At 35.8% G+C, this 72089-nt stretch overlaps 3 protein-coding genes and 1 pseudogene across 3 annotated transcripts in view; 2 read left to right on the top strand and 2 right to left on the bottom strand.

The window, feature by feature from the left end:
• LOC129891203 (uncharacterized) overlaps nucleotides 1-2640 on the top strand; it is an 11522-nt gene extending 8882 nt beyond the window's left edge. Inside the window, exons 4-6 of the mRNA XM_055966480.1 lie at nucleotides 1253-1373; nucleotides 1469-1603; nucleotides 2118-2640. Of these exons, the coding sequence (XP_055822455.1) occupies nucleotides 1253-1373; nucleotides 1469-1603; nucleotides 2118-2340 (479 nt within the window). The 3' untranslated portion in view covers nucleotides 2341-2640. The remainder of the gene's footprint in view (nucleotides 1-1252; nucleotides 1374-1468; nucleotides 1604-2117) is intronic.
• A 9215-nt stretch (nucleotides 2641-11855) lies between these two features.
• Nucleotides 11856-11975, top strand: LOC129893571 (5S ribosomal RNA; annotated as a pseudogene).
• Nucleotides 11976-18723: 6748 nt separating this feature from the next.
• LOC129892876 (uncharacterized) lies at nucleotides 18724-19522 on the bottom strand. The gene is made up of 2 exons (XM_055968407.1): nucleotides 19147-19522; nucleotides 18724-19049 (listed from the first exon to the last, which is right to left on the bottom strand). The coding sequence occupies exons 1-2, from the start codon at nucleotides 19520-19522 to the stop codon at nucleotides 18724-18726; spliced, it is 702 nt and encodes a 233-aa protein (XP_055824382.1).
• An 8076-nt stretch (nucleotides 19523-27598) lies between these two features.
• On the bottom strand, nucleotides 27599-47193 carry LOC129891201 (alpha-aminoadipic semialdehyde synthase). Its single transcript, XM_055966479.1, has 25 exons — nucleotides 47054-47193; nucleotides 46017-46309; nucleotides 45841-45927; nucleotides 45626-45755; nucleotides 45263-45436; nucleotides 45008-45090; nucleotides 43654-43770; nucleotides 42526-42601; nucleotides 41875-42046; nucleotides 41159-41255; nucleotides 40908-41074; nucleotides 40413-40470; nucleotides 39362-39502; nucleotides 37913-38248; nucleotides 37289-37369; nucleotides 37017-37082; nucleotides 36439-36556; nucleotides 35215-35344; nucleotides 34606-34685; nucleotides 29982-30140; nucleotides 29101-29338; nucleotides 28829-28937; nucleotides 28600-28758; nucleotides 28443-28512; nucleotides 27599-27851 (listed from the first exon to the last, which is right to left on the bottom strand). The coding sequence occupies exons 2-25, from the start codon at nucleotides 46263-46265 to the stop codon at nucleotides 27799-27801; spliced, it is 3150 nt and encodes a 1049-aa protein (XP_055822454.1). The 5' UTR covers nucleotides 46266-46309; nucleotides 47054-47193; the 3' UTR covers nucleotides 27599-27798.
• Between the last annotated feature and the right edge of the window lie 24896 nt (nucleotides 47194-72089).

Genomic DNA, 72089 nt, shown 5'->3' with positions numbered 1-72089 from the left:
AGAAAAAAATGTGACTAAGCTCCGTTTTTTTTCCTGATATGCTATTATGACCAAGTTCCGTCCATTGATAAAATTGTCTCCGTGGTCTCATTTTATTCTCACTTTTTCCAATTAGATTTGAAAGTAATGCTTTTGCGATGCTCAAAACTGTGTCAAAGACGACCTACTATGAAATTTACCTTTGTGTTCTTTTATGATCGCTATATTATCTGATCCAGGACCCTGCATTTGGAAGATCTCATAGACAAATTTCTTCACTCTTTAAGTTAGTTTGCTAGCATACAAGAGATTAACAGTTCCCCTCCCCAAACAACTGAAATGAGACACTAAAACAAATGGATTTCCTGAAAGAGATTCGTGGTAACGGTGTGAAAAGTGATTGCAACAAAGCACATCGACATTGAGTGTGGTGTACTGTAATTGATGTCATTTTCTAAGCTATGGTTCCCTTGCAAAGGGCTAAAGAAAAGGAGATGATTAAGGCTTTCGGTCATATCGGTTGCATCCTTTGCGGCTTTGCCTGTCTGCCATCCAGGCTTCAACTTTGAATGCTCCCAACTTCTAACTGCTTGGTCTACACTTCAGCCTACAAGAGTCATCCATCTTTCTTTCTTCATCTTTTGGGTTCGTTTGCCTATATGGTCTTCTGCAGTTTTTGCTTTGCTGTCTCCTGTTGCTTCTTCCTTCCTGCACTCTTCTCTTCTTCTTCGTCTTCTACTTTTTCTGATGTGCCACTTTTTACGCCTCTGTTTTGGCTCCAACCCTGCTTCTTTTTCTCTTCTTGCATGTTTCTACTTCTGCGTATGCTCTTCTTGCCTCTGCTCCTCCGAACAAGTATCTCTCTTCTGCTGCTTTCTGAATTGTTTGCCACTCCTTTGTTTCCTATCCCCTTACTTCTATTGCTCTTCTTCATTTCAATTGACATTTATAATGCTTTGACTAACCAAGAAAAAATACTTTTGACTATAAAAAAGACTTCAACTGGCAATTGAAATTGTTAAAATTGAAATAAACAGACTGTTTGCTGTTTGTTTTGTAGTGTAGTGATAACTGAAAACTTGATGGGTGTGGATTGCTGCAATTGTCTAGACACATGGCATCAGATTAATTTGATTTTGATCCTTCAATGCTTCCATTTAGTTTTTCGATGTGATATTTGTGTATGTATACATGGTTATGCATTCGTGTTCGACCTGCTCGGTATCTGTGACTGAACATTTCTGTTATTAACCTTACATGAATGTTGTGGCAGCTGATATCCGTGTCCATGAATTCTTCAAGACCTCTTATTTCAAGACCGGAATTCGTCCAATTCCCGGTGCTCGACAGACTCTTCAAAAGTTGTCTAGATTCTGTAACCTATCAATTGTGACGTACGTAGTTTGAGGACCCTCTGGTTGCTTCAATTAATTGATACCTTTTGCACAGGGCATTTTCTTAGGAACTAAAATGACCAATGTTTTGATAGGTCCCGGCAAAATGCCATTAAAGATCACACAATTGAGTGGATTGAGAGGCATTATCCTGGATTGTTTCAGGATATGCACTTCGGGAATCACTTTGCACTGAATGGGCAGTCAATAGCCAAATCAGATATTTGCAGGTACAAGTTATCAATCGCCCTTCCGCGGTTTGCTTTTATTTTTCTCTTTGTTCTCTTTTTCTGCAATACCTCGCCATTGCAGATACTGTCGTAAAGCAAAAGATTGATGCCACCATCAAAATTATGTTATAAATTGCCCTTCCGCAGTTTGCTTTTATTTTTCTCCTTGTTCTCTTTTTCTGCATGCCTCGCCATTTTCAGATAATATCATAAACCAAAAGATTGATGCCACCATCCATTTTGATATCTAGCTAGCTTACTGTGTCGTCTGTTGCATTATATTTGTATTGCTTAGGCCTCTTGAACTCTTGTTATTATAAGTTGTTTGACCTTAGATACACCATTTTCAATTTTTTCACATTATGTTACAAAGCAGACGATTGTTGCCCCTCTTGTTTTTGTATCTAGCTAGGAGGCCATTTTCTCTGTCTCACTATATTGTATTCTTTTAGACCTGTTGTAGACTTTAGGAATGTATGCTGTTTGACTAACTTTAGATAACTGGTTGTGCTAGGTCCTTGGGAGCAAATGTTTTGATTGATGACAATCCGAGGTATGCTATTGAGTGCGCGGAAGTTGGAATCAAGGTTCTTCTTTTTGATTATGAAAATTCATATCCATGGTCGAAAAGCGAGTCACTTAATGGGCATCCCATGGTTAAGAAAGTGCACAACTGGGGAGAAGTGGAGCATCAATTAGCTTCATGGATAGTTCCCAGGAATTCCTCTTCAAACTAGGGTCAGGAAAGAAAATAAGAAAATGCATTGATTTTTATTCTATTCGACTCCTTTTAGAAGCAGTGGTAAACCCGGTGACCAAAGGGTCAAGCCTCTGCTGTTAAGAAGTTGGTAAACATGTAGAATATCTTTTATGTTTTTTTCCATTTAGTCTTTCTTCTTTGTACAGATATGAAATCCTCAGAGCGACTTAGTGATGAGACTTCTTTAGATAGTTTAGAGTCGAAGCCTCTGACGGTCTCATTCTACTTTGGAATCCATAAGGTAATGACAATATTCTAGAAATTTACTCTTGTTGAAGTATGTGTTCTGTTTTCTTTTATAGGAATTGTACCCAGTAACCCTCTGCTATTTAAGTTAATTTTTGGTTTTTAAGAGTACTTTACCGGTAGCAATTGACAAAAAACTCTCCCTACCATTGTCCTACCGCTGTCAAAACCCTAAAATTTACCTAAGTTTTCTGCTGGCAATGGCCACAGGCTAGCCTCCGATTGAGGTGGGTCAGCCATTAACAAAACTACCTACTATGACATATGCAACCACTTTAAAATCCATGCCTGCAAATATCAAATTAATTCCCTTAAAACCAATTTCATACCTTCATGGAGAGCTTCGAGTAATCTAGGTACAGGAAGAAGTTGAACAAGTGATCGTGAATGAGAATGTATTTGCAGTGGTTGAAAATTTTTCCTACGGTTATCCTGACATTCAATATCTTAGAATACTAATTCTAAAGCATTGTGAATTAATTGGAGAATGCGACATAGGGCTACTAACAATAGATGCTGAATAGGGCTACACAATTGGAGGATTATGTCGATTTACTATCGAAGCATGTTGTTTACATCACTCATCACAAATGTCATATACCATGAAAATTTTGAAATGGGATACATTATTTTATCTAGAGGAGGAAACTACAATAGCTATTGCATGGATCTCTTTTACATCTCTTTCTCCAAATTTCCTTGGGAGGGAAACTGTTTTTTCATTGGCAGCAGTAGTTGGTAAGTCTTTGCAGGTTGATTTGACCACGAGAAATCAAACTAGACCCAGCTATGCAAAAGTAAAATTGAAAGTAGACTTACTGGGTGTGTTCCCAAAACGCTTCAACATTGGTGAAGAAACAAAATGAAGTAATAGTGGAGAAGTGGATTAGAATCAAATATGGTTATGTTTCTAAATATTAGAAAACATGCATGATCCAGGGACATAATGAACAATAGTATTATGTGGAGAATCCAAAACTATATCCAAAGAAGGATAAAACTGACCAAAAACTTCAAGAAGAGGCACAATAGAAAGGAATGGAAGCAACAGATAAGCAAAACAATTAAAAGGAAGGAAAGGGCACCAAAGAGGAAAGAAACAAAGCACAACAAAGAAAAGGAAATGAACATGACAAACAAACATAATGAGAAGGAGGAAGTCAAGGAACAAAAGAATAAAAGGGTGCAGGTAGAAGAAGGCAACATTAAGTATGGAACAGGATGGAAATATCAACAAATCATTTTGATGCCTTATGAGTTACAGAAACATATAATGAAGCAGGTCCTAACATTGACAACACACAAGGTACGTATACTAGGGAAGTCAACAAAGAAATGGATTGAAGATATTATTTAAAAAGGTGTTAGACTATTAAACTTATAAGAGAAATAAGGTTTTTTTACGGAACTTCTTTTCATTCAAAATAGCATATTACATAAGGCTTAGACACATAGCTATATAAGCCTTTTGAAAAAAAAGTAAGTAGAGTACCTAGTCAAGTACTTACAAAACAAATTCCATAAAACAAGGATTACCTTTCCTTTACAAACCAAACATAATATTTAATAGAGGACACTATTAGACTAAAAAACTATCTAGAAAATCTCATTTTCTAACACTCTTCCTTGAGATTTTTCTTGGATACTCCCAGCTTAGCCCTTAGAACTTCAAATTTTCCCTTAGGAAGAGCCTTGGTCATGATGTCCGCAATCTGCTGATCTGAGCTGCAATGAACAAGTTTAACTTCGCCATCCTTCTCTGCTTGCCAGATAGCATGAAACTTCACATTTATATGCTTGCTACGACCATGTTGCACTGGATTTTTGGCCATAGATATTGCTGACTTGCTGTCAACCTTAATGACAGTAGCTTCAATGTCATTTTGCTCCAGATCACATAGAATCTTTTTTAACCATAGAGCTTGATTAGTTGCACCAGCAGCGGCGATGTATTCAGCTTCTGCAGAAGATTGAGCTACCACCTCTTGCTTTTTTGAATTCCATGAGAACATGCCTGAACCAAGTGTAAAAGCATATCCAGAAGTGCTTTTCATATCATCAATGCTTCCTGCCCAATCACTATTTGAATAACCCATTAATTTCCCTTGCTCTTCCTTTTTAAACCAAATACCAAAATCAACAGTTCCCTTGATATACCTCAACGTTTGCTTAGCGACACCAAGATGAACTTGACTTGGAGTATGCATAAATCTCGACAGAAGACTTGCTGCAAACATGAGATCAGGTCTTGTTGCTGTCAAATACAACAAACTACCTATTAGACTTCTATAAACTGCATGATCAGCCCTATCACCTCCTTCAAATTTCGAAATCTTTTCATTGTGAACTAGTGGGGTCGATACATGCTTGCATCTCTCCATCTTGAATCTTTTAAGAATATCCCATGCATATTTTCTCTGTGAAATGAAGATTCCATCTGTAGCTTGATGAATCTCCATTCCTAGAAAGTAATTCATTTCACCCAAATCTGACATTTCAAACTTGGTCTCCATTTCTTGCTTGAATTGATTCATCATAGCTTCATTGCTTCCTGTTAACAAAAGATCATCAACATAGAGAGACACCAAAAGCACATCTCCTCCTTTAGCCTTCTTCACATATAAAGTGTCTTCGTTTTCACTTCTCTTGAAGCCACAATGAATAAGATGAGAATCAATCTTACTGTACCAGGCTCGAGGAGCTTGCTTTAATCCATACAATGCCTTATGTAGCTTGTAGATTTTATCCTCCATTCCTACAACTTGAAATCTTTTTGGTTGGTCGATATAAATCTCCTCCTGCAGCTGTCCATTTAAGAATGCTGATTTCACATCCAAATGATACAACTTCCAATTTGATTGAGCTGCCAAAGCAAATAGAAGTCTTATTGTATCATGTCGTGCAACTAGTGCAAATGTGTCTCCATAATCCAGACCTGCAACTTGCGCATAACCTTTCACAACAAGCCTTGCCTTGTATTTATAAACTGAACCATCTGGATTAAGTTTGGTTCGATAAACCCATTTCACCCCTATTACATTTCTGTCTTTGGGTTTATCAACCAACTTCCAAGTGTCATTCTTCTCTATCATACCAATCTTCTCCTTCATAGCTCCAATCCAAACTTCATGTCTTGATGCTTCTTGATAGCTATTTGGTTCTGAGATTGCAACATTACATCTTTCATATATCTCAGAAAGGGACTTTGTTTTCAAAATGGGCGAATCAAGTGAGGATTCCCCATCTGATTCTTCATCTTTTTCCAAATTTTCAGAGCCAAATGATTGGATTTCAGGAAGCGGACGCAAGTTCTGAAAATCTGCATTATCTTTCTTAATTTGCTCCTTATCCTAGTTCCAATAAGCATGCTCATCTACTACAACATCTCTTATGATGGAAATACTTTTTGTTTGCAAGCTGAAAACTCTATAACCTTTGGCTTGCGATGAATAACCAATAAAGATCCCCAATTCACCTTTCGGTTCAAGTTTGCTTCTTTTGACTGAAGGAACATGAGAATAGCAAATCGAACCAAAGATTTTTAAGTGCTTGGCAGATGGTTTTGTTCCACTCCAAGCCTCAATAGGAGTTTTTTATCCACAACTTTAGTTGGCAGCCTATTTAACAGATATACTGAAGTATAAACAGCTTCTTCCCAAAACCTTTGTTGTTGTCACGACCCAACCCCGTAGGCCGCGATTAGGGTCCGACCTGGACCCCCCGTACACATATCTATTAGCTGAGGTCACATTGTATCGTAAATAAAACAATATCATGTAACAGAGCCCCACTGGGCGATAACATTTTCATAAACTGTAGCCCTTTTCGTTTGTACCACAACACGATAGGGCACGCAAGCCGACAAGGCTGCCATAACATAATAACATATATCATATATCATGTAGACCCAACTTAATCAAACTGACATACACAACCCACATATACATGTCTGCAGACCTCTAAACATATAAATGACAACATATGGCGGGACAGGGCCCCCGCCATACCCCTGAATGGATAAAACAACTTCTATACATCCGTGGACAGTATCAAAAACTAGGCCCCGGTACAATGGAGCCTCTTCCAGCTGAGCTGCATGGAATCCTAAGCTGACGGACTCCCAAAATCTGTATCTGTACCTGCGGGCATGAACGTAGCCCCCCGAGAAAGGGGGTCAGTACAATATATGTACTGAGTATGTAAAACATAATATAATACAACTGGAAGCATATTTGAGATAGAGAAACAGGGGATAAGATATCAATTCAGAAACCTGTACCTGTACTTTGTGAATTACAAAAACATGCATGTTCAAGTCATATCATATAGCTGGCCCTTTCAGGGGTCCGGTGAATCATCTCTATAAAATCATCTCTGTAAAACCATCATGGCCCCAGTGCCATCACCACCTTATTACAACACATCATCATATATTTATACACGTATCCTGGCCCTCTATTGAGGGACTCAGTGAATAATGCAGTAAACTGTGCACGAGAACATATCCTGGCCCGGGACTCAAGGAAAGAAGTGTTACGGTATACACGAGTAGAGTAGTGAGTAACTATATGCAATTTAAATCGTTGTCAGAGACTCGACAGAATAAGAAAGTTAAGCTTTTGTTTGAGGACCCGAGTAACGGTGTAGTCATCTCGAGTGTCCTCTAAATGCCATTATGGGCTGTCTCAAAAGTAATCTCGGGGACCCTAGACATGTATTAATGTAAATCCAAATCGCTTATGGAACCAGAAACATTTGTTAACATATAGTCTGTAAGACGTGGAGCCTGTACATTTGTTACCTTTTTAACATATAAAAGTTTCCAGGGAAATAGTTTGATTATTATAAAAGTTCGATATTCAGACGTAAATAAGAGATGCTAAGAATGGAGTTACCCCGGAACTCATATCATGTTTAACCTACAACCAAGACATGCCAGAAGAAGAAAGAGAATAAACTATATATGGTCTGTACTTTCCTTTATGGGATCTGCATACACATATTTCATATCCGGCCCATCATGGGGCTCGGTGAATCATTATGGCATCATAATCTCACTTTCGTACCAAATACGTATCAAAGGAAATGAGAGATAGCTTTCCACATACTAGTGTTTAACACATAGAAGCCTTACTAGGCAATACTCAATTCTTGCAGAAATTCCAATACTAAGCAGTGGATATGGGTTATGAGGCATACTTGGAGTTTTGGGAATGGAATTATCCCCACATTCCACACACACTTTATTTAAGGCTAAAACTTGCCAAAAGGAAAGAAAGATAGTTGTACGAACTTATACCAAAACATGCCAAGAGAAAGCTTTACATACCTTTTGGGAGTTACCCTTTATCCTGCTCGTCTCGTCGTCTTCCTAACCTATTCAATATGAAAGTAATATGAATATCAACTACTCTTAACTTTCCAGCATCTTGGATTACGCCTTAATGTTAATGGAATCTATTTCCTTAGTCGTTTCCTCGACTAGTTCTTTAGTTTGTTAAGGCGTTAACGAAAATTGGGCAGCACCTCCCCTATAATGTGCCCCATCCAAATTTCCAATTAGGTCCCTAAGACCTACAGCCAACCAACAACAACAACCTGCAGCAATTCATACCAACAATATACAACATACACTCCAAACGACTTATTCAAAAATACGATATCTTAATAGGGCGTCTAGCCTTTATTTTGTAACGCCTTTAATTATACGTAACGAGGGGTCATGTGGCTTCGACCAGAAGCACCCTAACCCACATTAGGACATATTCAGGCCCTGCAACAACAAGCCACACCCCTGCAGAGCAACTCACAAGAACAACACTTTGTTTCGACAACAATTCAACTATAACGACTACAAATTAGTTTATTCTGAACGCCAAGTATTTCTAAGCCATTTTCATATTTCCAGCCACCAATAGGGCGTGTAACATGCTCCATCAGAACATATAAAGCTCAAATTTACATAAGAAACCTTACCTTACGTTAAACTTGTCAAACTCGCCAAAACTATCCAAAATGTGAAATCTGGACAGTTTACTGTTTTACTTTGTCTCTTTGTTTCGAAGGGGTAATGGAGGGAAAAAGGATTTACGTCCTTCATGAAAGTTATAGACACGTGTCTTAGGGTCGCATCCAATTTCGAATCATCCCTACATCAATTTTGTACAAAAAGATATGATCAAAATACTTACAGCTGTCCGTGTAGAATTTCCAACATCAAATCTGAGCAGTACCTCCTCTACGCTTTATCACCATTTTTTGAGCTGATACATGTAAAACTGGATTTTGAAGTCTGAATGAAAGTTATAGATAAACGAAATACCTTTCCAAAACATATTAAATCACTCGAAACGGATCTGTACACAAGAAGTTATACCAATATTACTAACCACTGTCCCTTCCAAAAACGGGTTGGTTAATTAGCGTTTTCTCTTATTTTCTCTTCCAAATTCCAATTGAAAAGCTGGAGTTTTACTTCCATGAAGGTCTTAAAATACATATATACGTATCCACATACTTAAGGTACACCGTATATAATTAATTCACGGAAGAAAATTGGAAAACTCACCTTTAATTCTTCAAAAATGTTGCTGCCTTGTTCCTTTTGGTTCTTCACGTTTTTTCTCTCATTTGGCTGATGTTTTTGGATGGAAAATGAGTTAAAGAGTCAGCCAACATGTATATATACACCTCCTTAGGAGGTGACACGTGGCATCCCCCTAGGGTGACACGTGGCAACCTCCTAGGGTGACACCTCGTCCAAGCTTCCAACACAAAACTGCCACGTGGCAGCGTGGGGTCCATCCCAAGTAGGTGAGTCACCTGCCTGCTTGTCACCTGCTTGCTTCACTTTCGTAAGTTCGGAAACTAGGTTTTGCTCCCTCTCGTAGGTTCGTTATCTCGTTTCACTTTAAGAGCCTATGAAACCCTTTCTACGTAAGCTTGGTATGTAATCAAGTAACTCACGTATGTAAGATTTCTAAATTTGTAGCTTACGTAGATAAGTCGAGTCCTACGACTCGTTACTTGGCCTCCTATTCCTTCCGGATTCTTATGATTCCCCTTCCAACCTTCTCTACCACGGGGTATCACATTCTCCCTTCGTTGGAGTCATTTGATAGTGTCGTAGCATATTCGGTTCATATGATAATGTCCAAGAAACTTATGAGACATTCTGAGTTTAAAAGGGTGAGGTGTAACATCCTTCCCCCCTTTTAGAACATTCGTCCCCGAATGTTAAACAAAACTTCCCTTAGAACTTATACAGACCATCGGGGGATTCGTTTCTATTTCCTTACACATATTTCCATCGAAATACTTAGTATACGAGTTTCAGGAATTGGGGTTACCTGTTGACCTGGTGTTTTATGTCCTCGTTTTAATTTCTTAGGTTATCCCCTTTTCTGGTTTTGATTTTTCTATCGTATCTTGACGGTAGACACGTCTTTATTCTACAATCTTTCAGTTCGCCGATCTAGGATGGCGGTAGGTTTTTCCTCACCGGATTCCATCTTCTGGACCTCACCTATGGCATACACCCTGGGTGTCTCATCCGTATCTTTGTGAAGCATTCTTATCCGATGGACTGGGCGTATAGTTTCCAAATGAGTTGGTAAGCTCAACTTACCAGCCATGTTGCCCACCTTATGGGTAACTTGATACCGTCTAACATATTCTGGTTCAAGTTCCTTTTCTAGGTGACCCTATGATGAACATCCAATCATCAACTTGAACTCTATATGTCGACGTCGATTATCTGTATATCATTCCTGCCGACTCTGGGCTTTTAGTCAATAGCTTGCTTAATCATGTCGAGGCCATTGGAATACTAGGGTAGTAATTATTATTATAGGCAACTTGATAAGTGATGGATAATCATTCCGGCTACCTTCGAAGTTAATCTCCCGGCTTGTGATATATCTTCTAGCGTCTAATAGTGCGCTCAGTCTGTTTAGTAGCTCGAGGGAGAAATGCGGTACTAAGACCTGTCTGTGCTCCTAACCTCTTCTTGGACTGATCTCAAGGCGTTAATTATAATTGGAGTCCCTTTATCTGGATATTAGAGGAGGAAACCTCACGGAACCTTACCATTCTCCATGTTCAATAACTCCTTCTAATTTCAGCAGCATAGGTGCTCTTGATTGGAAGCAAATGGGCTGATTCCTTAGCCTAATCACAATAACTCATATAGCACCCTACTTTTACTAAGTATAAAATGGGTGCGTAATGACTTGGATAATTTGGGAACCGTTAGCCTCGTATAGTCTTTCTCGACTCTTTTCAGAACTTTAACTGGCATTCAATCTTTTGGGTCCTTCTTCCCCTCTTTTTCCAATCCTTAGGGTTGGCTACCGAATAATGTTGCAGTCCCCCCATATAACGGCGCTCGTAGTCATTCTGGGCTTTGTCTAACATGATCTAGTGTAATTCCAAAAGAGTTTTGGCATAGAAGCTCGCTATCCTGTAATAACCAGCTAGTTCAGTCAGTTTTACTTAAACCTTTTCACAATTTCCCTTACCCCCCGCTTATAATCATCTAGACACATTATCTTGTGTCATTCCTTACCTTTACAAGAATACAAGAGGGTACAAGAAGCATCCTAGCGTTACCTCGCCAGTCCTCATATCTTGCCCTGCCTTTCCTCCCTTCCTACACTCGAGGTCGGGGTAGATCTTTGGTCCAATTGTGGCCATGTCTTACTTCACCTGTAGTACTAATTCCATCTCGGTAGTTTGGCTTAACTTATCTTTGCACCTCTCGGTAGTTAGTTGTAACTTGGGCTCCTTCGTTTGGGATAATAGCTGTGGGGACTCCGTAAGGTCCTACCACTCTTTTACCTTACAACTTCATACCTTCTCGGCGGAGTAGGTAACCTGTGATCGAAGGAGCAAGGGTCAACACCATTAATTCACAGGTAACATTTGTGGAATTTTTAACCTTGGGTATTACTACCTGTCATCCGTAAGTTACATCAACTATTTTGCTTTTTCTTGCCCTCAGAGTTGGTTGCCCAGTGGTGTCGAAATTCCCTCGACTACTGGTCCATATAACCCTTCGGTGGTTTGCCTCTTATTAACAGGTACTATGTTGACGAACTGTGGCATTCGAATGTGTCATCAGTTAGCAAGTAGCTAATCCTCCTTGTTTTGCTTAAGTCCTTGTTAGAATTACTTTAACGTATCTTATAATACTCTGGGTACATAATCTCATATCGTTTCTCCATCACTATTTCAAATTCTTCCATCTCGCACGATCACACCAGCACTAATGCATTAAGTTCCATCAGAATTTTGAAGTTAAGCGTGCTGGGGTGAGAGTAATATCGGGATGGGTGACCTCCATGGGAAGTCTTCATGTCGCGTTTCATTATAACCTTTTCCACGAGGTGCGGACACTCAACTTAGCTCCAGATTTACCTCAGCGTTGTCTCGCGAGTCTTTATGTTTTGCCCTGTCCTTTCGTCTGTTATCTTGCATCTAGTATCGGCATAGACCTTTAGCTCCACGATCCTTTATTCACTTTGTGTTCTCCTTATTTTCTACCACAGGAGGCTTTCTATTCCTTTTTCTTTGGTTATTTATCTATCACAACATTATTTGCGCCTAATTCTATAACCAATGTTTTGGCTTTTGGTCTAGCATGCTGTTATTATCCTTCGTAGTGTCTCTTGAATTATTCGATATCCTTTCATTAGTACATTCTTCTGTTTTTATACGCAGCCGCCTTCTAGTGTTATGTTTTTCAGGGTCTCTTCACAAACTTCTTAATGCTGCTTTATATAGCGTTCTGGCTTTCATTCAATTATTGGCGGCCTCTGGACCTTTTAAACTTGGTTCGGCAAGATACCTTATTGAAGTTAAGACGTTCATCTCAGATATATTCCCATATCGATTGCCTTTACCTTACTTTTGCCATTTTCTCATTAACTTCCCCCCCTTTAGAGGGTACTCGTACTTTCATTTGTTTGTACTTGTAGTCGTTCAATTTCCAATTAGGCAGTGCTAATATTCCGACGATAACTATTCCAAATTTTCTTGAAGCAGTGGCTTTGTCCCAACCTATATCCTTTGTTTCTTGTGACGAATACAAGTTGTGCCAATTATTTCTTAAGTTTGCCATCCTCGTCCCTTGAGGGTTCCACTATTTTTGGGGCGACGTAGTGTACTCGCGTCATTTTTTTTTGTATCTTAGCCCCATGCTCTTACTGCGTTCTCAATGCAGGCCTTTAACTTAGGCAACGCGTATTAAGTGCGTCTTACTTAGTGGTTCCAATTTATCCCTGCATACTCGTATCACACTGTTCAGTTCATACTTACATATCCCCCTTTTAACTCATATATATATTTGATTCCTGACATCTCTTTGAGGTGCTTCAATTAGAAGTTCTTTCCCCAATTAGTCGGTGGCAAATTATAAACTATTATCGTACATCATTTTCCAACCATTGTTGGAAGGAATCAAAACCTCTTAAACATCACAGTACTTTTTTTTGTACTTGACCTACCTGGTCTCCTTCTGAGTTTATCCTCGAGTTATGAACAACTCATCTAATTTACAATTAGGAGTTGAGGGCTTGGTATTTTTTTTTCCAAAAGAGTGAAACTCATTCGCGGGACATCTTATCCTTCATTCTGAGCCCTCTATTTATATTCCTACAATACAAATATGGCTGGAGATACCGTAATCTGAACTTTACTAATTAATTAAGCTTTTGTTCCTCCGAAATAAAATTCTTCAAATAAAAAGGGTGCCCTTTGTCGGCGACCTGAAGGATACCTCTTACAGCTTTAGTTAAACACAGTAGGGGTACTTGGTATCAATTCCTCAGACATCTCAAAAATCTATGTTTTATTCCCTTTTCGTTGTTCTGGGAAAATTTCGGCAGAGTTTCCTCTACATTTCTTACTTATGCCAAAAACCTGCACGCAGAAAATACCAACAATGCCTCACAGGGCCAATATATATATATATACATATCACATCACAGCCGCACAGGGCTTTCAATATCATCTCATATCGCAGCCACACAGGGCTTTCAATGTCAACAATAATATAAAAATACTGGACTTACCTCATATGTCCCACTTCAAACTGCATCTGTTGCACTTTCTGTCTGCTTTTCTTTCAGGTTTCAACTTTATATTTTAATACCTTACCCGACGAATATCTTCCGTGGCTTTACTTTACTTACCTGCATGCTTTGTAACTTTCCATGTCGTCAATTACTTCCTTCTGTTGGTGTCGTCCTTCTGTTAAGATCCAAGGTTAGTATAAGGAATTTTCCTATGACTCGGATCTATAGCACGATCTCAGATATAGAAGAAAAGTAACATCCTAAATATCCTGTAGCCTCCTGTTTATAGATGTGGCGCGCAACACACCGATAAACAAGACTCTACTAGACACGGTCTGCAGACAATCCGAGGACGAACTGCTCTGATACCACTTCTGTCACGACCCAACCCCGTAGGCCGCGATTAGGGTCCGACCTGGACCCCCCGTACACATATCTATTAGCTGAGGTCACATTGTATCGTAAATAAAACAATATCATGTAACAGAGCCCCACTGGGCGATAACATTTTCATAAACTGTAGCCCTTTTCGTTTGTACCACAACACGATAGGGCACGCAAGCCGACAAGGCTGCCATAACATAATAACATATATCATATATCATGTAGACCCAACTTAATCAAACTGACATACACAACCCACATATACATGTCTGCAGACCTCTAAACATATAAATGACAACATATGGCGGGACAGGGCCCCCGCCATACCCCTGAATGGATAAAACAACTTCTATACATCCGTGGACAGTATCAAAAACTAGGCCCCGGTACAATGGAGCCTCTTCCAGCTGAGCTGCATGGAATCCTAAGCTGACGGACTCCCAAAATCTGTATCTGTACCTGCGGGCATGAACGCAGCCCCCCGAGAAAGGGGGTCAGTACGATATATGTACTGAGTATGTAAAACATAATATAATACAACTGGAAGCATATTTGAGATAGAGAAACAGGGGATAAGATATCAATTCAGAAACCTGTACCTGTACTTTGTGAATTACAAAAACATGCATGTTCAAGTCATATCATATAGCCGGCCCTTTCAGGGGTCCGGTGAATCATCTCTATAAAATCATCTCTGTAAAACCATCATGGCCCCAGTGCCATCACCACCTTATTACAACACATCATCATATATTTATACACGTATCCTGGCCCTCTATTGAGGGACTCAGTGAATAATGCAGTAAACTGTGCACGAGAACATATCCTGGCCCGGGACTCAAGGAAAGAAGTGTTACGGTATACACGAGTAGAGTAGTGAGTAACTATATGCAATTTAAATCGTTGTCAGAGACTCGACAGAATAAGAAAGTTAAGCTTTTGTTTGAGGACCCGAGTAACGGTGTAGTCATCTCGAGTGTCCTCTAAATGCCATTATGGACTGTCTCAAAAGTAATCTCGGGGACCCTAGACATGTATTAATGTAAATCCAAATCGCTTATGGAACCAGAAACATTTGTTAACATATAGTCTGTAAGACGTGGAGCCTGTACATTTGTTACCTTTTTAACATATAAAAGTTTCCAGGGAAATAGTTTGATTATTATAAAAGTTCGATATTCAGACGTAAATAAGAGATGCTAAGAATGGAGTTACCCCGGAACTCATATCATGTTTAACCTACAACCAAGACATGCCAGAAGAAGAAAGAGAATAAACTATATATGGTCTGTACTTTCCTTTATGGGATCTGTATACACATATTTCATACCCGGCCCATCATGGGGCTCGGTGAATCATTATGGCATCATAATCTCACTTTCGTACCAAATACGTATCAAAGGAAATGAGAGATAGCTTTCCACATACTAGTGTTTAACACATAGAAGCCTTACTAGGCAATACTCAATTCTTGCAGAAATTCCAATACTAAGCAGTGGATATGGGTTATGAGGCATACTTGGAGTTTTGGGAATGGAATTATCCCCACATTCCACACACACTTTATTTAAGGCTAAAACTTGCCAAAAGGAAAGAAAGATAGTTGTACGAACTTATACCAAAACATGCCAAGAGAAAGCTTTACATACCTTTTGGGAGTTACCCTTTATCCTGCTCGTCTCGTCGTCTTCCTAACCTATTCAATATGAAAGTAATATGAATATCAACTACTCTTAACTTTCCAGCATCTTGGATTACGCCTTAATGTTAATGGAATCTATTTCCTTAGTCGTTTCCTCGACTAGTTCTTTAGTTTGTTAAGGCGTTAACGAAAATTGGGCAGCACCTCCCCTATAATGTGCCCCATCCAAATTTCCAATTAGGTCCCTAAGACCTACAGCCAACCAAAAACAATAACCTGCAGAAATTCATACCAACAATATACAACATACACTCCAAACGACTTATTCAAAAATACGATATCTTAATAGGGCGTCTAGCCTTTATTTTGTAACGCCTTTAATTATACGTAACGAGGGGTCATGTGGCTTCGACCAGAAGCACCCTAACCCACATTAGGACATATTCAGGCCCTGCAACAACAAGCCACACCCCTGCAGAGCAACTCACAAGAACAACACTTTGTTTCGACAACAATTCAACTATAACGACTACAAATTAGTTTATTCTGAACGCCAAGTATTTCTAAGCCATTTTCATATTTCCAGCCACCAATAGGGCGTGTAACATGCTCCATCAGAACATATAAAGCTCAAATTTACATAAGAAACCTTACCTTACGTTAAACTTGTCAAACTCGCCAAAACTATCCAAAATGTGAAATCTGGACAGTTTACTGTTTTACTTTGTCGCTTCGTTTCGAAGGGGTAATGGAGGGAAAAAGGATTTACGTCCTTCATGAAAGTTATAGACACGTGTCTTAGGGTCGCATCCAATTTCGAATCATCCCTACATCAATTTTGTACAAAAAGATATGATCAAAATACTTACAGCTGTCCGTGTAGAATTTCCAACATCAAATCTGAGCAGTACCTCCTCTACGCTTTATCACCATTTTTGGAGCTGATACATGTAAAACTGGATTTTGGAGTCTGAATGAAAGTTATAGATAAACGAAATACCTTTCCAAAACATATTAAATCACTCGAAACGGATCTGTACACAAGAAGTTATACCAATATTACTAACCACTGTCCCTTCCAAAAACGGGTTGGTTAATTAGCGTTTTCTCTTATTTTCTCTTCCAAATTCCAATTGAAAAGCTGGAGTTTTACTTCCATGAAGGTCTTCAAATACATATATACGTATCCACATACTTAAGGTACACCGTATATAATTAATTCACGGAAGAAAATTGGAAAACTCACCTTTAATTCTTCAAAAATGTTGCTGCCTTGTTCCTTTTGGTTCTTCACGTTTTTCCTCTCATTTGGCTGATGTTTTTGGATGGAAAATGAGTTAAAGAGTCAGCCAACATGTATATATACACCTCCTTAGGAGGTGACACGTGGCAGCCCCCTAGGGTGACACGTGGCAACCTCCTAGGGTGACACCTCGTCCAAGCTTCCAACACAAAACTGCCACGTGGCAGCGTGGGGTCCATCCCAAGTAGGTGAGTCACCTGCCTGCTTGTCACCTGCTTGCTTCACTTTCGTAAGTTCGGAAACTAGGTTTTGCTCCCTCTCGTAGGTTCGTAATCTCGTTTCACTTTAAGAGCCTATGAAACCCTTTCTACGTAAGCTTGGTATGTAATCAAGTAACTCACGTATGTAAGATTTCTAAATTAGTAGCTTACGTAGATAAGTCGAGTCCTACGACTCGTTACTTGGCCTCCTATTCCTTCCGGATTCTTATGATTCCCCTTCCAACCTTCTCTACCACGGGGTATCACATTCTCCCTTCGTTGGAGTCATTTGATAGTGTCGTAGCATATTCGGTTCATATGATAATGTCCAAGAAACTTATGAGACATTCTGAGTTTAAAAGGGTGAGGTGTAACAGTTGTAGTTTCTTTTCAAGAAACAAACATCTAGCCATTTCAACAACAGTCCTGTTCTTCCTCTCCGAGACTCCATTTTGTTTGAGTGAATAACTTACTGTCAACTTGTGATAAATCCCCATATCTTCACAATACTTATTGAACTCATTTGAAGTGTATTCACCACCATTGTCTGATCTGAAAGACTTCAGCTTACAACCACTTTGTCTTTCAACAAAAGCTTTAAATTTCTTAAAAAATGAAAATACTTGGGACTTGTTACTCAAAAAATACACCCAAGTCATCCTTGTTAAGTCATCAATAAAGAGAACAAAATATTTATTTTGTCCTAAAGATGATGTTTGCATAGGTCCACACACATCAGTGTGAACTAATTCAAGTTTTTCAGTTGCCCTCCAGGTAGCACTTTTAGGAAATGATTTTTTGTGTACCTTACCCATCTGACATGCCTCACAAACTTCTTTAGATAGTGAGATCTCAAGTAACTCTTTAGTCAAGCCTTTCTCATACATAGACTTTAAAGTAGCATAGTTAAAATGCCCATATCTTTTGTGCCACAACCATGACTCATCTATACTTGCAAAATTTGCATTATCAAACTTCCCATCTACAGGAAAAGATTTATCCACCATTTCTACTTAACAATCAAATTATCTTTTGAGTCAAAAACCAAACAATGTTTGCCCTTAAAAATTAAGGAACAACCTTTCGACATCATTTGAGCCACACTTAACAAGTTACATGCTAAACAAGGAACATACAACACATTATGTATAAACTTTATACCTTGTATAGTTTGAAAGGCAACTGAACCCTTTCCATGTGCATCGACTGTTTCACCATTTCCCATCCTAACTTTAGCTTTGAACGACTTGTCAAGTGTGTGAAACAAGAGCTCATTGTGCGACATATGACTCGTACATCCACTGTCTATGAACCATGAAGATTTGTTGCTTGTGTTTTCTTCGTGAGAAGCCATAAACAAGCTTTCTTCTTCCTTTTCCGACTCTTCAACAAAATTTGCCTGCTGCGCATGATGTTGTTGTGGCTGATTCTTCTTGGCCCTGCAATTTTTCTCAATATGACCCATCTTTTTACAAAATCTACATTGAATGGATGGCTTTCCTTTGAACCATCAGTCTTTTTCTTGATGATTGGTTCTTTTACAATGGTTGCAAGGTGGAAACTTCCCTTTCTTTGAAGATTCCTTCCATGGTTTTCCCTTTGCTACTTTATCTCCTTCCATCCTTCTATTGTCCTTCATAGGCTGCTTGCCTTTATGTTGTGCCTGAAATGCCACTTCTGCTATTTCTCCATCTCTTATACTTGATCTTTGTTCTTGGGCTTGCAACTTGCTGATCAGTTCTGCAACCGATAAAGTCTTCAAATCACAAGATTCCTCTATTGCTGAAATCTTGGACTCAAACCTTGCTGGTAAGCTTATCATCATCTTCTCCACCACTTTTGAATATGGAAAGGTTTCACCAAACAACCTTATTTTGTTTACAATTTCCATAAGTTTGGCAAAATACTCTTTCACATTATCTCCTTCTTTCACCCTTTAACATCTCAAATTCTCTTTTGAGAGTTAAGAGTTTGACAGCCTTCACTCTATCATTTCCATCGAACTCCTCTTTTAGCTTCTCCCATGCTTCTTTAGGTGTTTCACAAGTCATTATTCTTGTGAAAATCACATCTGAAAGTGCTGAATGAAGACATGTGAGAGCCTTTGGTATACTTGACTTTGAATCTTCATAAATCTTCATTTGTGCAACTGTTGGATTTGGTCCAAGTGGAGGAGAATCATCTTCACTTTCTATTGTTTCCCATAGACTAAGAGCTTTGAGATAAACCTTCATCTTTATCACCCATATGTGATAATTTTCTCCTGTAAACATAGGAGGGCCTGCACCCAAGAAGTTGTTGGATGCCATGTTATTGCTGCTCAGCTATCACCCTAGAAGAACTGGAGAAAACCTTAGTTTCTTGCTTTCACAGAGACCTTCTGGCTCTAATACCACTGTTAGACTATTAAACTTATAAGAGAAATAAGTTTTTTTACAGAACTTCTTTTCATTCAAAATAGCATATTACATAAGGCTTAGACACATAGTTATATAAGACTTTTGAAAAAAAAGTAAGTAGAATACCTAGTCAAGAACTTACAAAACAAATTTCATAAAACAAGGATTACCTTTCCTTCACAAACCAAACATAATATTTAATAGAGGACACTATTAGACTAAAAAACTATCTAGAAAATCTCATTTTCTAACAAAAGGAAGATCAACATGAGTGTTCTTTACCTTCTTGGAAAGGCAAATATGGTTGACGATGCTCTTAGTAGATTATCCATGAATTATGATTCTTACATTGAGGATGATAAAAAGGAGTTGGTTCGTGATATGCACAGACTAGCTCGTTTGGGTGATTCCAAGGATGGTGGTATTTGTGCAAAATGGCTCAAAATTGTCTTTTGTGTTGGATGTGAAGACAAAACATGATATTTATCTGAATTTTGTTAAATTGAAGAAGGAGGTTTTAGAAAAAGCTATTGAGGCTTTATCCCAAGAGGGAGATGGTGTGCTCCGTTACGAAGGTCGATTGTGTGTTCTAGATGTTGATAGTTTGAGGTAACAAATATTATCAGAAGCTCACAGTTCCCGATATTCTATCCACCCAGGATCTACTAAGATGTATTGGGATTAGCTAGAAGTCTATTGGTGGAATGAGATGAAGAAGGATATTGTGGAATTTGTAGCTAAGTGTCCGAATTGCCAACAAGTGAAAGTTGAGCATAAAAATTTGGGAGTTTTGGCTCAAGATAGTAGCATTCCTACTTTTAAATGGGAAGATCTGAACATGGACTTCATTATGGATTTACCTTATATACGTCATCAGCATGATTCAATTTGGATTGTTTTAGATCGAATAACTAAGTCGATGCATTTTCTTTCTGTTAAGACTTCTTATTCAGCTGAGAATTATGGTAGACTTTTTATTTGGGAGATGGTTAAGTTGCATGGTATTCTATTGTCTATCATTTTAGATAGGGGTACTCAGTTTGCTTCTCAGTTTTGGAGATCGCTTTAGAAGGGTTTTGGTACTCAAGTTAAGCTAAGTAAAACTTTTCACCTTCAGACCGATGATCAAGTCGAGCGGACTAATCATACCTTAGAGGATATGTTGAGATCTTATGTGATTGACTTCAAGGGTATTAGGATGATCATTTGTCTTTGATTGAGTTTGTCAATAATAATAATAATCACTCAAGATTCAGATGGCTCAGTTTGAGGCTCTCTATGGTAGGAGGTGTAGGTCTCCTATTGGTTGGTTTGAAGTTGGTAAAGTTGCTTTGATAGGGTCTGAATAATTTCATGAGGCCATGGAAAATATTTGACTTATTAGAGAGAGAATGAGAACTACCTAGAGTAGGCAGAAATCCTATGCTGATGTGAGGATAAGAGAGTTTGAATTCAAAGTTGATGATTGAGTTTATTTGAAAATCTCACATGTAAAAGGTGTGATGTGTTCTTATTAGAAAGGAAAGCTCAGTCCCCACTATGTAGGACCATATCAGATTCTGAGGCATTTCGATAAGGTGTCCTATGTGTTGAATTTGCCTTCACAATTGGCATCGATGCATTCGGTGTTCCATGTTTCCTTGTTGAAGAACTACATTGGTGATCCTACTTCGATTGTACAATTGGAAAGTGTTGGTGTGAAAGAAAGTCTCTTTTATGAAGAGTTTCCAGTTAAGATTCTGGATTGCCAAGTCTAGAGGTTGCTTTCGTGAAAGTTCTTTGGAGGAATAAGTTATTTGAGGGTGCTACTTGAGAGGCGGAAGCCGATATGATGTCCAAGTATTCTTATCTCTTTTCCTCCACTTCAATTTCACCTTGAGGTATTAGCTCCTCATGTTTACTATTTCGAATTCATGCGTTTCAGCTATTCCCATTTTTTCATTTGCATGCATTTTCATGAAATCAATTTTAAAGTTCATGTTTTAGCTTAGGGTTGATTATATCTTGGTTTTATGCATTATGATGTGATTTGCATTCATATTGTGTTGTTAAATCTCTTTTCCTACTTTATTCATGCTATCTTGAGTCCCTTCGAGCACGATTCTCAAGGGGAAGATATTGTAACACCTCGAAAGTTGAAAATTTGAGTTGAAAAGAAATATGCAGAATGGTTGTTGGTTCCACAGATCTTTACGAGTGTGATCTATGGACCGTACAAGATCCTACATTCCATAGATGGCAACCGCAGAAAGGTCCTGGAGTTAGGAAAAAAGGACAAGTCTCAAATAGGTGTATATGGACGGTTGTATGGTTCGTATAAAGTTCTATAGACCGTAGATTTGTTTGTAGAAAAACTTTCGATAGTTGAGAAACAAAGATTGGTAGGATGAGAAGGGCCTACGAACCGTAGAGAGGTCTAAGGACCGTAGAGTGGCCCGTGGAACTTGGTTGAATTTCTGACCCACAGTATCTTGACCTATGGACAACATGACGGTCCGTAGTAGGACCTACAGATCGTAGGTGGGTCCATAGAGTCTCTTCAGACAGTTTTTAACAAAGGGTATTTTGGTTTTTTCCTATCCCTTTAATACCTATATTATGTCATTTCTAGACTATTCCTAAGTCCTATAACTACCTTTACCCTTCAAATTATTCTCATTCCCTCTCATTTACTCAAAACCCCAAAAGATTTCAAGTCTTCTTCTTCAAGGAATCTCTCAAGTTGGATTAGGGTTCTTCAAACTTCAAGCCTGCTCTTCCAATTCCAAAACTAGAATTCATTAAGGTATGTGGGAATCTCATCTCATCCATTAATTCCTTTTCATTCATGGAGTCCCAAAGAATCTTCAAACTTTTTTTATGATTTCTTCCAAAAATCTAGGGTTTCTATGATTATGCTATGGGTTCAATCAATTATTATTTTATTTATTACTATTGATCTTATTATGCATGATTTGATCTTAATTACGTGTTTTCAAGGTATTTTACATGAACCCATATATGGATATGTTGATTTTGAAATCAAGTTTTGAGACTTTAAGCATGTATCATGAATCGAAGAAACTATGATTTAAGGATGCTTTTGAATGAAGTATCAATATGTTTTTCTTATGAAAAGAAGGTTACTTTGGATTGAATTATTCTCATTGTGAATTTTTTTCATTATTTAGCCACTTCCAATTAAAGTGTGATTTTTGTATGAAAAGTTTATCATGATCTAGATATCTCTTATGATTTGATTATGTTGTGAATCATGATATGTTTGAAGAGCTATTCTTATGATTTAAATATTTTACGATTTAACTTGGTATTACTAAATTCTTACCATTTTAAAGACTATGATATGCTTATGTATGATTTTTCATTGAGAATTACTTAGCACCGAGTGAACTTTGGGATGAAGGCTCAACTGTTAGTAGAGGCAGAGTTTTTTAGAAGCAATCCCTTTGTCCCAGAACTACGTGCCCCCATAGGATGTCCCAATTGGACAATCATCTTAAGATTAGTGGATCCACATTAGCTCATGTTTCATGGTCCTTACCTTGGCAAGTAGGATAATCTCTTTTTGGTGCGGGAGCAAGACATCGGACTCCATGTTATAAGTTACATAGTTTATGTCTATTAACCGTATCTCTGACTTATGTTATGATTTTCTTACGATTATTACATTGACCATGTATCATATTTTAAAAGATGTTTTGAGGAATTTACGTCATATTTTAGTTTGGTCATTGTATTATCGTGTTTCACATTATGCATTGCACATTTTTCATACTCTGTACATTTTATAGTACTGACTGCATACTTTTGCTTATATTATTTTATAATATAGGTTCTGGCTCTCCATCTCACGCCCGTAGTTAGTACAAATACGATCTGCTTAGTACGAGAGTTGGTAAGTCCTCATGTTCTGAGGACTATGTTATCTTTCCTTTTTCAGTACTTCTCTTTTAGATTCAGATTTTAGAGTTAGCTAGAGACATGTCCTAGATACTCATCTATGTTAGTAGAGGCTTATTTTAGATTTAGATTTCGTGTTATGGTATTGTTTATAGATATTATATGTTATGATGAGATTATCATTTGAGACTTATCTTTTTCTTTTCGATTTATGTAATTTTGTTGTTTATCTTAGTGTCATACTTATGTCAAGTGACTTATTTAGAGTCTCCACGGATTCTATTTGCCATGTCACACCTAAGAGGTAATTGGATCGTGACATATAAATACATTAATTGCACAAGTTATGGTACTTAGATAGGAGGCTATGGAGGACTCAGACTAAGGTAGTGGGCTAGGTGGCCTATCGGTTCTCCATAGTAGTCGTAGTCGCGCTCATTTGTCTTAACATATGATTTTGCATGGGATTACTGCTTATATTAGTTGGCCCAGTATACTTTGGGTATCCTATTTTATCTATAGTAGTTAATGCTCCTTTATCCCCGATCTTTTCTACCCTGACTTTATCGCTTTATCGCTCTATCGCTCTCATTATTCATATCTTTATATTGTCTGTTATATGCCTGGCTTTACTGACCTATGTCTTGTTTTTCCTTGTTTCTCCTCCCTTGTTCTTCTCTCTTAAGCCGAGGGTCTTTCGGAAACAGCCGCCCTACCTTTTAAGGTGGGGGTTAGGTCTGCGTACACTCTACCCTCCCCAGACCCCACATGGTGGGACCACACTGGGTTCGTTGTTGTTGTTGTTGCACAAGTTATGGTACTTAAGGACCAATCCAATTGTGCAAATTTCTCATTTCAACTTCACTTAGCAAATAATCTATTGCTTTTTGAAAACTCTTCAATGATTTTAATTCAAGGAATTAAACTATATGAAAGATTCTTAATTGATTTAATCAATATGAGGATTATAATAAGTTTTTCAAGAACTTGTATATATTACAATTATTTGCTTATTATCTCTCCCTTATGTTAGACAAACTAACATATATACCAATTTATTTTGAAAAAATCATCTTTGTACATCATGCTATATCTATTAATCATATACCGCACATTTAAAAGTATTAGATGAAAATTATTTGGTTCCTGACATTGAATCAATTAAGAGAGAAATTAATTATAATTTATTAGTCCATATACAAGTATCGGTGTATGCAATATATCATAATTCAGACCAACATATGAAGCTTTATTTTCATAAGCAATGATTCAACTATTTATTTGAGGTATTTAACATCAAATCAGCTTAGATATTAATCAACATTATCAAGACAATTTGTCTTGATTACATAAGCTGGGAGTTGTGGTCTTAACTCAATTATTTTGCACAATGAATTTTGTGAATGTCAAACTGTAGATTAACAATAAAAATACATGTGATCATCTTATAGATACATCTATTTTAACATATCACATGACAGGTAATAGGCTCATATTCACCTTTTACACTTTCCCGAGTTGAGGGGAGTCAGTCTCAACATTAGTTGATCCAATAAACTTATCATGAGAACAAACAACATAAAAAATTCTTGAAGAATCTTCTAGTTCTTCAATATATGTTGAATACTCAATATGTACATCTTCAGGATATGACTTAATCGTTCATGCCAATTGATAAAATTATTTTTGCTAGTAAACTTCAAGTTTACTATGATATGTACCTTTTGCTTTAATAATAAATTTCAGGCTGTTATTACAATGAATAGATTTTAGATTTGCTATTTTTTAAGTAAATCTCAGAATTATTTCTTCTTAATTGCTCTACTTCTCCTAGATGTGAGTTGTGATACCATCGTAATAAAGTGCACATATGTATTGATAAACTTTATTGAATGCTATTTCATTCACTTCAGGGAATGAATTTGTATTTGTTATATTTATCAAAAGTTTTCATTCTTCATGAATAAAATACAATCATTTGAACATACTCTCTCCATTAAAAAAGAATGACCTAGTTTGACTTGATACAAAATTTAAGAAAATAAAGAAGACTTTTCATTATTGTGGTCATAAACTAAAGTTATATCAAATATATCAAATTACCCTTTAATCTTATGACCTTAAACATGCCACATGGAAAACTGAAGTTAAAGTGTTGCCAAAAATAAAATGGGTCATTCTCTGTGAAATAGACTAAAAAGCAAAGTAAGTCTTCTTTTTTTTGAAATGGAGAGTATTAAATTATCACGTTCATGTGCATTATTCAAGCACTTGATTTTTTTCCAGACATATTATGCATTATTGCCACATTCGCTTCATAAAATGGAGTGATTTCATGACTAATATTCAGCAAAATCATATTATTTCATCTTATTCATCATTACATCATCAATATGGTGCATTGAGACTCAAAATCCAACTCCTTATCTGTATAAAGGCGTATAATGCCATAAATTAAAGAAAATTAAACTCAACATCTTTCATCCTTTGAGCCTTATATTTTACCATCTTGATGCAATTGGATTACCCTCAAGCCTTTCAAAATAATATCACTTTGTTATTATTATAAAAATAAGTGAATGAACTTCAACATCGTATGTGTCAGATATCATTTATCATCTAATGTTTAAATTAAAAGCATTTTGAAAACCTTAAACAACTTGACAACTCTTCTATAGCCCAAGCTCGAACAAGTAATAGGATGTCATCTCAGAGTTGCTGATGATAATTGACTGTACGGTCAAAACTTAAAAATAATTTTCTTCATTCTATGAGATGTGTTGGAATATTATTAACAAAATAATTCTTTTACCGTTTGACTCCCTCCATCACTTAACACAAAAGTATGATAATAATCTTTTCTTTATAGTTGGCTTTCATCTATAAACTTAAACCAACTAATTGGATAAAGTATTTATAAATAAATAGAAAGAACATATCTCTTAATTCTAGCATCTGACCATTGCCTTAATAGCAATCAATGTTAGTAGAACCCAAGAAATTTCAATGACTAGCACAATTATACGGGTTCCATGAAAAGCCATAAGAGAAACATAATGTATTATGAAATTATAAAATAATAAGAAGAATATAATAGAGAGAAGACTTTCTATTAGAGATTGAAGAAATTTTATAATGAGAAAAACTCCTTTATTTATATGAAAAAAATAACTTGATCCCAAAATTAGAGTTTCTAATTTTTTTTGAAAAAACCTACATAATAGACGTCCACTATAATATAAATATATTTATAACAATGTTGATTTTATAAGTTAATTCTATTACAGAGGTAAATCTAATATACAATTCCAATAAAAATTTGACTTTTTTTTATGACATGATGTTATATAGAAGGTTATTATAGAAAAGTGTGACAGTAAATGTTTTAAGTTGGGGACTTGACTGCCAAACTTGATTTTAAATAGAAATGTTTGAAGTTGATTTTGAAGAGCTATTAAACACATGAAAGTCTTAAGTACTTCACCTATGTTTAAATATTGATATTCAAATCATTTATTTGTGAACTTCTATCATATATTTTTTTTTGGATAATTGCAAAAAATCCGAGTGACAGTGACACAAGGTCGAGACTCAATGAATAATGAATCTATCCTTCTATCCTTCCTTAAAATATTAGATTTTTACCTTTTTTAGTGTTCAAGTTCGTGACGTGCACCTAAATCATAGAAGTTTGCTGCTATTATAGATAAGAGTGACAAAATTGATAGAGCGAATTCAAATTCCCTCACTAAAATACTAAATTTTTACCTTCCTTAGTGTTCAAGTTCGTGACGTGACTTAACCTTCCTTGGTGTTCAGTTTCGTGACGTGCACCTAAGTCACAGATAACGCCAGCACGGTTACCACTAGGCTAGGGCTCTTTATGTCCTTGTTTTTTTGGTTTAGTCGAAACATTAGAACCTTTTAAAAAAATGTATTTATTCCTTTGAGACAATCGGTGGCTCCTTGACTTTGGTGAGTGCAGTCATTGATATTAAAATTACTTTTTTATTTTTCGAATCTCCTAAATAAAAATTCTAGATCTGCCACTGAGTTCAAGCAATTAAAATTACACGGTACAATATCTATGAGTAACTGCTCAGACATTATTATTATTTGTATCTAATAGAGAAATTCTTATATAATATACAACTTTATTTTCTTTGCTACAATCAGAACTCTTTACACTTACTAGTAATATGAATAAGCCCTTCAAAAAAAAGAGCTTTTGATTATCAAATTGGTAATACCAGAACCAACTTGTACAAATTAAACGTCATTATTGATCATTCAATCTTCTCCAGCAACTTGAAACCATATGCTTCCAAAATATCCAGTGCTGTAAATTTACAGAAAATGAAATATTATGTCACTGACAGTTTTTACAATCACAACCAGAGCTGAGAAATGATAAAAATAGGCACAACATTTATCCGTTGTATGCTATTATTGTTAACTTCTGATAGAAAAATAGAATGATTGAAACTTAAGCACACATAGAGGGTGTAGTTGTCCTACATTATCTTTAAATGAACACATATTTTACTACAATCAATTTATAAGCCTATTCAAATCATGTTTTTTCACAATAAACATTTTCCATCAAAATCATTTTCTATCATACCAATCACACCTAAAAAAAAGGGGCAGCTTGGTGCACTGAGCTTCCACTATGCGCGGGATCCGGGGAAGAGCCAGACCACCAGGGTCTAGTATGCAACCTTACCCTGCATTTCTGCAAGAGGCTGTTTCCATAGCTCGAACCAGTGACCTCCTAATCACATGACAACAACTTTAATAGCTACAACAAGGCTCCCCCTTCACAGTGGTGCGGTGAAGGTGGATTATCCATTTCTATGCAAGCAATGCATTATTGCCAAGCATTTTTTTCTCCCTAGACAAAAGTTAGAAACCCATGGTGCTGAACTACCTGGCTCGTAGACTTCTGGATCAATAGGCCTTAATACGCCATTTGCTTTAATCTTGTTTGTAAGTAATAACTGCAATTGGCAAAAGAGAGTACACTATGGCTTCATCCATAACACAGATACTTGTGATCATTAGGCAAAAATTAAATAGAAGAATACCAGAGCTCCAGTGGCTGCAGGAATCCCTACTGTAAGAGCCATGGCCATTGTGATTTTCCCATTCTCTGTCCTCCCCAATGCCAAGAGTGTCGATCTATGGGTTTCAGCATGGTCGTCTGGGTAATCTACTACCACTTCATGGTGTAAAAGCACCATATCCTGACACAAGTGATATCAGTGATAATCCGGCATGTAATAGGCTGACATAAAAAGTGATTATGAGAAGTACCTGCTCTGTTTTGGAGTATGCTAATTTCTCTTCCATGCGCAAACATGTAACTTCAAATGGAGATTTGCAGGATGATGGTATTTCTGTAGGCTCTTGAAATCCCAAAAATCTATTTGGATATCAAGTAAACCCCTTGTTATTCAACCAAAACATGTTTCTAATGAACAAGAAACAATACTTCACATTTTATACCAATATATTCGCTCTAAAGAACATACTCATTCAATCCTTCAAGTAGAACTGATTGACCTTAAATAGTTGTTTTAACTTACATTATTGTTTTTGCTGTCTTGACTGCAGTGTCCTTGTCTTTGACAATCCCAAGAGCTAATATCCTATCTGTGATGTATTTTTCATCAATTACTGATTCAGGAAAAATCATTCCATCGATTCCAAGAAGTCCAAGCAAAAGCGCTCTGTGTGTGGGTCTGATCCCATCTTTAAGAATCTGAGTAGATTCTGTACTGAAGAATCCAATCTTGACAAGTGTCCCCATTATTTGACTAAAACCTGCGGAAAATATCAATCCGTAAGATGTCAACCAAAAATCTGATGATAAGAAAGCAATCAAGTCTACTACTCCCACAAACTCAAAGAATTACACACAGAGAGTAATTTTGAGCATTTATCTCACCAGTTTGTAGTTAAATGGGAAGTAACTTTGTCATTTCAAAATTATATTTAGAAGAAACATAAACCAGTTAAAACTCTGAAGAAGTTACCAAGTTTTAGACAAGGTTTTCATTTACAAAGAAATACATAAAACCATCCCAACTTGAATAACTTCCAACTTTTAGACAAGGTTGTCATTTACAAAAATAATTCCACATGCTTGACTAAGAAAAAGATTTAGGTGCTTCCATGTGAGTGGCATGTTACAGACCTAAATAAATAAAAGCTTGTAGACGAGGTAGTCACACAATTCACAAGAATAGTTGACTTGCCAAAACCATAAAGCGGATTGACAATTTGAGAAGGGTGGTGTTTCAACTTCTTTTGAACTGTTTTCCCCTTTTAATGCATTATATGGATGTTAGTAAAAACTTAAAGCTCTCTTTCTAGTGCCATTATTCCCAATTTCATTTAAGCCATTGTCAGAACTCAAGTCTCTTTAATAAAGAGCTTTGTATGAAGGCCAGTAAATGTAACATGCCTTCATAGCGTAGTGTTCCTCGGAAGATGGTCGATGCTTCTTCTGCTACACCATATAAGTCTCCATACACTAAGGAGTTGCGATTTGGGAGACACTCTAATGCAAAGGCTGGAAAATCAGGAAGACGAAGCTTTGCAGCTGAATCATAAAGCTTCTGACCTGCATTTAAAATATTGTTAGTAAAGCAAAAGCACATAAATGACAACCACCACACATGCCATTGGCCCATGAATGGTGGAGATAACTTAGGAGATGGCAGTTTGAATTTTGAAAAGCTAGTATGGATTATCATGGGAGATGAATAGCTATTAATTTTGGCTGCGAGAGACCAAAAAAATATAATGAGGACAAAAACTCTTTAGGATTGTCTAAGGATACATAGGAACCTATCATCTGCATATTACTGCTATATAGACTTAAATCTTAGTAATATACATAGTTAGATTTAGGCAGCAGATTTATAGGAATCACTGCAGATTCATAGGAGTCACTCTTAATTTCTTTCCTTAGTTAGCACCTAATGTATTGTATTTATTCACTGCTCACCTATTGGAATATAATAAGATCTTCCATTCGATTACATGGTATTAGAGCCTATAGGCACGTGTTCTAGCTGAATTGATTGGGCTTTGAATTTCCGACATTGGCTGGTCATTTAGGGAGAATTTCAGTTCTGTTTTGGTGTTAAAATACAACTTGGAAAGTCTGTTCATCACCTCCAGGTTCGTTTCTATTCTGCGACACTGAATCTGGTTTGTGATTTGTGGTTCTGTGGCTGCTAGCTTCTACTTCAGTTCAGATAATTGGTGTTGTGTGGGCATAAGCTGCCGGTTCAGGATTTCTTTCTCTGAACTACTTGTTTGGGTATTTGATTGTTCACTGCTTGTTCTAGTCTACTGGTCAAGTACTCAATTCCTTTACTTTGGGTTGACAACTGGTTTCTTGGCTAATAATTTTTTTTTAGACTTTGTTCATCTGTGTTTGTAGGGTCACATACATGCTTCTGGTTATATTTGTTGTTGATGAGTTCCTCGGCTACTTAAATATTTTGAGAAAATGACTGAAATCGTGGCTCCTATGTCTTCAGATAAAAGAATTTTGGTTTTGGCGGAAGAGTTTGCAAAATTCTCACAATATCAAAAATTACAAAAGGAATCTATTTCAGTTAATACCCTTGTTGAGTCAGGAAAAGCATGTCTTATATCCTCTTCGAATAAATGGGCGATTGATTCAGGTGCCACAGATCACATGACAAGTAATCCTGATATATATTCTAAATTTCGATCACATGGAGCACTCTCTCCAGTGACAGTTGCTGATGTTTCAATCTGTAATATTAGATATGGGACTGTAAAACCAACCTCCTCCATCTTGTCATCTGTATTAGGTCTACCAAAGTTAGCCTTCAATTTGATGTCTGTTAGTAAGCTTACCAGAGACCAGAATTGTTATATCTCGTTCTTTTCCGAATTTTGTTTGTTTCATGATCTGAAGACGAATAAAGTTATTGGTAAAGGATATGTATCTGATAGTCTTTACATTCTTGATGAATATTGGGAGCCTCGACTTTCTGCATACTCTAGTATTATATCTCTATTTGAGGCACATTGTCGATTGGGACATCCTTCTTTGCCTATGTTGAAGAAGCTCTGCCCTCAGTTTTAGAATATTTCTTCACTGAATTGTGAGTCATGTCAATTTGCCAAACATCATCGTATCTCAACAAATCCAAGGATTAATAAGCGTGCGGAGTTGGTTTTTGAGTTAGTTCATTCTGATGTTTGGAGACCATGTCCTGTTGTTTCCAAAATTGGACAAAAGTATATTGTCACATTTGTGGATGATTTCTCTCAAATGACTTGGATTTATTTCATGAAGAGTCGTTCTGAAGTGTTTACTCACTTTTGTTCCTTTTGTGCTGAAGTTAAAACTCAGTTCAATACTTTGGTGCATATTCTAAGGAGTGATAATGCTAAAGAATATATGTGAGAATTGTTCCAGTCCTACATGAGACAACACGATATTCTCCATTAGACTTCATGTGTTGATACACCCTCTCAAAATCGAGTTGCTGAGAGAAAGAATAGGTATTTGCTTGAGACAGCTCGAGCACTTTTGTTCCAAATGAAGGTTCCTAAACAATTTTGGGCCGATGCAGTCTCTATAGCTTGTTTTTTGATTAATCGCATGCCATCGACTGTTCTTGTTGGTAATATGCCTTACAAAGTACTTTTTCCAAAAAAAGTCACTATTTCTGGGGGAGCCTAAGGTGTTTGGAAGCACGTGTTATATTCGAGATGTTCAGCCATCTGTTACCAAGTTGGACCCTAAGGCATTGAAGTATGTTTTCTTAGGCTATTCTCGCCTTTAGAAGGGGTATCAGTCTTAGTCTTATTCTACTGAGCTTGGTAAATATTTGGTGTCGAATGATGTGGTATTTTCAGAGACTACACCATTCTTCAATGCACCTCCCATTTCTACTACAACTTAGGGGGAGGAAGATGAATGGTTAGTCTATCAGGTTACTCGTGTTGTGACAAAACAATCAGATGATGTTCTTCAATCTCCTAGTTCCCCTATTGAACACCAATTGACAATTGGGCCTACGGCTTCCAAGTTTATTCGAGGAGACGAGAGATCGATGATACATGTTCTGCACCAGTTCCTTTGTTATCAAATCTTTCTTCACCCGATCCTTCAGATGATCTTAATCTCCCTATTTCTCTTCGCAAATGTAAAAGGACTTGCCAATCCACGTATTCCATTGCTAATTTTGTTTCCTATGACCGCTTATCCTCTATATCAAGGTCCTTGGTTGCTTCTTTAGATTCCATTTCTGTAGACAAAACAGTGAAGGAAGCTTTGAATCATCCAGGATGGTATGATGCAATACTTGAGGAAATACATGCCTTAGAAGAAAATCACACGTGGGATTTGGTGAATTTACCTAACAAAAAGAAACCAGTGGGATGTAAATGGGTGTTCACAATTAAAGTTAATCCAGATGGTTCTGTGGCAAGACTTAAGGCCAGGCTTGTGGCTAAAGGGTATGCTCAGACTTATGGGGTGGATTATTCAAACACCTTCTCTCCTGTTGCCAAACTTACTTCCATCCGCTTGTTCATTTCTCTAACTGCTTCTGAGAATTGGCCTTTACATCAGTTGGATATCAAAAATGCATTCCTTCATGGTGATCTTCATAAGGAAGTATATATGGAACAACCACCTAGTTTTGTTGCTCGGGGGGGGGGGGGTATAGGAAAGTCTGTTATTTGAAGAAGTCCTTGTATGGCTTGAACAGAGTCCCTGAGCTTGGTTTGGGAAGTTCAGAGAGGTAGTTTGGAGTTTGGGATGAAAATGAGCAAATGTGATCACTCAGTCTTTTACCGACAACTAGTAGTTGGCATTATCCTACTGGTTGTGTATGTTGATGACATTGTCATCACAGGAAGTGATTATACGGGGATCTCTTCCCTCAAATCTTTCCTGCATACTAGGTTTCATACGAAAGACGTGATTCAGTTGAAATACTTTTGGGGTATAGAGGTGAATAGAAACAAGAAGGGAATTCCCTTGATCTTCTTGCAGACACTGGAAAGTTGGTAGCTAGACCTTGCAGTACTCTAATGGTTCCCAATGTGCAGCTTATGAAAGATGACGGTGACCCCTTTGATGATCCCTTTGATGATCCTGAGAGATACAGGAGGTTAGTTGGGAAGTTAAACTACCTTACTGTGACTCGTCCAGATATTGCTTTTGCAATAAGTGTTGTTAGCCAGTTTATGTCCTCGCCTACAGTCAAACACAAGGCAGCTTTGGAACAGATTCTATGTTACTTGAAAGGAGCCCCTGGAATTGGGATAATGTATAGCAATCACGGTCATACTCGTATTGAGTGTTTTGCAGATGCTGACTATGCTGGATCCAAAATTGATAGGAGATCGACTACAGGCTATTGTGTCTTTATTGGAGGGAACCTAGTTTCATGGAGGAGTAAGAAGCAAAGTGTTGTATCTCGATCCAGTGCAGAATCTGAGTATCGAGCTATGTCACAGTCTACGTGCGAGATTATGTGGATACATCATCTTCTAACTGAAATTAGGTTGGAACATCATTCACGAGCAAAACTTTGGTGTGATAATCAAGGTGCTTTGCATATTGCCTCAAATTCGGTGTATCATGAAATAACTAAACATATTGAGGTTGACTGTCATTTTATTCGTGAGAAGATTCAGGAAAACTTGATTTCCACTGGCTATGTGAAGACAAAAGAGCAAGTAGCTGATTTGCTTACAAAGGCGTTGAATGGAACTCGAGTTGATTATCTTTGTAACAAGCTGGGCATGATCAATATATATGCTCCAGCTTGAGGAGGAGTGTTATAGAATGTATATAGACTTAAATCTTAGTAATATATATAGTTATATTTAGGCAGCAGATTTATAGGAATCACTGTAGATTCATAGGAATCACTCTTAATTTCTTTCCTTAGTTAGCACCTAATGTATTGTATTTATTCACTACTCAACTATTGGAATATAATAAGATCTTCCATTCGAAGTTAAGTACAATATACTTCTTCCTGGGATATAAATCAAAACAGTTCTTATGCTAAACATCTCACCTTCAACATGGATAATTTCTCCTTGATATCTGTAGGCTGCTGGATTCCACCCAGCTCGTATAGCTCCGGCTGGACTCCAACTACATATTGTTTCAACATGACAATATTAATAATGAGTAGAATAATTTAGAAATCAACAGAGTAGGGAGAATACTAACAATTAAATGATAACAGATAGATTATTTCTACTTCACTAATAACCAAAAAGGTAAGATAAAAAACTAACTACCACAAAATGGAATGCGGTAAACATCCATGTGAATATATTATGTTCAGTAGGTTAAAGAGGATAATAGATCAAGTGAGTGAACATAAATAATTATCCGCTTTACGTGTATGCGGTCTTACGTTGGGAAACAGAGAAGTTACTCTCTAGTTCAAAAGTTAGTTGAGACGGTTTAATCGCAAAGGAAAATGGAAACGTTGAGGAAATTTAAAAAGGCCAGTTTATGTGCTTTTCATATGCAACAAGTGCCAATGAAGAAAGCAGAAGAAATACACCACAGCTTTTTGCAAATATGTCATATCAAGAAGCTAACACAATTGAGCTTCTCAATATTGACAAGGTAATCTTATTGAATCAACATTCAATTGAATTAGTAGGCATACCTGAACTTATAAGCTAATGGGTTGTTAGCAGCAGCTGGAGAGGGTAGACCACCACAGTAAGAAACGAAAGACCTGATCTTTCCCTTTGCTGCATGGGCTTGGTTGATCATCTTCATCGCCATCATATGATCTACAACATAAAATAGGTGCCACAGTTAACCTTTGATTGGTAAAAGCATACTTGTCTTCCCAAGAAAGATTTAGACTAATAACACAAATTTACAGAAGCAATTTTATTGCTCGTCAGGCACTTATAACTCAGCTAAAAGCTATAACATTTATCTCAGCAATTTTCTATGATACATCTGAGCATTCCCTTCCTAACTCATGTTGTTTAATTGATTGATAATCCCAAGACTTGTTAATGTATCTTACATCTCCAGTTGCAACTATTTTTACCGCTTCAACTAAATTTAATTCAATTGACATAGTTTTACATGCAGTGAATGTGAGACAATTAATTTAGAATATTAGGTTAGAGTTGTAATTTGACTTCTTTCAGATGAGAAAAAGAACAAAACCACATTGTAGTTCCAGTTTAATTATTCAAAATGAATTTGGAATTTTTCAGTCTGGTTATTGGTGCTTATCTTAGTTATTGTTGCTCAAACAATTAGCTTACAATTCCGAAATGGGAAGTCTTACTAGAGAGGGAAATGGGAGTAGTACCTAATTATGACTTGCATCCTTCTTAATAGTTGCAATTTTATGTATATTTTTCTGGTCAACACTGTACAATCTGCCCCTTGGTATAGATTATTGGATATTTTTGTGTAAGAGCATACACCTAGAATATGAGAATTTTTGGTTTTGTAGTTTCTGGAGTTTCATGGGACTTTCCTGTATTTCTTGGTAAATCTTTCTTTTTTTAGTTTCCGTAAAATCTAACAACCAGAGACAAGTCAAATATTTGATGGAGACCAAAAGATGTGCTCACTATTGGCAAACTAAGGGACCATAGCTATTCAGGAGTATTGTATGGGACCAGTTTGCACCTACCCCAATAATAGGGACTATTTTTATTTTCTCGAACTTGGAAATGCAGTACTATCTATTACCTGCACAATCACATTCAGAGGAAATAACATACCATGAAGTAGTTTCCAACAAATTCATTGAAGCTCTTATTCAAGTTACTTATATGAAGGAGAACATTTAACTGAGAACAACTTTGTCACAATAAAAAGGAACAGTAGAACATTTCGTTTTCTCAGGGAAGGTTACCTATTCCTGGGTCCAAGCCCATTTCACCAAGAATAGTAATTCCAGCAGATTTTGCATCTTGGTCTAGCTTTAACATAAAATCATCAACGTAGCTAGCTGTGACAAGATGTTTCTTCAGCTGCATCAGGACATTTCAGGTTGCACTTTAGTAGGTGTTAAGCAGAAGTTCAGGAGAGTTCGATAGATATTAGCTTATAAATGTTGGGATTTTTCCTCAGAAAAATTTGTAAAGACTTTATGATTTCTTAGCCCATGATATGGTCCGTTTGATTGGATTATGACTCAAGATTCATGTGTTTCAGTACATAATCTAGGGGAGTTCTTTTTTATGTGGTTCAAGCCTGAAAGGACTCTTACATTGTTGCTCACCATCCTCAGGCATCTTCAAAGGGAATTTTGAACCCATAGACTTCTAATGAAAATTCAAGAACAGATTTCTACTTAACCTATGCTAGAAATCAAACTGTTCAAGACAAAACTTCTAGCTTTACCATCCTCTTTTATTATGCATAGACAATAGGAATCTGTAATTACAAGGAGATGATTAAAAAGAAAGGAAAAGATGGGAAAACAAATACCTCAATGCATGCTTTTGCTATAATACCATGGCAACTAGGAGGCAGTAAGCTGATGACAACATCAACCTGCTCGATGACAAAAGTGACAGCATGAGACAGAGCCACTTATTTACAACATACATAAATTCAAAGAGAGCAAACACTATGTATAGTATTAGGGAAGGTTTCACAAAACATAAAATATCCTTGCTACTACCATTTATTGTCTAAAAGGCCATTTTTTCAAAGAAAAGAATATTTCACCGCAATAGGCAATCAAAAGATAAAAATACCTGTGCGATGCAGCTAGAAAGAGACTCGTGACTCGTAATGTCAAGCTGAATTGCTTTTGCATTTGGAATACCTTTAGTAACCTGTAATACTGAAACATGATTACTAACGGAAAAAAATAAAGCATAGAGGTCTATAAGTGAAAACATAGAGCTCAAAGCATAACATGCAAATAGTAAATGAAATTATATTGTCAATAACCAAGATGACGACATTATAATAGATAATTGATAACAAAATAAGCAACAAATAGAAATTGTCACTTCATGCTGTAACAAAATCCCAATGCACGGAAGAAAAGAACAGACAAACCATAGTCATGGACACAGGGTCAGGGAAATACATTACATTGCAGAAGAAAAGCTGATGAAAAAAAGAAAATGAAGAGGAGAATCAGAGAAGACGAGAATAATATGATGTGGAAAAAAGACAAGGACATACGAAGAAATAAATGTTACACAACTACTAAAAATATAATATTAGGACAGTGAAGACACAGACTTATATGAAGATTTGTTAGTGAAAAGACACCATCAAACATCCAATGTACAGAAATGAAATCACGAAGTTCCTTTTTAAGCAAGAGTGATCAATGAAGTCACATGAAAATTGATATACAAGCATACCTCCTCCGCATCCTTCAAGTACAAAGAACCAACAATCACTTGGACACAATTTTGCTCTTCAAAATCAGCAGTTATAGATGATTTCAGCCATTCCCTAGATGACATGCTACCAATTGATGCTAAAAGTTCTGCAGCTGGTCTGCAAACCCGACCAGCACCTAAAATTAAGACGTTCTTTGCATCATATTTCTCATCCATGATTGTTTCTTGGAATTCCCCAACCTTCAAAGAGATGTTGTTTTCCTTGTCTCGAGATCCCAAAGAGTTACTTGAATTAGCAAGGGAAGTTAAAGAATCAACTATTTTATCTAAAACTGCTTTATCTTCAGCTCCAACCTGTCCAAGATAATGAAAGCAAAAGGGAAGTAAGCATCATCAAGTTTTACATCATGTAGAGGTAAATATTCATGACTGAAGAACCCATAAGAAACAAACACCTTAATCTCCACCTTAACCAAGAACAACATGAAAATCCCAATTTGAAGTTTTATTTTGACATTGAAATATTGAGCTATACAGTGGGAACTGTAGCTTTAGGATTATCAACAGGAAGCTGAAAGTTTTAAGGTGACACTAGAAAGTAATTGGTGTTTTTGTCTTTGGTTATTGGGTACCTTGACAGTCTATAGAAAGGTCCGTGTAATTCTCAGGAGAAATGCATTGCTTTGTTTCTTTCAAACTATCTCCAAAAAAGAGATGAGACATCAGAAAATTGAACTCTCTTATGCCAAATCTATGAAGCTCTATTCCTTTAAAATATTTCAGTCTATGAAAAGCAAAACACACTTGTAGGTTACATAATCATGAAAACTATGAGAAGTTCACAAAATTTTGTATGATCAAAGAGAAGAATTTATGTAGCTTAGGGGTTTTCATTTGTGAGAACACTTCTACAACAAATAGAACAATTACAGCGTGAAGATAAAAGTATTATGAAGGGCAGAGCACCGAAGTGAAACTGCAGCACTGCTAAAATGATGGGAATATGACATGTTCGCGAGAGAAGTATAGTTACAACTATTATGTTTTTGGGGTTTCGGATTGCTAACAACTTGAAGATATGTAAAGTCAGTTGCTTTTTCGTATTTGGTGCATTTGGCTAGAGTATGGTGCAAGAATATGAGTATCCCTCCAACATATGTAGTGAGATAGAATAGCTACCCTGGATTTTTTTAGTGGTATATGATTGCAGGGTTGTTTTTCAATGAATAGCTCTCTTGGAACTTCAAAGAGATTGGAAGAGAACAATTTTTACAAGTTTCGAAAAAATATTACATGGACGAACACCTTCATATAAGTTTGTAGATTCCACGAATTCTATCATGTTAGGCAATGATTGTCATTCTGACTCTCTTTTATCTAAACATTCTTCTAATAAAAGAAGTGCATTATATGTTTAATAACATTCCTTCTATTTGAAGGTAAAATTAGATTAAGAAAACAAGTAACCTCCAATTCTGAGTATGACGAAGCACTTGTGATTTGACCAACTTGGCACTTCACCAAGTGGAAGGAGCCACCTGCTGCTTCAATAATATCCAATGCCTCGTTTATGAGGAATTTATCAAACAAATGACCACTTAGAGATACCTGTCAATTTCAGATGATGGAGTACATGCATAAGAAGATAAAATCATCAAAGAAATAAGAAAAGTATATATTCCCTCTTAACTCAGCAGTGACTAGAAATAACTATTCGCAGTTACTAATTAAAGAAGTAAAATCCAGAACCTGTAAGAAGACTCAAATGCCCAAGACCCTATCAAATTGCCTATTGGACCAAGCTACCAGGAAACAAAAATTGCTTATTAAGTAGAAGCAAATGCTTTTTAAAAAATCTACAGGATAAAGATACCCCTATTAAAATTCAATTACCAAACTATCATAACAAAATAAAGACAAAACCTAACCTCATACAATGTCAACAATACATCTAGGACCAAAGTCTCATAAACATGCTCCTCTCCATTTTGTGATTTATTTTTAAAATTTTAAAACTAAATAAAGTGAAAAAACTTAATTAAGGTCTTTCATAATAAGTATGTCAAATCACTTATCTAATTATACTAATTGTAAAGTGGATCTTTACATGTCTTTTTAGTCAATTGATGCTCAAAAGCACTTTTGAAAAAATTGACCAAAAGAAAACTGCTTCTATATTATACTTACAAAAGCACTTGTCAAATGATTTGGTTAAATGCAGACTGCAACTATCTTAAAGTTCTTCTTCGAAAACTCCATTTTGCCAAAAAATACTTTTCAAAATAAACAAATTTTGGAAGTTTGGCCAAACAAGTTAACTTACTACATAGAAAGCAAGACTAGTTTTTGACAGTGATTGCCTGTTTCTCTCTGAAAATTTTTTAAGTTTTGAGATCACACCTTTTACTTGGTCATTTTGAAACCCCTTTCCGTATCAGATTAATTACTAATACAAAAATTCCATATCCATATGTTCAATTAATAAAGATAATAAAATAAAGAACACATCGGAATTTACCAATACGGTGTATTTCTTCCCGTTACCATTGGAATTTGAAAGAACTATTGAAGGGTCACTGCCAATCAAAAGATAACAGAACATCATTACTTCATATTACAAAATACAACCTACTTCATATTAGCTCCAGAAATTTTATTTCAAGGCGTATGTTACATGGTTTACAAAATTTATGGACGTCAAAGATAACTGAAAAGCACATAAAAAGTTTAATATAATCTCATGTTATGCAAGTATACACGAGTTGGGAATGGATGATGGTAACATAAGAGACAGTTATCTATCACAGACACAGAAGGGATTTTTTAGTAGCTTCACTTTAGTTGAGGATTTGACCAATGGACAAGAAAATAACTGGTTGATGATTACAAAATATCAAGACCAGAAAATACCTATTGCTCACAGAAATTCAATATGTGGTTTATCCAATGGTTTCTAAAAGGGTGGAGATAAAAAGCACAATAACAAAGAATAAAGTTAGCATGAATGACTTACTCTAGATCAGATTTGCGCATTCGAGGTATGTATTCGTACAACTGAGTAAGACCTCCATAATGGGCTATGCAAGCTCTCTTTAAGTGTGCAGGTAACTCCTCAAGATTTCTAAAGGAAGCTAAGCTTCCAGTAAAGTGGGACAAAATATCTCCGAAATGTTGGGATGCCTATTACATCAAAGAATAGCATTAGCTACAGATATCATTAAACTCATAGACAACTGTAGTTGGTATGCTTGATGTTGAGATTACCTCTTTCGCAAACTCAGTAGGAAGAATATCAACAGCTGAACACATAACACCTTTACCTTCTAGGTCATAATGATATGAATCATTGTAAGGTTCATACCTACGATCCATGTTTAATAAGTTATAATGACCAGGAAAGAATTATTTAGATGCATTATTTAAATTAAATTGGAAATGAACATAAGATGCTGAGTAAAAGAAATATTTCCAAATAAGATGATGGAATCTAGTCCGTGAGAAACTAAACAGAAATACCATAAAACTTAGTACAATGCATTCAACTTATACCCATTAATCCCTGCCAGAGAGAAAACACTAAGGAATGACAGTTAAATTTATCGCACTCTGACCATGCCAAGAATAGACCTGATTGCGTTACGAAAAATGGCTCCTGACGAACAGTAGTAATTTGAGAAAATTAGATGACCTAAATACATACAAGTACAGAAATGTGCAATGCAAGGGCTCCAACTGATTATACGTTTGAATTTCTTGTTTAACTGCAGATAGGCTTTAGGTTAATAAACCTAAAGATGTTTCATATCTTTCCCCATTTCATTTTTGAATAAGAAACTGCTACACCATTAAAGCTGCACTCTAACCATCTTAGTTTTCAATAAATGCTATGGAGCAAGGAGCAGTATATAAAGTATATTAGAAAAGGAAGTAGGAAACATATTGACAGATACTATAGAATCTTCATAACAAGCTAAAAGTACCTGAAGAAAGGTGAGTCTATTGGTGTGGTTTGGTTGATGAACTCAATCGAGCCTCCGACGTCACAAGTTATGTCACAGATTCCAACAAGTGGGCATCCATTTCTCATAAGGTCTTGAATCTGCGCAGTAGTCAACAACCTAGGAAACCTTCTCTCCCAGTACATACAATTTACTGGAAGAAGCAGGAAGAATTAACAAACACGCAGTTTCACAAAGTTGCTTGAAAACATTATAAAAAGAAAACTTAAAAGACTTCTTGTACTTGTTACAGTAGAATTGGTGTAACAAAGTTCAATTACATAGAATGTCAAAATAAAGAAAGTCAAAACTGTTAAATGATAGCTGATGCAGTTACTTGCATAAGAATGTCAAGATCATAACTTTTATAAATGAAAATTTTCTTTTAGTAACACTATTATGGAACTCATAAAAATATGAAGAAGACACTAGGTTTCCGTATAATACAAAGCTCTAGGTGACGAGTCTTACAATCAAGCATTGAAAGCTTTGATTCACTCATGAAAACAAATGCATGCTCATGATGTATTGTGTGTAGTCAGAGCAAGCAGCAAATACATAAAACTGGATACTGAAGTAGATTTCCTAAAAAATGATTAGAAAATGAACAAGAAATGCCTGATCATCACTGACCTATGACAGATGCATAAGGAGCTATTTTCTCATGGAAAGCAGGTTTGTATTGCTCTGGATGTGCATAGTAATCAGCCTGAATGAATGACATGTCTATTGTTAGCGTAACTCATAAGATAACATCATGGTAGGCAAAGAACTTGGATGCTTTCATTTTCAATGATGTTAAATAAAAAGGTACCAAAAACAATGTGCACAAACTCATAATTTTGATCATGTTCCCTTTCCCATTTTTAGTACTACAAAGACCATAAAACTACCAAATCTAAAGAAGGAAAGACTCCCTGATATCTTTATTCTAGTTAGCAAGAACAGACACTTGTTTAAGGTTCCAACAGATAAAGAAATACCCATCACTGAGATAAGGAAATCTATTCACCCCAAAACTTCAAGGAGCCCTCAAGTCTGTTACTGGGTAAAAAGTGGGGCGGAAATTGAAATGGTCAGTATTATTCTAGTTGTTATAACAATGTCTGATACTATATCATTCACGAACAACAGGTTCAGAGTTCCAAAGTAAAAGTCCAGATGACTTCAATGGAAACCATTATCAGAGTACATAACAACCATGACATAAGAGAAAACGTTTCGTTCTTGATATTTGGCAGTTGATATATGTACTGGTTTGATATATTGAATTTTGAAATAGTACCATGATTTTTTCATATGCCTTTAAAATATTTTGAATTGTTAATTATTGTGACTTATAGTATTCTTTACGTAGTTTCCAAACATGTATATTTTATTTTAAAAAACTTGAAGATTCTATATCCAAATTCACGGTTTTCTAAAATTAAGAAGTTTGACTTTCAAAATTATGGAGCCACATAAATTGGCACAGGAGTAATAAAGAGGGAGGAAACTGGATTTAGGCTATAAGGGACATTTAACCAGCTTTTTCCTCAAAAGAAAATAAAAAAGATAAATTTCATTATTCAAGCAGATTTTAGCCACATCTCCACAACTCTATTTTTCTCAGCATTTCATTACCCACCTATGCAAGAAGGACCTAAAATGTATCTAACGCATATTTTAATAATACAAGCAAATTAAGTACACATGCTATTAATTTTAGAAAAATGAAAACTATAAAGAAGGCAATCATACTTAAACACTAAAGGTATGTACCTTATTGAAAGATTTTAAAGAATTTAAGTGTTCCACCATATCTTGGCAGGTTGCTACACAACCATACACTTGAAAGATTCTCTTTGATGGCTTCTTCGATTGAGTAAGATCCCTGGCCTGCATATGAAAAACAGATTTCTGTAACACAATGTTATGAATTTTTTTTAACTCAAGCATTTGAAGTACAGAAAGTGAAGATTTGGCACGTGGCATGAAAAATCTTAGAGATCACTAACATTTAAGCATCTTGTTGATTTAAAATTGGTACGAAGAACAAAATCTCGGATGTTACACTAGATAGAATATACCAACTCTACAACTATTAGTGAAACAGTTTCTCAAAGTGAATAGAAATTAAGGGTGTCAAGGGGCCGGGCTGAACCACTCTAGTCCACCAAAAAATCAACTCGGCCGGTCTGGGGTCCGGGTTAGAGGGACCGGTTCCAACCGATCCGATATTTATTAGGCAATATCTGGCCCGTGCCGGGCCAGGTTTCTTCCAAATAATATTTGAATGTTACAAAAGTTGTAACTTATGAATTGTTCAAATTAAAGACCACATTTTAAAGAGTAAGATTTTAAAAACTTTTAGTCTTGAGTAAAAATTTAGTTTATACTTTATAACAAGTCTTTTATTTTTAACTACTAAATAATTATATTTAATTAACTATCAAACTACAAGTCTTTTCTTTTTATATTGTATAATTTTTTACTTAGTTACTTTGTAATTTATTAAGTTTTAATTTTATTAAAAAAACTAACCGTTCCTAATATTCAGAACATTATTTAAATAAAAACTTCAAATGTGTGTTTAGAGTAGCTGAAATATGACCTTTGAACCGGGCCAAGTACCCGGTTACCAGTCCCGGGTCACCGGTTGGCCAATTGACCCGTGTAGGATCTGTCCAGGATGCGCCCCAGCCCAGCCCCCTTTTTTTGCGCCAGTCCAGTCTGGGTGGAAACTGGTTCGATTAAGTCCGGTTCCGCGTCAGCCCGACCCATTAGACAGGCATTTAGAAATCACAGATTTCGGAGCTATAACCAATACGATTTTGATAATTTATTTCAATGGAAATAAAATTAAAGGATGAAGTTTCATGTTAAACTATTAGTCGACCAAATAATGGATGGATCACATAATAAGGTTTATCTTCTAATAATTGAATATAAACCTCCAGCTACCTCTGTAGCTTGAAGGTATTCCCTTCTCAGCAGATTAATATAAGAACATACTTTCAGTTACGGTTTCAGAAAAGTTGAAAGAAGTAAAGTTGGCAAATGAAAGATAAAAGCTCAATCAAGTGAAGCAATATCTATTGATTACATTGTCTTAAGAAAGTATGCTCAATCTTACCGTCTCATGTAGCTCTGAAAGTTTTCTTGGATCCACAAATGTATGAGGAAGAAGCTTAAAAATTTCTTGTGCTCCACGAGACACTAGAACAGATATCAAGATTTATTCAAAAGATATAAAATGAGAAGTTTTATGGAACAGATTGTGAAAAGAGTGGATCAAGGAAAGAGGTGAATAGAATATATCTTGAATAGAAGCTGAACTAGACATGTCAATAAACTGAAATTAGTGAGCCTAAGTTACTGTCCACTGTACCATTTCCAGAACCAGTGAAAACAAATACAAGAGGACAGATTCCTGATGGAAGTCCCATAGTCGCAATCTCTTCACCAACAGAAATTACTGCAGCCTTAGCCGCAGCCAATGAAGAGTACATGTAAGATGAGCCGAGTGAGAGAAAAGGTGTTGAGTAGCCATGATTGAGATACCCTGACATACGCATCCTTAAGGATTAGAAAAATGACAAAGGTACAAAAGAAGAAAAGAACATACATGCGCACACATTTACTGGAGTCTGCAACGAAGATAAACAGCAGGGTCTATGTTCATACAGAATCCAACAAGAAACTATACATGAAATTCAATAAATCATCTTCAAGTTACAAACAAAATGCTTACAGAGTCCTAATCCACGTAGAAAATCAATCATTCCAGCTCTACCAGCAAATTTTCCAAATGCAAGTAACCTCTTTCCAGTGTCTTCAACTATAAGCTCATAGTCGAACAGAGATGCCCTTTCAGCTAAGATCTAAATATCCATCAAAATGTTGATCTCTCAGAAAACATTCACCACGCCTGTTCAATCATTGCTGACTAGAATTAGAGCTACATACCTTATCCAATAAGGGCATATTTTCCTTTTGTGCCTTGTGAGTATGGGAGAAGAAGGCATAGGCCCTATCAGGAAGAATCATCTCCAACTACAATTCAAGTTAAATAATCATCACCTCAAGAAGCAAAACTCAAGAAGTCAATCAAAATTTTCTTTTTGTTAAACAATAATTAGCACCTTGGGCTGTTTGATACCCAAGATGAGACCACATTGGGACAAGTCCTCTGATATCTCACATCCAACGTCTTCATAGAGAGCATCATGATGAACGCGCTTCGTAGATGGCTGCACAATGATATGTGACACTCCAGTCTTACCGCTGCCACCATGCAGCAGTCTAGCACAATGTGAAGGAGTCAGAGGCGCCCTTCTTTCCCACTTGTTGGTCGCCTCCGAGAGGATACCGACAACTCCATTTCCAAACATTATGAGTGGCCAAGTATTTCTTGATGAAATTTTGGCAAATTATCCTTGGAGCCAAAACAAAGAAACAATGAAGACATTAGCAACAACATACCCAGTGGAGTCCCACACAGTGGGATCTAAGGAGGGTAGAGTATACAACTCTACCCAGACCTTACCCCTTTCTCAAAGGTAGAGGGATTATTTCTTATAGACTCTCCACTCAAGGAAAAGAAAATCAAAGCAATCTAGAAAAATAAGTAACCAATGTAAAAAACATAATAAAGCATGTAGAATAGTAACTATAGCAAAATAATACAATATAATCAAGATACAAGAAACAATAGACAGTAACAAAATTGAAGGACAAGTAACTACAAGAGTAAAACTTCAACTACTAGTATGGAAGGATTAGCTAGACAACGCTATATTAGCTGCTGATCTACTGCCCTAATCTATGTCCTCCACAAGCTACTATCTAAGCTACTATCTAAGCTCATATGTCCTCACTAAGCTGAAAATGCACAATGAAGACACTAGCACCAACTGATTTTCAATTAATCACAAAATAAGTGATCCAAGTTAATCTCCTTTAAGCTATTTCAGTACTCTCAGAGCAGAAACCTAGCTAGAAATCAAATGAGGATTAATTTTTGACAGGATCAGGTAGAATTAATTGAAATTTTCAATATGGTAATTCTTATTTTTGCTAAAATTACAAAATCAAATTCACATAGAAGTTGCAAACGTTACAGAAATCCCCCATTTCACCATTTCTGCTAACGAGAAAAGCAAAAAATAAAAAAAATTACCTGACTTGTAGAGTAATTGTACTGATTTTTTTTTCCTTTATGACCTCTTTAAACGTTAAGTCTATAATGTCGAGCATGAAAATTATAATGGTGAGCAGAGCAAGCAACAAAGTGTATTTATTATGAACTTTGTTATTGAGTATAAAAGAAAGAAAGATATATGTCCAAATCAAGTAAGTAATTTTAGTAGTTGATTGAATTGGTTCAATTTTTTATTTAGAATAGAGATGGCGACTGGGAACTGACGTGTCGTCATTATCGAAACGAAATGGATTATTATTAGAGAGAAAAAATGGATACGTCTTTTAGTCTAACTAACGTAACCGGTTAAATCTTTACGTGTCGTTCATTTCCAGAGCAACTCATTTGTCCTCTTTCCTATTCTACATGAACTCAACTGCTACAGCTGAAAAAGATGAGTGTACTAATTTTTGGCTTTTTCTCCATTTCCACGTGAACTAAACTTCAACATCATCCTGACGATAAATTCAAAATAGTTTCTTCACTAATTTTGGTCCTTTTAAGTTTATTAATAAAAATTAAAGGGCATTTGATAAGGATGTATAAGAATAATTTTAAATATGATGTATTAATAATATTTGTATTAGTTGTGCTTGCATTAATTATTCTGAGATTATATATTATGCAGTATTTGATTTAGTGTATTTAAAATACTAAGATTTATTGCATAATTTCTATTATAAAAATACCCTCTACATATATGGTGGAAGAGATTTTGAGAGGCATGCATTAAAACTTTTTGCATTACTAATATCATGAATTTTTATGTATTAGTGATACACACCTCAAGACTCAATAGATTGAAAATGTGTACCAAACAACATACTAGTAATATACAAAGCTAATGAATGCATTATTTTCTTAATACACTCTACTAAATTACCCCTAACAGTTTTGGTCTTCATTAAATATTTAACAATTTATGATTATAAATTAATTTGATGATTTAATGGAAAAAATGATTTAATTATAAATATTAAAAAGATCTTATTAAATGCTAAAATATGCAATACAAAAAACTGCATAAGATACTACAAGGTGGAATGTTTTGGAGACCCTTGTTCTTGACTCGAATTGTCGACTAGATTCTTCTACTCACGACTTTATCAAGTGAATACTCAAACTCGATGAACCTTAGCATTTTAAATATTTTTATACACGTTGATTTCATGTCAAGTTTAGATCCCAAGTAGGAAATTAAATTAAAGAAAAAAAATACTGATATACCCCTCAATTTTATCATTTAAAGCTGATATATCTCTTATTATGGAAGTGACTCGTATATTCTCCTACTGCAACATAAATGACTCACATATATATTTTTTCTCTAACGGAAGTGAAAAATTAATTTTAAATTTATTTTAAAAGTTTTTATCAAAAAGAATATTCTATATAGGTAAGGGTGCATTTTCTCCTTCTCACTCATTTTTTTTGTATGACTATTTTGATTCAACGATTAATTTGGATTTATTATTTTGATAATTATATTTATTTTTCTCACTACTTTTTTTGTAAAATTTATTATACATGAAAAATCATAATAATAAATAGTTTTATTATACATGAAAATTAAATTATTTCTACAAGAAAAGTAGTGAGAAATATTTAAATTTTCAGTATCTTTTTACAGATACACAAACTAAATTAAATTATAGTAGAAAAAAGTTTGTTTTAAATTATAATATATCCCAAAAAATAGTTTAAATTTTTTTCTTACTTTCTCTTTTTTCATTCACACTTCTTTCTTTTTATTTCTCTTATTTTTACACCAAAGAATGAAAGAAAAAAATAAAATAAGAATAAGAAACTCAAATAATGATAATGAAATAAGTCGAAAAATAATTCATATGTGAAAAAGAGTAAATATACCCGAAATTTTTCTAGAACAAAATCCATATATGGATATATTTTATTATTTTTCTTTTTTTACTTTCTCAAAAAAAAATACCCCTACACGAATATTTTTTAACATTAAGATGAAAAGGGTATATGTGAACTACTTTTATAACAGTGGGGGTATATGTGAGCTATGGGGTATATGTGAGCCACTTTTATAATAGTGGGGTATATGTTGTTATTCTTGTATCAAAGTTAGTAGACTAGAAACAATAAAAATGAAAAGAAAAAAAATAGTATTTGAGTCCACATAATTTATTATGTGTCCTTAAGGAATTTGATCCCCTCACTGTACCCGAGGTTATGGATTATTTCCTCCCAAGATAAATGGATAAACTATTAAAGAAGATGCGGTACCTCAAGCTTCAATAATTTCAGCGAACTCAAAAGCCAGCAAAGAAATCACACAAAGACTGTATTTTGTTTGTAAGAAAGGGATGCAAAAGAAAGAGAAAATTCAATGTTTAAAAATGAGAGGAGAATCCTCTAGTTATAGACAACAAATGGTAGTATGAGCAAGTGCTTATTGTGCCTTATCAGAAAGGTCATAACCCTTTGAAAAAGTCACAACCCTTTGCAAAAGTCACAACCTTTCAGAAAAGTCGCAACTCTTCAAAAAGTCACAACTTTTTGGAAAAGTCACAACTTTTTGGAAAAGTCACAATCATTTGCAAAAGTCACAATCTTTTAGAAAAGTCACAACCCTTGGAAAAGGCACAACCTTTCAGAACGGTCACAATCCTTTGGAAAAGGTACAACCTTTCAGAACGGTCACAACCCTTTTAAAAAGGCACAACCTTTCATACAGGACACAACCCTTTATTTTCTATTCACACCTTTAAAATCCAACAATCCCCCACATGAATAGGGAATGACTATTGTTAAAACATATGCATGAAAAATTGTGTGATTCATAAGTAAGGATTAATTGCATCTGGATAAGTAGTTTTTCCTTTGAACTTTCTATAGTGAACATATATCAGATATACTCGGTCAATCGGTAGATTTGATATCTTTGAACCATTAATCTTTGATATATACCTAGGCAACATAAGTCACATAATCTACTCTTAACCACTTTTGGTTCACATTATTTTGTTCATTTCAATCATTAACACTTCTTTGTTCATAAGTACGTAGAGAACTGGCCTTACCGAATTCTTCTTGAAGGGGCTTACACTTCACAATTAAATAGGTGATTTCTAAATGTGTTATCCCGTAGACACACCATTTGATATACCTTGTATTAAACTTAGAAATCATTAAAAAATCTTAATGTCTTTATCCTTGTTACTGAACACTGTCTCATCATGAGAATGAACCATTAAAATTATTTTGACAATATTGAACCATCATCAATGACTTTGTTTGATCTCACTTTTGAGATTTCCAATCTTCTAGGTTCTAGGTAGATTTACCTAGACAACATAAGTCACACAATCAACCCTTTATCTATTTTTGGTTCTCATTGTTTTATTCGTTTCAGCCATGAACACTTCTTGGTTCATAAGTACGTAGAGAACTAGCCTCACCAGATTCTCCTTGAAACGACTTACACTTCATAATTACATAGGTGATTTCTAAATGTGTTATCCCATAGATACACCATTTGATATATCCTGTATTAAACTTAGAAATCATTAAAAAGTCTTAATGTCATTATCCTTGTTACTGAACATTGTTTCATCATGAGAATGGACCATCAAAATTATTTTGACAATATTGAACCATCATCAATGACTTTGTTTGATCTCCTTGAACCTAGATCTTGGGATCTCCAGTCTTCTAGGTAGAGTTACCGCCACGATGATTTGTCCTCAGCCATAGTCCCATTTCCTTTGATGATTTCTCAACTCCCTCTCTAGTTAGGCCTTTTGAAAGTGGCTCCAACACATTATCTTTTGACTTCACATAGTCAATTGTAATAATTCCACTAGAAAGTAGTTTTCTAAGAGTATTGTGTCTTTATCGTATGTGACGAGACTTACCATTAAACATAACTCTCCCAATTCTTCCTGTTGCAGCTTGACTATTACAATATATGCATATAGGAGCCACTGGTTTGGGCCAAAATAGAATATCTTCTAAGAAATTCTAGAGTCATTGAGCTTTTCACCAGCCTTGTTTAAGGCTATGAACTCAGACTCCATTGTAAAACGAGCTATACATGTTTTTTTTGGATGATTTTCAAGATATTACTCCTCCACCAATAGTGAAAACGTATCCACTTGTGGACTTAGTTTTAGTTGACCCAGTAATCCAATTTGCATTACATATCCTTCAATAACTGTTGGATACTTGTTGTAATACAAAGAAAAATTTTGAGTGTGTTCTAAATATCCCAAAACTCGTTTCATTGTCATCCAATGATTTTGATTGGGATTACTTGTGTATAGACTCAATTTACTTGTCGCACAAGCTAGTCTGGTCTTGTACAGTTCATGATGTATATCAAACTTCCCAACACTCTAGCATAATCCAATTGAGACTGACTTTCATCTTTATTCTTAGCAAGATCAAGGTTCACATCAATTGGTGTTTTTGTACTTTTGAAGTTTAAGTACTTGTATTTTTCAAGTACCTTTTGGATATAATGAGATTGAGACAATGCTAGACCTTGAGGAGTTTTGTGAATTTTAATTCCCAATATCAAATCAGCAACTCCTAGATCTTTCATATCGAACTTACTAGCAAGCATACTTTTAGTAGCATATATGTTAGCAATGTCGTTACTCATTATTAGCATATCATCCACATATAAGCAAACAACGACAACTTTTTTTGGAGTGTCTTTAATGTAAACACATTTATCACACTCATTAATCTTAAATTTATTTGCCAACATGATTTGGTCAAACTTCGCATGCCATTGTTTGGGTGCATGTTTTAGTCCGTAAATGACTTAACAAGTTTTCGCACTTTCTTTTCTTTACCAAGAACCACAAAGCCCTCGAGTTGTTCCATATAAATTTCTTCCTCTAATTCTCCATTTAAGAAAATTGTTTTTACATCCATTTGATGGATTTCAAGGTCATATACCGCAACTAGTGCAATTAACATCTGAATGGATGTAATCCTAATTATGGGTGAGTATGTGTCAAAATTGTCAATGCCTTCTTTTTGTCTAAAGCCTTTGACGACAAGTCTTGCTTTGTATTTTTTAATAGTTCCATCAACTTTTTTTTTGAAGATCCATTTTGAACCTAAAGATTTGTTTCCGAGAGGAAGATCAACCAATTTCCAAGTATGGTTGCTCAAGATTGAATCAATATCACTATTGGCAGCCTCTTTCCAAAAGGATGAGTCCGCAGAGGACATAACTTCTTTGAATGTTGGAAGCTCATGTTCAAGAAGAAATGTTATGAAAACAGATCCAAGGTTTAGGAACTTGAACTTTGGCTAGACACCCCCACACGTTGAAATATTTCAAGTTGGATTTTCTTTCTTTCTATTTCTCATATGGAATACATTGTATTTTGTTGTGGGGCACTCTATTGAGCATTTGATTTGCTGTAAGGATGGCTCCCCCCCACAAGTTTTGTGGTAAACCTTAACTTATAAGTCAGACATTCATCATATCCTTTAAAGTTTGATTTTTTCTTTTATTGAGGTGAGTAAGGGGCAATAGTTTGATGGATGATTCCATTTTCCAAATAAATTTCTACAAAAGGAGATTCATACTCTCCAACTCTATCACTTATCATTTTTTTCTTTTTACCCAATTGGTTTTAAATGTCAGTTTTGTATTTCCTAAAGACTTCTATTGCCTCATCCTTACCATTCATCAAATAGACATAATAATATCTAGTGCAATCATCAATAAAAGTTATGAAATACTTTTTTCCACTAGGAGATGGTCTTGACTTCATATCACAAATGTCAGTGTGAATCAACTCTAAGGGATTGAAATTCCTTTCAATAGATTTATAAAGATGCTTAACATACTTAGATCAACACAAACTTGATATTTTGATTTATTACACTCAAAATTAGGCAGCACATTTAAGTTGATAAGTTTTTATAAGGTTTTATAATTAACATGTCCCGAACATGAATGCCACAAATTATTTGACTTATGTAAGTAAGAAGAAGCTTGGACATTATTATTATCAATAACCATTACATTCAGTTTGAAAAGACCCTCTATGAGATAGCCTTTTTCTAAATACATTTCATTCTTACTAACTACAACTTTGTCAGTAACAAGAACGCATTTAAATCCATTCTTAATTAAAAGACCGACAGAAACCAAGTTCTTCCTCATTTCTAGAATATGAAAACTTTGTTCAGAGTTACCACCTTTCCTGAGGTCATCTTTAGAAATGTTCTTCCATAGCCTTCAACCTTTGTTGTTGCAGAATTTCCCATGTAGATAGTCTCATCGGGTGAAACAGGGGCATAAGTTGCAAAGGCTTCTCGAACAAAAAAATATGTGAGGTGGCTCCATAATCAAGCCACCACTCCTTGGTATTTCTTACTAGGTTACATTCAGTCAACATAACACATAAGTTTTCAACATCCTAATTTGTGTCAATCATATTAGCTTGACCTTTCTTTTTCTCCTTTCTTGGAGCACGATAATAAACAGACATATTTCCATCTGTAACATCCCATGTTATTCTATCCTAGACAGAGTGTGAGAACCATGAGGAAAGTTGAGAAAAATAAACTAATTAGTGGACCGCGAGTGTCCTCTATGACTTGTAGAGAGTTCTACGAGTTGTAGGGACAACTCATAGACCCAACCAACACTTACTGAATTTTTGAGTTATGAGAAGCCTTCCTACGACTGCTAGTACAATTTGTAATGAATCCTATGAGTCATAGAAATGACTCATAGAACACTTGACTCTTAGCCAAATTTCAGAACCTGAATATCACTCATATGAGTGATGTTGATGAGTCATTGAACTGTCTACGAGTCATAGGAATGACCTATAGAGAAACTTCAGAGACTTATTATTCCTCAGAGTTTCAAAATCCTACAGGATAAGTGGCGTCTATGACTCGTCGAGTTGTTTACGACTCGTAGACCTGAGTTGTAGACCAGAACCTTTTCAACCCAATTCCACAAGTAGACTTGGAGATCCATCAAAGTTCCTACGAGTCGTAATTACGACCTATAGACGACCAATCTTAGTTTTTAATGAAGGGTAGATTGGTCTTTTTCCACCCTTCCCAAACTAAAGTTCTAACATTTTGGGACTATTTTGAGTCCCTTATTAGTACCCTGAACGCATAACACTTTCATAAAACACTTATTTATTGAAGAGCAAGGATTGGAGAAGAGAAAGAGGCTAGGGTTCAAGCGTACACTCCCACCTTCCCAAGTTCGATTATTTTGTGAATTTCGGGTATGTAAGGCTGAACTAAAATATGAACTTTGTTCCTCCATGTGACCATGATCATGATAGATTTATTGTGAATGGATTGAGTCTCTATGATTGTGTTTCTTGAGAATTTCCTTCCTAAATTTAACATGTTTTACTGATTATTGAGAAATTAATGCTTTTCTACGAACTAGTTTCTTGAACAAATAATTTGAAGTAATTTTTTCCTAAACCCTAATAGCAATATGATGGATATTAAATGTGTATGATTAAGGATTGAGTCTATAGCCTTGAATTTGTGAATGCATGATTCTGATTGGGATATAAGCATGATGATAGCATTTATGAACTTGATAATCCTTTATATTTTCATAATTGAACCCAATTGAATGGTCTCAACTGAATTTAATCATAAATGATTGTCCTAATTACCTTTAAATGATTGGTAATCATTGTATAATTGATTGGTTAAAATGATTGATTGGATAGAACTGATGAACTGATAAAAGTCCATATAAGACTTGTTGATTGGTTTGATTGGAATTGATAGTCTTATGAGATTTGAGTTTTGGGAGGAGTATCGAGCACCAAATTGGGTAACACTAAGCAATAACTCAAAATCAATAACTACACTGCTAAATATAAGAGAGGATTGAACCATTAAGTCAGATATTTTCCAATTTATTGTCCTGACATGATAATACTTGATTGGTTTTGGATCCATGATTGATTGATTTGTTCTCACCCTAGTAAGGTATTGAATGGATATGGAAACAACGTTGACTTGTTGTACTAATACTAGCTCATAAGTAATGGTTGTTGGATAAGAGAAACTCTCATATAGGTCTTGATAGTTGGATTGGATTGGATTGTATATGATTAGTATTTGTCTAAAACTTATTCTTTCTTTAGACTTATGACATCGTGATTGAGTTCTTGTCTTTTGAATTGAGTCCCTTGAATTGATTTTGGAGAGTGAGGGAAATGTTGTTGACTATTTCTCCTTCTTGATATTTTACATACTCGTACATTCTATGTACTGATGCCTTTTGGCCTGCATTATTTCATGATGCAGATACAGGTGCTAGAGATCATCAACAGACGCTTCGTTGAAGATCTATCTCTTTTCTGATAGTGGTGAGACCTCCTCGCTTTTTAGAGGGATCATGTTATTTTCATCTTTATTTTGGGTATTTTCTTTGGGTAGCTATGGACTTGTCATTGACACCTTTTGATAGTGATAGAGGCTTCATAGATGGATAGTGATGATATTGAGAAAGTATTTTAGTTTTCAAACTTGTTCTTGAAAAACTATCATTTGATATGGAGTCGATTTGAGATTTGTTTTAAAATTAATATCTTTTAAATTCATATTGAATCTTCCGCTGAGTAATTGGACCTAGTGATTCACTTGGGGATCAGCAATGGTCTCCGAGTGCCAGCCACGCCTAGGGTACCCTCTCGGGGCTGACACCAACATTGCCACAATTATAGTAATTTCCCTTAAACTTCTTAGTTGGGAGATTTTTCGATCCAGAAGCTTTCTTTTTCTCCTTTAAATTTGTTGGAGCCATTTCAACAATATTGGCTCCCATGTTTGCCGATTTACCATTTACCTTCTTTTATGTGGATGTATTATTGTCTTCAATTCCGAGACAAACTATAAGATTTTCTAAAGTCACTTAAGTAGGTTATTTGTTTCAAATAGTTCTTGAAATTCTCCACTGTTGAGGCAACTTTTCAATGAATGCTACTACTTGAAAAGTTTCATTGATGACCATTCCTTCAATAATAATAAAATTATTGTTAATACCACAATCAATAATTTCAAGATAAATATTGACATGGGTTATACCTTCAATGAGGAGATCACACACAATTTGCAATTCCTGCACTTCAGACATTACTGTTTTACTGTCTACTATTTTGACCTCTAGAAATTTGGCTGCAACAAATTTCGTAAGTCCTGCATCCTCTGTCTTATATTTCTTCTCTAACGCATCCCATAGAACTTTTGAAGTTTTACACACGTTGTAGACATTATATAGACAGTCCTCCGAACCACTCAGAATATAATTCTTGCATAAGAAATCAAAAAGCTTCCATGCTTCTGTTACCAGAAAGCGCTTACTATCTGGAGTTTTGTCTGATACGGCTGGAACATCTTCAGTGATAAACCTCTGAAGGCTCAAGGTGGTTAGTTAGAAAAACATCTTTTGTTGCCACAATTTAAAATCAACACCACAAAATTTGCCCGGTTTTTCTGCAATAGTCAGAGTAAGCACAAATATTGGTCGACTAGAAGAAGCCATTGTATTTTCTCCGGAACCGGATACATTGATATCCCCCATTCTGTTTGACAAATCAAACGTACTCTTAAACAACAGAATGATAAAATTAGAATTTTTGTTCAACTTGGTAAAGTTTTTATATTATTCGAACTGAGAGAAACAAAAACTTCATTAACTTGATGAAGATTTTATTTTCTCAAACCAAGTTAATCACTAGATTAGTAAAACTTTCGATTTTAGTCTCCATCCCTCAAACAGAATATAAGATGAAGCAGAAAATACAAGTAAAAGGAGCCAAATCAATTAGTATTTCAAAATACTAGCAATAAAGATTCATTCTTTATACAACTTATTGCTAGTTTAACGATGAAGTTTTTATAATTTTTCAATCATTAACTGAATGAACCTTGAATATTGATGAAGTTTTTATATTTGTCGTATCAGTAGTAGATTCAGACAGAGTAGAAAATTAGAAAGGTTTTAATCTCCAGTAACTTCAAGAATTCGAGTCCACATAATTCACTATGTATCCTTAAGAAATTTAATCCCCTCACTGTACCCGATGTTATGGATTATTTCCTCTCAAGATAAAATGGATAAACTATTAAATAAGTAGCGGTATCTCAAACATCAATAATTTTAGCGAACTCAAAAGTCAGCAATGAAATCACTCAAAGAAGGAGACTCTACTTTGTTTGTACGAGATAGATTCAAAAGAAGGAGAAAATTCAATGTTCAAAAATGAGAGGAAAATTCTCTATTTATATACAACAAAGGGGTAGTGTGAGCAAGTGCTTATTGTGCCTTATCAGAAAGGTCACAACCCATTGAAAAAAGTCACAACCCTTTAGAAAAGTCACAACACTTCAAAATTTCACAACTTTTTAGAAAATTTAGAACTATTAGCAAAAGTCACAACCTTTCAAAAAGGTCACAACCCTTTGGAGAAGGCACAACCTTTCAGAACAGTCACAATCCTTTGGAAAAGGCACAACCTTTTAGAATGGTCACAACCCTTTAGAAAATGCACAACCTATCATAAAGGTCACAATCCTTTATTTCCCATTCACACCTTTAAAACCCAACATATGTGAGCCACTTTTATAACAACGAAGGTATTTGTGAGCCTTTGGTGCAACAATAGGGGTATATACGAGCCACTTTCATAATAAGGGGTATATCAACTCGAAATTGTAAAGTTGAGTGGTATATTAATACCTTTTTGCTAAATTAAATAGGCAACTTTTGCATGTAAATTTTGGAAAAATATTCAACAACCACGTTCCATATTTGCTCACAAATTAAACACCAAGTTCATTCTGAATAGTTGAAATCTTTCCCTATGCATTTAATTTGAATTTTCAATTACAAGTTCTCAAACAAAAACATAATAGATCTCAATTACAATTTCGAATTAATTTTTCAAATCCTCAAAAACTCATTTGTTGTTATTTATGCTTTCTTAAACATACCAATGTAGTTCTTTAATTTTTCAATACCCACTATCAACCACTTTCATATTCAAATTTAGATTTTTCCATAAATAAAGGGAGCGAGGGGATCTTGAATTATAAGGGTGATTTATAGAAAAAAGAAAAAGAGAAAAGTGGATCTCAAGGGAAGGGGTGGTCAGAGAGGAAAATAAAAGGTCAGTCTTTTTTTGGATGGGGGACGGGGTTGTATTTGAGAAGGAGATTATGAGAGAGTGTGTAATGATCTTCCACATAATTTTCTCCATTTTCAAATATTTTCAGTGTTTAGAGATTTCTTATAGCGACCTCAAGTCATTTATGACTTTTTGGGACAGACAGTTCAGTCACCTAGTCATTCATTTGGTTTTTATGCAAGTTTTAATATTTTGGAGCTCTTGATGTTTAAACAGTGGCAATGGTCCGTAGGAACTCTTACGGACCTTAGAAAGTGCTTGTAGGTTGTGATTAAGACTTGGCTGAAATCCTGACCGTCAATATCTCAACATATGGACCAAAAGAACGGTCCATAAACGGATCTACGGAACATTGGATGGGTTTATAGAAAGTCATCAGAAATTGGGTCTCAGAGGTGTTATCTATGGATGATCTGGACGGTCCATAGAAGCATCTACGGACCATAAATGGGTCCGTAGGTCACCCCAACAATTCTTTTCTCAGGGTTATTTCAGCCTTTCTTAATCTTTTAATCCCTAAAATATGTCGATTCTAGACTATTCCTATGTCCTATAACTATATTTTCCCTTCAGATTTCCCTAATTCCCTCTCATTCACTCAAAACCCCCCAAAAGCTCTTAAGGAAATTCTCTCTCAAGTCTTCTTCTTCAAAAGGTTAGGGTTTCAAGCTTCCTCTTTCAATTTCAATCCTAGGATTCTTCAAGGTATATAGAAATTGCATGCATTGATCCCTTTTCATTAATGGAGTTTCAAAGAACATCAAATTCTCCTCATGATTTCATCCAGAAATCTAGAATTTCTATGATTTTGTTATGGGTTCAATCAATTATTATTTTGTTCATTTCTATTGATCTTATTATGCATGATTTTAGTTTTATTACATATTTTAAAAGATTTTTACATGAACCCATACGATATGAATATGTTCAGTTTGAAATCAAGTTTTGAGACTTTAAGCATGCATCATGAAATGATGAAACTACTATTTAAGGATGATTTGAATGAATTATCAATGTGATTTTTATGAAAACAAGGTTTCTTTGGATTGAAGTATTCTCATTATGAAAGATTTCCATGATTTAGCCATTTTCAATTGAAGTGTGATTTTCTTTGAAAAGCTTATCATGATTGAGATGCTTTATATAAGTGTCTCTTATGAGTATGTTATGAAATAACGATATGTTGATAGGAGCTATTCTTATGATTTAAGTATGTTATGATGAATTTGGTTTTACTAGATTTTTACCATTTCAAGGACTATGATATATTTATGTATGATATTTCTCTAAGAGATCATCTAGCATCGAGTGGACTTTGGTATGAAGGATCACGCGCTAGTAGAGACAGAGTTCTTTAGAAGCAATCCCCTTATCCCATAGCTATATGCCCTCATAGGATACTCCGATTGGACAATCAACTTAAGATTAGTGGATCCACATTAGCTCATTTTTTATGGTCCTTACATTTGAAAGTTTGACAATCGTTTTTTGGTGTGGGATCAAGATACCTGATTCAATATTATAGCTCACATGGTGTATGTCGGTTAACGTAATCTTTCATTTATGTTATATTATTATTATAATTTTTTTATGATTATTGCATTGACCATGTATCATGTTTTATGTTTTAAGGAATTTATGTCATTCTTTTATATTTATTCATTGCATTATTATGATTCATATCATGCACATTCTCCATACTTATACATTCCATAGTACTGACCGCATACTTTTTTCGATATTGTCTCATAATATAGGTTTTGACGCTCCATCTCAGCCAATGTTTAGTACTAGATCCTATCATTTTAGACTATAATTTCAGTTTTAGATTTTTTAGTTAGCTTGGGACATTTCTTAGAAACTCACCTATGTTAGTAGAAGCTTATTTCATACTTATATTCTACGTCATAGTCTTTGTTCATATTTTCTATGCTATGATAAGACTATAATTTAAGATTTATCTTTTACTTTTCAAATTATTTGATTATGTTGGTTATCTTAGTATTATGCTTATGTCAAGTGGCTTGTTTAGGGTCTTTCGGTATCATTTTCACCATGTCATGCCATGGGGTAGTTTGGGTCATTGCAAACTTTGTATTCAGAGCATCAAATTTTTACAGAGTCCTAGGTTTCTGACATGTCACATTGAATAGATTTTTATTCATTAGTGTGATACACACCACATCTATGAATAGGAGGTTATGAGATGTTTAAGAAACTTCACTTCTTTCATTACTCTCAAGTCGTGAGATATAGTTGAACTCTATAAGGTTTCCTTCTAACTTATGTTCTATGCATTTTAGAATCATGCCTTCAAGAAGAGCTCCATTGAGAAGGAATGTGAATCAAGATAATGAGCAACAAGCACCTCAAGCTCTGGTTGATCCTTTGGCCAAGCAATTCACCCATGCCGAATTTAGGCCTGCTTTCCAAGTTCTTGTCCAAGATGTTACTAATCAAGCTAACCATATAGTTATAGATCCTGTGAACCTAAATATAGGTCTTGTACTGACAAGGGCTTAAAACTTAACTCGAATAAATCCTTCAAAATTCCATAGTTCTAAGGTGGATGAAGATCCACAAAGGTTTGTTGAAGGAATTTAAAAGATTGTGGACATTATGGGTGTAACTCTGGTGGATAGGGCGTACTTGGATACTTATGATTAAAAAGAATTGCTCAAGTGTGGTTTGCAAAATGCAAGGAGGAAAGGGCTATTAATGATGGTCCTTTGTATTGGGATAAGTTCAAGGACGTTTTTCTTGACCGATTCATTCCCCTTGAAATAAGAGAGGCTAAGGTTCAAGAATTTATCAATTTGAAGCATGAAAATATGAGTGTAAAGGAATAATGTCCAAGTATTCTCCAACTATGGTTGCTGACACTAGAGCTCAGATGAGCAAATTTATTTCTAGTGTCTGGAAAATGGTGGTTAAGGAATGTAGAACCACTATTTTGATCAAGGATATGGATATGTTGATGTTGATGACTCATTCTCAATAAACTGAGAAAGAGAAGCTCAAGGAGAAAGCAAGGGAGACTAAAAGGGCTTAGGCCGATAATAGTGACTACTCTCATCAGGGATCGAGTGGTGGTTGTCATTCTCAGTTCAGACAAAAAATCTCCAGCCTAACTTCATCTAGTGCTCCAGTTCAAGAGTTTAACATAGATAGGATGTCCATCTCTAAGCCTCAACGGAGTGCTCTTAGTGGTCAAACTATCCTCGAATGTTGAAGGCATGGTAAGAACCATCAAGGAGATTACTTAGCCGGTTCTGATGAATATTATGGTTGTGGTAAGATGGGTCATCAGATGAGAGATTTCCCTTTGAGTGCTAGAAAGGGTAGAGATGGTCGATTTCATATTCAACCTACTTTTTCAAGTTTGTCTACTCAGCAGGGTACTTCATCTAGCTCTGATGGTGATTAGCCTCACAAAGGTTTTATCCTGTTCAGACTCAACCACATCCGGAGGATTTCCCTGATGTGGTCACTAGTATGGTTCGAGTCTTTCAATTTGATATTTCTGCTTTGTTAGATCCTTCAGTGAATCTTTCCTTTGTGACTCCTTATTTCTCTATAAAGTTTGATGTCAGTCCCAAAATTCTATTAGAACCGTTCTTAGTCTTTACTCTTATTGGTGATTCAGTCCTAGACTCCTAGAAGAATGGGTTCATAGAAATTGCTCGGTCTAAGTTTTTTATGAAAATCACCTCAATCGATCTAGTAGAGTTAGATATGAATGATTTCGACATTATTTTTTGTATGGATTGGCTTCATACTTGTCATGCCTTTATTTTATTGACCCTGGTGGTCATTTCTATATTTTCGCATGCTTTTACTATTTTACCACTTCCTATAGCTTTCTTGTAGTATTTATCTAGTGTTGGGATGGGTAGCATCCTTCTCGAGGAGATAGAGTGAGTTTTGAGTTGGTTTGGTTATTTTTGAGGCTTAAGGTTTGAAAGAGTTGACTTTAGTCAACATCAAGAAATTCTAATGTCAAATAAAGATTTTGTCAGTTTCATCAACTCCGAAAGGGTCATTTTGGTCTAGTGTTATGTTTGGTTCGGGTCTCAGATTTTTTTCTTTAAGTTTGTGCTATTAGGAATTTTAGTTTTGATGTTTTGGACAAAGTTTGACTTTGATCAACATTCTTGATAAACATACTTGGATTGAAATTTCGGCAACACGATTAGCTGTAGGATGCTGTGTTTGATTTAGAACGACCTTCAATTTAAATTTTGAGGCTTTCGGGGTGAGGATGTGGATTTAGGTGTTTTGGTTGTAAATTCTTTGTAAATATTGACTTTCATCAACATTTTTATTAGACAACCTTCGTTTGTTGTTTCATCAATTTCGTTGAGTCTGGAATATTATTTGGAAGTTGTTTGTACTTTTGATTTGCGTCATTTGGACTCCGAATAAATTCTTATGGTCTGTTTGTAGTTAGGAACCTTTAGCCCAAATGCTGATGCAAGACTCTGGTGGCACCACGATAGCGACCCGGTGACCATGAAAGAGATGCCGTGATAACGGCCAAGGGTAGGCTTTTTCCATGGGCATCAGGGGTGGGGGTCGCGAAAGTAATCAACTCATTGCTTTAGAGATGACGGCTTTAGCGACCCACCTATCGCTTTAGCAATGGACGCCTAATAGGTGGTGGTTCTTTTTGTGACAAAACGATGGCCAAAGCGATGGCCTCTTTAGCGACCATTTGTCGGCTTAAGAAAAAATTGCTAGGATTAAAATCTCTTTTCTTTATCATTTCTTCAAGGATGAAAACCATTAAAATTGAGCTCCGTTCTTAGTGTATTTGCTCATTTCTTGACCCAATCAAATGATTCAAATGTATCCTACTCGACAAATTGAATAAGTAGTGAGCTTATCCTTTATGCTTCTTTATCTCAAAAATCGATCAAAAAGTGGTAAAGGTAGTACAACTTCCATCAAAACCAATTTAAGAAGAAAAAGTGCTAACATACTTTCTCAAAAATGATAGTGAAATCAATGAATTTATTGGGATCTTACTACAAAACACATGAAAGTGAATATCAATGCAATGCATGACATCACCAGCACCAAAATAATAGCATCTAATAGTCTAATAAACATAACCAGAATTACCTTGCTCCGAGAGCATCGAAAACTAACTTGGAATCCTATTGGTCATCGACCAGGACCTCGGTCCTAATAATATACCAACATATGCAACAATATTTATCATAACATGATCACCATAACTAAGAAAATATAGGAAAGTATGAAGAATCAAACAACTGAAAGGGTAATTCAAGGAACTCAATCTTTACCTGAAGGTACTACTCGAGTGGACACCAAATACACCTAAATCGAACCTACAACTATAACATGCAACTAAGTCTTCAATGCCATGTCTAAGATAGGGATCAACGTCAAATCTAAGAGTTTATCCAAGGTGAATTCCCACAATATCAAAGCGAACCCAAGGTTCAAGCACTAACCGAGGGTACCAATCCATATTAATTACTATAAGAAGCAACAATATTTATCTAAAGGTTCATTAAAAATCAATCTAAGATAATTAGATCACCACACTATCCTAAGGCCTCAAACATCAGCTCCAAAAAAGCTAGCAATACTAAGCTAAGTCATAATTAAAGAATTATCAGTCTAAGCTTAGGATTTTGCAACCCAATACTAGCTTGAGGCTTCTACAGGAATAAAGAAAATATGAATAAGAAAGTAATCCTAAACCTAACATATAAATTTCTTGTCAAGCCCCGAGAAGGTACCCTAAGCGTGGCCGACACTTAGAAACTATCTCTGGCCTCCAAGAGAACCACTTGGTCTCATCACTCATTCGTTCATCAGCGAAAGACTTAATTAAAAATAAGAATACTTATGTGGGCTCGCCATTATCAACATAAAATAAAAGAAATAATCCATAGAAAAAGTAGTTTCAAAGGATAACTACTCCAATTACGTCATTAAATTCTGTCTATGAAGCCTCTAACACTATCAGCCAGTGCCAATGAAATGTCCATGGATACCTCAAAAGAAACATAATACTCAACAATAATAAAAGGACAAAGAGTTCCTCTGAATAAATGACTCACCAAATAGCTAAAAAGTAACGATCTTCAATGATGCGCCTATTGAGGATCTCTAACACTTGTATCTGCATCATAAAATGATGCAGGTCGAATGACATCAGTATATGGAATATATGAGTATGTAAAATGGCAGGAAAGTAAAGACAGATATCAAGAAACTCCTCTCAGGAAGACTCGGCTCAGAACTCAACATCAATATATAATGCAAGTTTAATAATAATAATAATAATAAACAATGCTTACTCAGTTCAGAGTTTCTCTAACCGACAACCATTATTTATGAGCTAGTAATGATACAAAAAAGTGATATCATTTCCACATCCATCCAATACCTTGCCAGGGCAAAGGACATCACCATCTTGGATCCAATCATCAAAGTCCTCTTTTGGGGACTTAAGAGGTATAGGCTCCATTCTACGCTGGCTACGTATTTTTGGAGTTTGAGTCAATTAAATTCTTACCCAACTAGGTACTCAATACTACTCCCAAAATATGTGTTCATATTAACATCATCATCTAGTCTTATTGGAAAAACGTTAAACTCATCTTATTATCTCTTCATCAATCATTACACTTCAAAACACTATTTACATCTCATCAAAACATTTTACTCAAAACATCATTTACTCAAATTCATATAAACTCAATTCTTTTGCTTTTTCAAAACTCAATAAAATACATATATAATATTAATTCAAATCACTATTTTTGTCAATAAATATTAAAAGCCAACATCTTTACTCAAAACACATGTAAAAATATCATGAACATTAAATCAATTAGGGTTTATGGTAAAGTAGCCACAAACAATAATTCCAATAATATGAGAGATAAAAATAATAATAATAATCACAATGTATAAATACATATAACTCAATAGAAGAAGAATTAACACATTTAGAATTCAAGAATTAGGATAAAACTCAACTATAATTAAATTATGATGAATTTAATTATTGGGCGCATGGACGAACTCAATCCAATGCTATGAATAACCTTACATACCTAGAATTCGAAGCTTTACTCCGAATTGAAGAACTCAATGACCACTCTTGAACCCCTAGCCTTTTCTCTCTGCCGGAGCATTTTGTGTACTACCCGGAGTATAAGAATCACCAGAATAGTATTTCTAAAAAACTAAAATATATTTGAGAATGAGTAAAGAAGTGTATAGAGAGAAGATTTGCTTGAGAAAGCTTGATGAATAAAATGATGTAATAAGGTGGGTATTTATAGGTGTGGAGGAGAGACCTAACAATAAATAAAAATAATTATAAAGGATGATTTTGAAAATTCAATGGAGAATTGTGATCTCATGGATGAGGTCAAATGGAGGACTATTAATGTCATGGGTGATGTCAAATGGATCTAGATTTTTTTTGATTGTTGGTGAGATGAACCTTATTTTAAAGGAATACCCTTTTTGGAGGTGCGTTTGAACAAGATAACTTCCTAATTAGAATTTGGTGTCTCATATGAATTGTAGATCTAAAAGTATACTTTCACATCGTTTAGGAATAAATCGATTTGGAGCATCCTACCATGAGATATAATTTTTCTTTAAAAAATACTCTATTTCGTCACAGCACCATATCTTGCAAAAATTAATTTATTTAACCTACGTATCCTATGAATCTTAAATATGGTCTTATGAAAGTTGTAGGTAATGCGGTTGGGGCTATTCAAAAATTTGAATCAGCTAATTTGGACTATTCTATGAAAAGTTATGGCAAAAAAATAGAAATTGTATCATTTTCGTGGAGAAATGAAACACCACATACAACGTTTTAGGGGGTGTTACAATATCTCCCCCTTGGAATCATTCATCCTCGAATGAAGATGAAACTAGGGGGCATGAATAACGAATATTATCAAGATATCAATTTCTCAAAACTCTGATACTCAAATATTCAAACAACAAATACTGAAATAGTCAATGACTCAAACTCAAGAATACACATCGACTCAAAAGTTGAAGTAAGGAATATTACCTTGAACATCATCCTCGGAAGGAACGAATAGATGAGGATATTTAGCCTCCATATCTTCTTCAGCTTCCTATGTTGCCTCTTCAACAAATTGATTTTGCCATAGGACTTTGACGGATGCCACTTCCTTAGTTCTTAATTTGCAAACTTGACGATCAAGAATCTGGACGGGAATTTCTTCATAACTCAAACTTTCTTTCACCCTAATATTCTCAGTCGAGACAACAAGTGAAGGATCTCCCAAATACTTCTTAAGCATAGAGATATGAAATATGAGAAAAATAACTACTAATTCTAGGGGAAACTCCAATTCATAGGCTACATTACGAACCCTCTTCACAATTTGATAAGGACCAATATAGCGGGGACTAAGCTTTTCTTTCTTTCCAAATCTCATTAACACCCTTCATGGGTAAAACTTTCAAGTATACCCAATCATATACTTCAAACTCCAAATCTCTCCTCCTAACATTAGTGTAGGATTTTTGGCAACTCTGGGCAGTCCTCAACCTCTCTTGGATGGTTTTCACCTTCTCCATAGCTTGGTGAATCAAGTCTGGTCCAATCAATTTAGCTTTACCAACTTCGAACCAACCAATTGGTGATCTATATCTCCTCCCATATAGAGCTTCAAAAGGAGCCATTTGAATACTCGAATGGAAGCTATTTTGTATGCAAACTCAATAAGAGGTAAATGATTATCCCAATTACCTTTGAAGTCGATGACAAAAGATCTCAACATATCCTAAAAAGTTTGTATCATATGCTCTGCCTGGTCGTCTATCTGTAGGTGAAAACCAGTTCTAAGGTTCACTCTTGAACCCAAACCCTTCTGAAATGACTTCCAAAATTGAGAAGTGAATTGAGCTCCCCTATATGGGATGATGGAAAAAGGAACTCCATGCAGTCTAACAATTTCTCTAACATACAGTTTTACATAATCCTCTACGGTGTCTGTAGTCCTAACTGGTAAGAAATGAGCCGATTTGGTCATCCTATCCACAATCACCCAAATAGAGTCATGTTGTTTATGGGTTCGCGGTAAACTGGTAATGAAGTCCATATTGATCATCTCCTACTTCCATTTTGGGATCTCTATATTTTGAGCCAATCCACAAGACCTTTGGTTCTCAACTTTAACTTGTTGGTAGTTCGGGTATTTGGACACAAACTCTACTATATCTCTCTTTATTCCACTCCACCAGAATACTTCTCTCAAGTCGTGGTACATCTTTGTCGAACCTGGATGGATGGAATACTTGGAATTATGGGTTCTTACCATGATTATCTCTCAAATGCCATCAACACTTGGAACACATAATCTCCCTTGATATCTCAACACTCCCTCTCCCCCTTTGGAAAAAGCCATTACCTTGTACTTATGAACCTCGTCTTTGAGTTGAAAGAGAATGGGGTCCTGATCTTTCTTTCCTTTCACCTATGTAACTGGAGATGAATGAGCTCTATTCCATACTGCCCTCACTAGAGTAAATAAGTTGAAATCCTAAGCGCGTAAGTCTATGCACTTCCTTTAAAAACTCCTTTTTTCCTCATCCACATAGGTCTTACTCGCCATGGATAACCTACTTAGAGCATCGGTAACTACGTTTGCTTTACCTGGATAGTAAAGAATGCTTATGTCATAATCGTTGAGCAACTCTAGCCATCTTGTCTACCTCAAGTTCAGCTCCTTCTGACTGAATACATAGTACAAGCTCTTTTGGTCCATGAATACATTCACATGTACACCATAAAAATAGTGACGTCAGATCTTAAGAGCAAATACCATAGTTTCCAACTCAAGGTCATGAGTGAGGTAGTTCTTCTTATAAGTCTTAAGCTGTCTTGTGGCATAGGCAATGACCTTACCTTTCTGCATCAACCTACATCCCAACCCAACTCTGGAAGCATCATAGTAGATTACAAAACCATCTGTTCCCTCGGGTAGGGACAATACTGGAGCAGTAGTCAATCTAGGTTTCAACTCTTGAAAGCTTTTGTCACAACCATCAGACCATTGAAACTTAGCCTTTTTTGAGTCAGCTTAGTCATGCTGAAGATATGGATGAGAATCCCTTAACAAACCTCTTGTAGTAACCATCCAAACCTAAGAAACTCCTTATGTCGGTTGGAGAGGTGGGTTTGGGCCAGTTCTTAACTGCCTCAATCCTTTGAGTATCAACTCAAATTCCATCAATAGATATAATATGGCCTAAGAACACTATAGACGTAAGACAAAACTCACACTTCAAAAACATAGCATACAACTCCCTCTCCTTAAGAGTTTGAAGGACAATCCTATAGTGGTTAGCATGCTCACTCTTACTTCTAGAGTAGACCAAAATATCATCGATGAAGACAATCACAAATGTATCCAGGTATGGCTTGAATACTCGATTCATGAGGCCCATAAAAGCTTCAGGAGCATTTGTCAATCCAAAGGACATAACAAGAAACTTAAAAAGTCCATAACGGGTTCAGAAAGCCATCTTCGGGATATCACATTCTCTCACTTTCAACGGATGATAACCTGATCTGAGGTCTATCTTAGAGAAGCATGTGACGCCCTGAAGGTTGTCAAATAAATCATCTATCCTAGGAAGAGGATACTTGTTCTTTATGGTGACCTTGTTCAATTGTCGGTAATCAATGCACATTTTAAGGGGCCTGTCTTTCTTTCACAAGAATAGGATAGCAGCTCCCCAAGGTGAGACACTTAGCTTAATAAATCCCTTATCTAGGAGGCTTTCATCTATTCTTTCAACTCTTTTAAATCAGCAGGAGCAATCCTATAAGGAAGAATGGAGATAGGTTGTGTATAAGGAAGGATATCAATACCAAATTATATCTCTCTATCAGGAGGGATTCCGACTAGATCCTCAGGAAACTCACTCACAATGGGAACTGACTCAAGAGATGGAGCCTGATCATTAATAATGTTTACTCAAACTATATGATATATGCATCCCTTAGAGATTAACTTTCTGGCCTTAAGGTAGGTAATAAATTTACCCTTAAGCACTACAGAACTCCCCTTCCACTCTAAGATCGGCTTATTTGGTAATTAAAACTTGACAATTTGGGTCCTACAATCAACTAAGGCATAATAAGCATAAAACAGTCCATGCCAAGAATCACATCAAAATCAACAATGTCCAACTCAACTAAGTCAGCCATGGTATCTCTGTAATAGATTGACACAGTTCAATCTCTATAGACCCTCTCAGCTAAGATAGGTTCACCAACATGAGTAGACACGCCAAAAGGCTAAAGAAGACACTCAGGAAGGATCTCAAATTTACTAGCCAAGTAAGGAGTCATAAAAGATAATGTATCACCAGAATCAAGTAATGCACACATATCAAAAGAAAGGTCTCAGAGCATATCAGTAACAACATCTGGTGCATTTTCTTGGTCTTGGCGACTACCCATAGCATACAGAAGGTTTGTTCCCCCTCCTTCCCTTGAAGTTGCACCTCTTTGATAACCTCTATTCTGTGGAGCTGCAGAAGAAAATTGAGCTTTACTACTTCCATCTCCCTGTCTCTTTGAAAGACACTCATTCTAGAGGTGACCTTTCTTTCCATAGTTGTAGCAAACATTGGTGCCCACACGACACTCTCCTAAATGGAGCTTCCCATATCTACCACAGGGTGGCTTTTCTCTATAACCTTAAGCCACACTTAATTAGGACTGAGAAACCCGAGCTCAGAAGTTCTGGTAACTCAGCAACCTCTGATTAGGTGTAAAAGCACTTGTTGAAGAAGGTGCATAATTAGAAGACCCCTTCTAAAAAAAGGACTTGTTACCCATCCCTTACTTCTTCTTGTTACCATGCCCAGCAGACTTAGCCTTCTTGCTTAAGTGTTCCTCTCAAGACTTTTTCTTGTCATCCTCAATCGCTGACCATACACCATCAATCTAGAAAAATCCATGTAAAAAATCATTAGCATTGCCTTACAATCTCTCTTTACATATTTGCCTAGGACAAAGACAAACTTCCTCATCTTGGACCTTATATGAGGAATCATTTCTGGGGCATATTTGGATAACTGAATAAACTTCAAACTATAATCGTTTACAGTTATGCTCTCTTGCTTGAGGTTTACAAACTCCACAATTTTTGCTTCCCGCAGCTCTTGGGGAAAAGAGTGTTCAAGGAATGTTCTTTCAAACTCATCCCAAACTGCAGGTCTACTCAACTCACCGCGACTCTACTCCCACTGTTCATACCACACATTCTCCATATCTTTGAGCTGGTAGGAAACCAATAGCACCCTTAATATCTTTAGTATGCATCTCTTTCAAGATCTTCCATTCTCATTAATGAAATTTTGAGGATCCTCCTCAACCTTAGACCTTGTGAAGACTGGCGTGTTTATCCTCAAAAAATCTATAATCCTTGTGTGGGAAGAAGACTCTTGAGAAATAGAGCTAGGATTTGGTGAACTATGGTTACCCATCTGGGCAGCTACTAGTCGAGTGAGCATGACAATAGCTCCTTTGAATTTTACCTCCAAAGTAATAGTGGTGCAAATAGTAGGTATTTGGGGTACCTCAGTAGACCTTGCAAGTTGGCCCCTAGTTTTCAGTGGATGCATCTCTGACTATGGAACCTCTATGCTGGTAGCATTCCTCTGACTGGCTATACATTTAGGAGGCATGGTCTAAAACATATAAACTCACGAATCAAAAAGAAAGTTTTTATAGAGTTAAACTCTATCAAACGAACTTAGATTATGAAAGAAGTGAAATAATTCCTAATGTTCTATAGCCTCCTGCTTATAAGTATTGTGCACGACACACCCATAAGCAAGACTCTACTAGACACTGCTTCATAAACACCCTATGACTCTTGAACTCTATGCTTTGATACCAAATTTATCATGCTCCGAGAGGGTACCCTAAGCGTGGTCAACACTCAGAAACTATCTTTGGCATCCGAGAGAACCACTTGGTCTCATCATTCATTCGTTCATTAGTGGAAGACTTAAGTAAAAATAAGAATACTTATATGGGCTCGTCATCATCAACATCAAATGAAAGAAATAATCCTTACAAGAAATAGTTTCAAATGAGAACTATTCAAATTACATCATCAAACTCTATCTATAAAGCCTCTAACACTATTAGGTGGTGCCAATGACATATCCATTTTTACCTCAAAAGAAACTTAATATTCAAGAATAATAAAAGGATAAAGAGTTCCTCCAAATAAAAGAAGGACTCACCAAATAGTTGGAAAGTAATGATCATCAACGATGCGCCTGTTGAGGATCTCTAACATTGTATCTACATCATAAAATGATGCAGACGAATGACGTCAGTACATGGAATATACGAGTTTGTAAAATGGCAAGAAAGTAAGGACAAATATCAAAAAACTCCTCTCAAGAATACTCGTCTCAAAACTCAACATCATCTCAACATCAATATATAATGCAAGTTTTAAAATATAATAATAATAAGCAATGCTTACTCATTTGAGAGTTTTTCTAACCGACAACCATCACGTATGAGCTAGTGATGATACAACTAAGCGATGTCGTTGCCACATCCATCCAATACCTTGCCAGGATAAAGGACATCACCATCTTGGATCTAATCATCAAAGTCCTCTTTTTGGGACATAAGAGGTATAGCCTCCATCTTACTTTGGCTATGTAGTTCTGGAGTTCGAGTCAATTAACTCTTACCCAACTCAGTGCTCAATACTACTCCCAAAATATGTGCTCATATTAACATCATTATC

This window comes from Solanum dulcamara, chromosome 6 (assembly GCF_947179165.1).
Source record: "Solanum dulcamara chromosome 6, daSolDulc1.2, whole genome shotgun sequence".
NCBI lineage: Eukaryota > Viridiplantae > Streptophyta > Magnoliopsida > Solanales > Solanaceae > Solanum > Solanum dulcamara.
The sequence above is the reverse complement of the archived record's forward strand: the minus strand, read 5'-3'. Positions and strand labels throughout refer to the sequence as shown.

Coding starts and splice junctions, on each gene's coding strand:
- LOC129891201 (XM_055966479.1), bottom strand. CDS start 46,265: ATGTTTGGAAATGGAGTTGTCGGTATCCTCTCGGAGGCGACCAACAAG. Junction 36,557..37,016: donor TAGCAAAAGCATGCATTGAG/GTATTTGTTTTC, acceptor GTCCTGATGCAG/CTGAAGAAACATCTTGTCAC. Junction 29,339..29,981: donor AGGAACACTACGCTATGAAG/GCATGTTACATT, acceptor TATTTTCCGCAG/GTTTTAGTCAAATAATGGGG.
- LOC129892876 (XM_055968407.1), bottom strand. CDS start 19,522: ATGGCATCCAACAACTTCTTGGGTGCAGGCCCTCCTATGTTTACAGGA. Junction 19,050..19,146: donor AGAATTTGAGATGTTAAAGG/GTGAAAGAAGGA, acceptor CATATTCAAAAG/TGGTGGAGAAGATGATGATA.